At 41.6% G+C, this 63,331-nt stretch overlaps 3 protein-coding genes across 3 annotated transcripts; 1 reads left to right on the top strand and 2 right to left on the bottom strand.

Moving 5' to 3' along the window:
* Positions 1 to 20,791: 20,791 nt before the first annotated feature.
* LOC109466396 (PR domain zinc finger protein 12-like) lies at positions 20,792 to 33,368 on the bottom strand. The gene is made up of 6 exons (XM_019764109.1): positions 33,077 to 33,368; positions 24,058 to 24,248; positions 23,331 to 23,486; positions 22,717 to 22,825; positions 21,859 to 22,065; positions 20,792 to 21,378 (listed from the first exon to the last, which is right to left on the bottom strand). Exons 1-6 carry the CDS (start codon positions 33,366 to 33,368, stop codon positions 21,080 to 21,082), a joined length of 1,254 nt encoding a protein of 417 aa, XP_019619668.1. The 3' UTR covers positions 20,792 to 21,079.
* Positions 33,369 to 35,246: 1,878 nt separating this feature from the next.
* On the bottom strand, positions 35,247 to 40,691 carry LOC109466391 (cyanophycinase-like). Its single transcript, XM_019764104.1, has 8 exons — positions 40,686 to 40,691; positions 39,793 to 39,915; positions 39,170 to 39,405; positions 38,275 to 38,399; positions 37,638 to 37,776; positions 36,604 to 36,748; positions 35,981 to 36,115; positions 35,247 to 35,486 (listed from the first exon to the last, which is right to left on the bottom strand). Exons 1-8 carry the CDS (start codon positions 40,689 to 40,691, stop codon positions 35,247 to 35,249), a joined length of 1,149 nt encoding a protein of 382 aa, XP_019619663.1.
* Positions 40,692 to 40,742: 51 nt separating this feature from the next.
* Positions 40,743 to 45,369, top strand: LOC109466397 (fatty acid hydroxylase domain-containing protein 2-like). The gene is made up of 7 exons (XM_019764110.1): positions 40,743 to 40,908; positions 41,540 to 41,636; positions 42,165 to 42,289; positions 42,643 to 42,845; positions 43,364 to 43,512; positions 44,287 to 44,410; positions 45,219 to 45,369. The coding sequence occupies exons 1-7, from the start codon at positions 40,768 to 40,770 to the stop codon at positions 45,367 to 45,369; spliced, it is 990 nt and encodes a 329-aa protein (XP_019619669.1). The 5' UTR covers positions 40,743 to 40,767.
* The last annotated feature ends 17,962 nt before the right edge of the window (positions 45,370 to 63,331 follow it).

Genomic DNA, 63,331 nt, shown 5'->3' with positions numbered 1-63,331 from the left:
TCAACTCGGTCAACTCGGTCAACTCGGTCAACTCGGTCAACTCGTTCAACTCGGTCAACTCGGTCAACTCGGTCAACTCGGTCAACTCGTTCAACTCGGTCAACTCGGTCAACTCGGTCAACTCGGTCAACTACCCTGGTCAACTCGGTCAACTCGGTCAACTCGGTCAACTCGTTCAACTCGGTCAACTCGGTCAACTCGGTCAACTCGTTCAACTCGGTCAACTCGGTCAACTCGTTCAACTCGGTCAACTCGGTCAACTCGGTCAACTACCCTGGTCAACTCTGTCAACTCTGTCAACTCGGTCAACTCGGTCAACTCGGTCAACTCGGTCAACTCGATCAACTCGGTCAACTACCCTGATCAACTCGGTCAACTCGGTCAACTACCCTGGTCAACTCGGTCAACTCGGTCAACTCGGTCAACTCGGTCAACTCGGTCAACTCGGTCAACTCGGTCAACTCGGTCAACTCGGTCAACTCGGTCAACTCGTTCAACTCGGTCAACTCGGTCAACTACCCTGGTCAACTCGGTCAACTCGGTCAACTCGATCAACTCGGTCAACTCGGTCAACTCGTTCAACTCGGTCAACTCGGTCAACTCGGTCAACTACCCTGGTCAACTCGGTCAACTCGATCAACTCGGTCAACTACCCCGGTCAACTCGGTCAACTCGTTCAACTCGTTCAACTCGGTCAACTCGGTCAACTCGGTCAACTCGTTCAACTCGGTCAACTCGGTCAAATCGGTCAAATCGGTCAACTCGGTCAACTACCCTGGTCAACTCGTTCAACTCGGTCAACTCGGTCAAACTCGGTCAAACTACCCTGGTACAACTCGGTCAACTCGGTCAACTCGTTCAACTCGGTCAACTCGGCCAACTCGTTCAACTCGGTCAACTCGGTCAACTCGGTCAACTCGGTCAACTCGTTCAACTCGGTCAACTCGGTCAACTCGGTCAACTCGGTCAACTCGGTCCACTACCCTGGTCAACTCGGTCAACTCGGTCAACTCGTTCAACTCGGTCCAACTCGGTCAACTCGGTCAACTCGGTCCACTACCCTGGTCAACTCGGTCAACTCGGTCCACTACCCTGATCAACTCGGTCAACTCGGTCAACTCGATCATGTAAAACACTGGGATAAGAACGGTCAATACAAAATATTGTCGGATTAAAAAACAGATACTTAACACTCTACTTGTGTTGAGGTACACTACACTTCATTACACTGTGTTATATTATATGTCACCTTGACTATAATTTATTTTGTAATTGCAAATAGACACAAACAGACCTAAATCACAAGTTAACACTCTACTTGTGTTAATGTGGACTACACTGCACTTCACTGCCTGTATTATATTTTATGTCCTCCCGACTGCACAGTGGCCGATTTCTACTATTTATTCATTCTACAAAGGAGTATGGTGGGTGTTAATAGACATAAACAGACCTAAATCACAAGTTAACACTCTACTTGTGTTAATGTAGACTACACTCCACAACACTGACTGTGTAATATTTTATGTCCTCCCGACTGCACAGTGGGATAATTATGTCTGCATCATATGAAATTTCAAAGAACGCAAATGCAGAGTTACAAATTTTATACAAAGGGTAAATTTTTTACAGTACAGTGTGTTAAGGTAGTTACTATATAGGTGTTAAGTCTACCTTGTGTTAATGTATACTACACTTTACCACACTGACTGCGTTATTTATTATACCTCATCCTGACTTCACAGCGGGATAATTACCTGTACACCAGCGCGCACAGGTGACTCCAGTCTTCAGGTACAGGTGTGCTCACCTATTATCCGACATTAGGCGCACGGGCGCGCGATTTGGGAGGAAATTGTTCTTTGTACCCCCTCTCGGATGAAAGGGCGATCGTCATTATTCCATTATAGCCATATAAATATACATCGAGCGATGTGACTGCTATAAAAGCACGTATGTTCCATCTTTATTGATACCAGGTGGCTCACAGAAAATCTGAATAGGTGTTACTAGTACTTATGAAACAGAAAACTGGTGGTCTTAACAACATGTAGAGACCATTTATGTATTTTTTTTTACGTAAGTAAAAAAAATAATCCCAATAAAAAGCTCTAAATCACGCCACTTTTGTAATTGTGTTTTACTCTCGTTTTATGCTTTGAGTAGAAGGTGTCATATATAAGCAATCTGTGCTTTTTGCCTAATACTCAATAAATATGTGTGAATAAAATAAAAATAAAAGCACGCCAATAATAAGCCAAAACCCAAACCTCTGCTTCGAGAGTAGTACAATGCTCAACCAAGTGACACAACATCGCAGTTTTCGCTTGACTGGTCAAAATGGTACGTTTTGACGATAAGTATCGGTGACCTCACGTGTGTGCGTGTTTACTGCAATCAAATGCACAACTCAAGCAAAAGAAAATCGTACCTGTTTTCATAAAAGACTGGAACTTTTTGAATCGCGTCAACAATGAGATGACCTAAAAAAGCACCTGACAAAATCTCTGGGTTAAAGACAAAAGAGAAAAAAGCCTGAGTTAAGTTGACCTCACGTGTGTGTGTGTGTGCTACCGTCCCTTTGAGTTTCCTTATTGACTTAACAAAAAGTACAGGGACTTTAGAATGGTCTTCTACAACTAAAGATCTAAAAAAAGGTATGTATGAATAACGTATGTATGCTATGTATGCGGCAAACTACGTTCAGAATATATGTATACGGCAAACTACGTACAGAATATATGTATACGGCAAACTACGTACAGAATATATGTATACGGCAAACTACGTACAGAATATATGTATACGGCAACTACGTACAGAATATATATATATATATATATATATACGGCAACTACGTACAGAATATATATATATATATACGGCAACTACGTACAGAATATATGTATACGGCAAACTACGTACAGATGAAATGTCAGCGGCAACAATAATTGACGGTAAATCAGTCCAGACTGTCACATGGGCCGACAATGCAGCTTAATTACGACCTGATTATGAGATGCTGTTGACATTGAACGTAAGGCGATTCGCGCTATGTGAAACCAAACCCGCCAGTTCTTGTTATGCGGGACCTTGACACGTTTTACAATAGAAAACGTTTGTCATCTTTTGATAAAGAGAGAGAAGAACAATAATGTTGAAGGATACATGAAGCGTCTGTAATTTTGATACTATCGACAGTGATCTACCATTGGGTCTGTATCTGTATCTGTATAGCCGGTATAACCGCCCTTCAGTGTAACACACCAGCTTTGCAGGCACGCGGCGCGGCGGCTGCTGACTTTATTTCACCGAACAACTTGTTACAACCCTTGAACGAATGAATGACGTGTGATGGTTTTTTTTTGGGGGGGGGGAGGTGTCTTTTTTTTGCTTGCGCTTGCATGCTTTGTTTTGTTCATCTGGTAAAGCGACCCCTGGCGATCTACTGTGCAACATTCTATCTACACCTGATTTTGCATTTCTTGATGCAGCCGATCGGTTTTTGCGGTGGGGAGATTTCCTGAGCCAGTGACCACTGCTACCGCACTCCCTAGCGGGGTCGTGTGGCGTACGTAAACGGTAGGGTGTTCTGTTCAGAACCAAGAGGTCCCGGGTTCAAGTCTTGTGCCCTTAGGAACTTTAGGCAATTTACACGACTTTCCGCACTTCACACGACTTTCCACACTTCATTCGGGTGCGAATGAGTACCTAGCTTCGGTTAGGGATGTTCCTCGGATAGGACGTTGTTTGAGGAGAGCCACCCCCCACACACGTAAAAGAACCCACCACACTCATCGAAAAGAGTAGGGGATCATTCCCGGTGTGAGTGGTTCAAACCTTACAGTCCGGTCTTACGCAGCTTGTACTTGTACAAAACTGCTTAACATCAATATTGCACAAGGCTTAAATTTCTACTGAAAATTAAGATAAAACATTGAAACACACACGGTATATACATGAGGACCCCTAGATAGTGTTCTCTGAAAAAATATGATTGAACATTTGGTGTGAGCGATATTCTTTTGGAGAGCAGACACATAATTTATGTCTTGATAACGAAAAATGCTAAGTTGTAAATTATGTGAGTTAGCATGTCGTCTGAACGTACTGCACCTCAGCAAAACCCAGATTTTTCACTTTTCGTTGGATGTTTGGTACATGGTCACCGTTGCTTCAGAATTTTGCCTGTTGCAGTGGATATCTTTTTTGACATAACATTTGGAAACTACAGACGAAGTGTTAATCTTATATATACGCGAATACGAGCTTATGATACGAGACATTCTGCCGAAGTGCTATGCACAATACATTACAGGTTTTGCGCAGGTCCAGGCTGTTTTCTGATTAGCCCAGTTAAAAAAACCGGGGGTAATTCAACCAGGCCGGCTATGTTGTCTATATGCAATCAGAAAATAGCACATAAAAGCCCCCAAAGAACCTGAAGACCCCCTGACGTATCCAGAACATGCTCTATCCAGCCTTGTCGCCAATCGGCGACACTTTGGGATATCCCAAATGTGCTTCTTCCGGTGCAGCCACGTGCGCTGATTGGTACCACGGTGCAGTCAATCAACATGATTGACAGGACCGTAAACAGTCATTTTCGACTTCTGTATAGAGCGGTCACGTAAACAGAATGCGCTCTTTTGGCGTGTGACGACTTCTGGATAGAGCAAGTACGTATCCAGAATGTGTCTTATTGTGACGACTTCTGGATAGAGCGGTCACGTAACTATTGTTATACTCGGCACGTTACAAACAGTACCCATTGTGCCTTACATTTGTTGAATCATTACCCAATAAACATTCTAGGACAGTTACATATTCAGCTGTGCACATACAAGTGTCTTTTTCTTTGGTTAGATTTGTAAGAAAGAATCAGCAGCTGAATTGATTCTACACGAACCTCGCACGGGAGAACAAAATGGCGGCCTTCTGACCACGAAAATCACATGCGACATAGGCTCCGCCTCCTAAAACAGGAAGCTCCTCCCCCAAGTGCACGTCCTGGATAAACACCCCGCTTATCCCAGATGTGCTCCGGATGAAGCACATCCGGGATATCTGGGACGTGCAGTCCTGCTTGCGACGTGTTTGGGATATCCAGGAAGTGCTTCAGAGCGTGTTTGGGATAAGAGCAACTTTTGGATGCAACATCCCCAAATCCCCAGTTTTTGGCATGCTATGGAGGCTACAGGTACAGTACGTTCTGCCGACGTGCTTTTGTGAGTTCTTTTTGCCTCTTTTCAAAGAAACCTCGCACGGACGTTTAGCGACATGAGTTTATCGGATCACGTTTGATTACACATGATTATATGGTCTTGCCTGGAGCAGACAGGATTTTACGCTCTGCGGGGAGACAGACCTTCTATTATCATCCCAGAAAAAGAAAACTTAACGTTACACTGAAGCTGTCCTGTGGTTCTTTTTAACTTGCCATCTACTATGATATATTATACTGTGTTAAGTACAAAACTTTCGAAAAACGTAAAACCAAGTTTACTCCGAAAAAAAAAAAACGCCTGTTAGGCAAAACAAAATCCAAGCATGCTTCTGGAAATGGCCCTATTTAGACTGTAAGCTGAAATTATAGGAAGCGTGTTGTGAAGTCTGATGACTGTAATAACAGGTTAGATGTTGATGACAATATTCCGGTGTTGTCGGTACCGCCTGTGCCGACGCCTCTGTCAGGTTTGACCCAGTCTGCGCGTTGATGACTCTATTTTCCCTGGTGTCGCCAGAGCACAGACTGACGCCAGTAAACCCTGTAATCCCGGGTTCGATTCCCGCAGGGGCGGAGTGGAGCTGTGTTGAACACGGTCTAAAGTTACTTCGCTGTTCTTACTGAATACAAGGCCACAACAATGGAACATGAAGCTACTATCTAAAGACAAAATAGCGTCGTCGCTCTACCGTTAAAACCCTCTTGGTTCCTATTTCATATTCCTGTCGTCAAGTCAAGTCTTCAAGCCTTGAAAGAATATCAGTAAGATTGAAGCTTCAAGTATGGTTTATTTGTTTGTTTTTCCTCAATGTTTGTCATCACAAGGACACATAGAATACATGTAAGTAATGTCATAGTCAACGTTAAAACGATAGAAAAGAAATTTTCTTTCTTCACTGTTCACTCAAGCACACAGTACAAGTAAAACAATGAATGAATGAAGACCTTTATTGTACATTTTGCCCCACTGGGCTAAAGACAGGTCACATATTGACAAAGTACATCATCAATGTTGATAATAAAACTGCTATAGTACACAAGTACTTTCAACTTCCTCTCGCTTTCTGGTTGTCTTATAAATGTAGTTGGCAGTATGAGTAGTTAGAGACTACAAGGAATATAAATGATAAGCTCGCACTTTTTCGCAAAAGTCGTGAAGTCTGAGTCGTGTCAAGAATGAGACCTAAAGCAACTGGCAAAATCAGAGCGTTATCATAAAGATAAAACGGCAAAATCTGAGTCAAGTTGCACATGTATGTCACCGACACACATTTTTTCATGATCATATACATCTTTACACAGAGAGGTCATATGGACAATTGGACTGTTCTGAAAATCGTTTTGTTCTTGTTCTGGGGGTAGCCAGTAGATGTTTCTGTCTGGGGTCCCTGATGGTAAAGTTATAACGTTAAGAAATATAGCTTTGGAAATAGCACTGAGGTCATGCCTGTTTGGCCGGGCCAGAACTGACCACCTGTCCTCACTAGATGCTTCTATGCTCTTACAAAAGCTGTGTGCCGGACATGTCAGGGGCTGAGTGGAGTTTGTTGGTCTAAGGGTGAGATATACCGCTGTTTTCTGCCCGCCGGGAGTTTCGCCGCCATCTTGGCGTTACCATAGAGACGACCGGGTCAACACGGGGTCAAACTTGTTAGCACGATCTAACAGAACATTGTGGTTATCGAAAAAAACAGTTACTCAAGCAACTGGATATAATTTTGGTACTTTTTATGATTTTTTTATTTTCCAAAATCATATCCAGTTGCTTGAGTAATTGTTTCTTGGCCTATCTTACATGTATTACCTGGATATCCGGATGTTTAACCTTCACCAACGTATTGTGAATATCGTCTAAAACTTACAAGTTATCTGTTATGATATAAGACGAAAACTGAATAGTTTCGTAAAACAAATAGTGTTATAGTATATATTTGCGATGCCTTTAATATCTGCTGGCATCATCTATAGATATGTAAAAATATAGCCAGTCTTTAAACAGACATTAGATATGTGAAAATACTCTTTATTAAGATGTAATGTAGGCGGGAAAATATCCATACGAGCTTCTTGCTAAGTCAACCGTAGGGCGAAACTTCAGCAAAATGGTGCCCTTTTTCAACTTTAGTCAAGGCAAATTTTATTGGCAACAATATTCATAACAATATTCACGGAAAAATACACGAGAATTTGAAAGGACGATAAAAGAAAAAAAAATGGCCAACAAAGAGATGCAAAATGTACTTATAGTAGCCTAGCGTAACAGGCCTTCACACTCTTTCATTTAATACAATGTCGATTTCCTTTTAAAGTTTCACGTACCTTGACATGGATTCTAACCATTTAGGATGGAGAAGAGGTCAAGTTAAGTACAGTTCAGTGAACACGCAAACAACTACAAAGCCTCGGACAAGTTCAGGTCTTTTTAAACTCCGACCGACAAGTACATTAGGTCACTGCGCGGTCCCAAAACCAACAAAAGCACATGCTTGAAGTTCGTAACCCTGGCGTTGCCTAGCATGTCAGCGGCCTTGTTAACATCACAAAGAAACGAGAAGAAGCCGAACCTCTGTATTAGTATAGTTTTAGAGCTGTTTGTACTACAAACATGTGTATTACTTTCTCATCTGTTCACCTGTACCTAGCCCGATAGGGCATGAATGTACAATAAAGGTTATTTTATGTTATGTTATGTTAAAACAGTCGGGAGAAAGTCGCTACTCGCAGACAATGACCACCGAGTGTAGAAAGGGGAGGGAGGGAAATAAAAAGCAGCGAATGTCAGGAAGGTCGTGGTTTGGGTATGAAAGGCGGTTGTATGTGTCAAGTTGTCACCGGGGTTTGCCGAATTGGTGATGGATTTTCGGAGTGATCGGGCGTTTGGGAGGTTTGAAAAATGGCTTCACAAACACGGAGAGGTCGGAGTAAACTCAAGATGGTCATCACCGTTCTCACATCAATCTCCTTCTATCTTGTAGCACGGAACAGTTCGGAACGGGCAACAAAGGGGCTCTCTATTCCTGCCATTAATCTTGTGGAAGTGACAATGAGCGGCGGACAGGCGAAGCCGAGCGATTAGCATTTCCAGATGGGGGGAAAGAACTCTAATTGAGACATCAAAAAACTGTACGTGGAAGGAAAACTACAAAATTTTCAGACACCAGTCTGTATATAGCTCGTTACTTTCGTCTTACAAGCTGGATATAATTTTGTGTCAGCTGTACTCTAGTTAACGTATAGATACAATTTCTCAACTTTACGCAAGGTTTAAAGAGTTAAATGACACACGTAAAGTGTCAGTGGGTGACGTTGAAAAATGGCGCTTGCCCTTTATCGAGTCTCCCCCGCTTTTTATGAAGTTGTTTAGAACAGAAGGAATTCATTTGTCTTTTTCTGTCGCAGATTTGACACCGCCGTTCTTTTGAAACTTGTGTAACAGTTCGGTCTGTCCAGCAGTTTAAGGGGTACGTTATATATACCTTGTGATGTATACGTAAACGATATATACTGCACTTCTTGGTATCCACTAGTTATAGGAGTTAACTCTTCTCTCGTCTTGTACATTTTATCTACTTGATAGGTATTTATTCATTGCCGTCTTAGGTCATGGTATATAGTTTTATGCTGAACATTTTCTAAATACTGTGTAGTTCATTTGAGATTATATTCTGATTGTTAGGATTCTATTCTATAATGCATTATGGTGTTCATACTTGAATTTTTAACACCAATGTCTGCTTTGTAATCAATGACGCATTTCAGGTAATATTATTTTATTCGTGGACCTGCTGTTTTCATTGGAAATAGAAATCTAAATCTGAATCTATGACTCGTTCTAGTACATGTAGTTTCACCACGGCCAGAAGTCCATCAGAGATTTTTATTCTGCTCGGGTAGTCCCTAACGTCCGTGGAAATCGTTTCGTGCTGGTTGTCAGCGGTTTTTCTGAGACAAACGGTTAGCACGACATCTCTATACGTATTACTGACATTAGAACAACAAAAATATGTTAAAACGTTCTCCGGGAAGCTTGCGTCTCAATTGTACGTCAGTGGGGGTCTCTGGAAGACAGACGAAAATTTAAGACATCTCTATACGTACCCCTGAGAGTAGAACAACAAAACTTCGGTAGAAAATATCACATGAAGCTCGCGTGTCAGATGTACCTCAGCTTGTTCCAGTGGGGGTCTCTGGAAGACAAGACGAAAATTTTAGACTATATACATGTACAAAATTATTAATAAACTGATTGCTAATTGCTTGTCAGTGGTTTTTCTTGAGACAAGCACGAGACAAACCGTTAGCACGACATCTCTATGCGTAACCCTGACAGCAGAACAACAAAAATATGTTAAAACACATTGTCCGGGAAGGTTGCGTCTCAATTGTACCTCTTTGGGTTTACTCGTATGTGGGGTCGTGTGGCGTAACGACAGAGCGTTCGGCTCGGTATCAAGAGGTCCCGGGTTCGAGTCCTGACATGCCACCGATCTTGTGCCCTTGGGAAAGGCACTTTACACGTCTTTCCTCACTTAACTCAAGTGAAAATGAATATTATCCTGTCCTGTATTTGCACTCTGCGTTGGTGGCGGCATAAAAAAAAGTTGATATAACTTGAGTGTGAGGTCGCCATGTTTGGTCATGAAATGTTGGAATAAAAAAAAACTCACTGGTGGTCCACCGATGTGTTATAATCAATCACCCTTCTAAACAAACCCTCGATGTGCGGCCGATTGTCCGGTTTGATGTATTAATTGTAAACACTGTAGACCCGCAACGGTGCAAATCGTCCAAAGGAAAGTAAAACTGCTCCGGCGTTACGGTTGGGTTGCATTTATCTCCGTTTCTTTAGTCTGAGAAAGAAACGTTCAACTTGTGAGTTCTTGAAGCGTAGGTGGTCCCTGTACGTGTGGTTAGTTAGGGATAGATGGATGGAAAAACCTTCTCCTGGTTTCCTATATTTGTATACCGACCTTTGCTTGACCTCAAAACATTGAATATACAACAATCCTTGATCCTATAGACAGGTAAATGCCTTTTTCTCCTGCCCCATTTCTTTGTTTTATTCCGTTTAGTCCTGATATGCTGGGTCCTTGATGTAAATTGTTTTGAAAACTTTCAGATAAAAGTTTTTTTTAATAAGCTTAGATTCTTTCTGTTCCATATCAATAAGTATGCTTTATATCAATCGTTATGTGTAAAAAAAAACCTTTTTAGATATTTTTAGATATAAAGAAGATCAGTTTCCCTGGGGCTAAGTACAGTTTTCTTGTGACAATTCACGTGTGTCGTACAATAAAATCCTTCCGTCATATGCACATCGGGATCTCTAAAAATCTTGGAAAAACGGGAAAAGAATCTGTACGTTGAATATAACCGTGACAGCGCCTTTGTGTTGTGAGTGACAGTCCTGGAACACCTGTCCGAAAACGGCAGGTACAGACGCAAACCGCCGTCTGCTAATGAACCTGAAGTAATGACAGAATTAAAACCGAGTTAAAAGGTTAACAACACCTCATTACGCCACTGCAAAGGCCGGGGAAGACCGACCTTGGGGAGCGTAATTATCAATTAGGAAAGACGCTCACTATCAAAATATAGCCTAAATTATATCATGCTCTTGCCTTTAACCATTACAACGTAATTTATGTAGCGTAGCAGACATAAATTGTTTGCAGGCAAGCTTGATATTGTAGCGTGTATATAAATGACGAACAAGCTTTTATCAAGATGCGCACTTAGTCTAAACGGCGCTACATGACAGGATAATGATTGATATCATTTTCGTGAGATTTAAATCGCTGAATGGTTTTTTTGTCCATTGTGACGTTTGGATGTCAAGGGCATACCTGTTCTGTGACAATAGGACGACATCCCACACACCTGTGCGCACGTGACGTTTAAGTACACCTGTGCACGTGACGTTATTGTTCCGTTGACAGACAGACGGTTGGAAGTCACGTTCGCGCCGATCGCCCGTGTACTTGACGGAAACGGTACACACGTGCGCCAGCTTAGGAAAAAATGAATGAAGATCGATCTCAGGCTCAGAAAAAGTAGCTTGTCCAAAGAATTTGCGAGCTCTAAAGAGACATTTTCGGCATGCAGTCAAACTTGTGGTAGTGATTTTTTACCATGAAAAACATACAAAACAGACACATTAAATTTTCTTTATCAAACTAAATTTTCCTTCTTTGTTTGTTTCGCATGGCCGATATGCCATCTTTAGGCGTAACACACCAGTTTTGTACATGTAAGTACAAGCTGCGTAAGACCAGTCTGTAAGGTTTGAACCACTCACACCGGGAAGGTCCCCTACTCTTTTTGATAAGTGTGGTTGGTTCTTAAACGTGCGTGGGGTGTGGCTCTCCCCAAACACAGTACCTCCATTTAACGTCCTATCCTCATTTACACCTGAGTCGAGTGAGGAAATAGGTACGCGTTAAGTATATAGACTGGTTTATTTGCAGAAACACATACTTCATACATACATAGTACAGTAGGTTAGAAGCTTTTTGCAGCCAAAGGCTGAATTGAGAAGCTTTTACAAATTTTTAAAAAATTACATGACTAATACATATTATATATACATAAAAAGTGCCTTGAGAGGCATTAAACACCACATTATACGCTAGAATAATACACATTTATGCTAAAATTACATCATGCAATTTCTGTTGGCAAATTACTTAGGTACAACTGACAATAATAAAAAAGTACAGTTACATCATGTGCAACAACATAAAATGAAACCTACTGTATGGCAAGGTTATTCAGTATGTTCAGCATTGTGGGGACAGGACTGCATAAATATCTTTTTGTCCCTATGGGTGGTTTGTAGCGCCGTGTTTGCCTTAGCTGCATGTTGTGTGAGTGGTTACTAACTGGGGGTAGCCAGGGGGCGTGCCTAGACCTAGTGGCTGAAAGGGCAAAGGCCCGGCACAGGGTCAGTCTCCGTTCAGACAGACGTTGGAGGTACCTTTTTACCCGAGGACGAAACAGTGACTTAACAACATTGACCGCAAGACCACCTTTCCACCTAATAAAGCAAACAAAATTTTTGTTCGCTCTTCTATTACAACTACAGTGGAAAGTCGGAAAGCCTATGAGGGTAAGTTTGTCCTATACGTTGTGCAGTTTAAACTGTGACCTTAAATAACATTTCAACCTTGCAACCTAGCATAATATATCTCTATTAATAACAATGTAAGATAACATCCACCCCCATAGACGATATTATCTACATTCAATGGATAACAATGTAATTTTGATAACTGCTCTGGACAAATTAAGTGTAAATTAAGATTCGATTTAATGATGCAATCTCCGACGCACCTGCTTGGAACAATGAATACCGTATGTAACAACGGCCTTCATGATTTAGAATATAAATCATATGTCATTGTTCCATACGCACATGATATGGCATTTTTTATTATTTCTCTCTCTCTCTCTCTCTCTCTCTCTCTCTCTCCCTCTTTCTCTCTCTCTCTCCCTCCCCCTCTCTCTCCCTCTCTCCCCCTCTCTTTCTGTGTTTTGTGTGTGTGTGCGTGTGTGTGTGTGTGTGAGTGTGTGTGTGTGTGTGTGTGTGTGTGTGTCTTATGAGTGCCTATTGCGAAAGTTCATTGCGTCATTTGTGTGTGTGGACTTGTGTTTATCTTGTGCGTGTTCGAAATTTTTTTAGCAGAATTGTAGCACAGTAGGTGTTTTCTACCATCCTTCGATCGTGAAATTCTTTATAATTCACCCCTTTCCTTTCAAGCCGTCGTTATTATTACATCGTTTGGACTGTAGTTATAAAGTTGAAGAATTACTCAAGCGTGCATGACGAATTCTGCACGTCGTTAGTGTTTCTAAACAGATGGAGCGAAGGCTCCCAGAAAGGACACCATATGTGTGACTGCCCGCTCCCACCGTCCGTCCCTCCCTACTCTTTCTGTCCCGCCGCCAGAGGCCTTCTCCCAACCCCCGGTCCACTTTGTCCGGCTCCGATGTACAATCTGTTACACTGTGTCCCACATGCGGGTGTTAAAATTCCCAGCACAAAGCTCCAGAAATGAGCGTTACGCGATTATCTATTGTACGAGTAAACCCAGCGCGTCTGTGAGTTGTAAAGAACACAGAAAACATGGTGTAAACAAACGGGATTAGATTAAACCCGCATCCAGGCAGAAAGTGTTTAATATTACAGACTCATAAAGGGTGGATCAGCGGGCTATTCTGGCCGGTATTTGGGGATTTTTAGCGGTGGTTCTGCGCACAATGTGGCGATTGTCCGCCGTCTGTATGTGATTGACAAGTTATATCTGAGATAACCCGCCTACACGCATAGTGGTGATGTTACAATAAGGTAAACACGCTCAACATGGTTTGAGCCAGAATAGGGGGAACGGTAAGTTTCATGATAATTTAACTAAAATCAGAGCTGAAAGCTCATGAAAGCTCATTTGTGTTGGTAGAATCTGTAGTTGGAAAGTTTAAGCTTTGTTCCAAACACAAGGAAAGAACTCAGTTTCATTTGAATTGATTGCATTAAGCATATTTGAAGCAAAACAGAAAAAAGAAATTTTGAAATATCCTATTTTTTTGTAGTCCAGTACTAACTTTTAAGGAAAACATCTGACTATTATGAGCATAAAGTAAGGACCAATAAAGAGTCACTTTTTCCAAACGAGTAGCCTTTCAAATATCAGTCCCTATATATAAAACTTCTAACTCTTTTGTAGCATTATTTCCTAGAAAATATGTACTCTAAAAATGATAATATTACACAGAAAAATGTGTTTAGTCTACTATGACGTGAAACAAAACTATTAAACAACAAAGAAAAACGTGATGCAAAAACAAAGAATATGTGCAAACCTGGTCGGCAATAACCTGCACTTATATGTATTCTAAAAAATGATAATATTATGAACAAAACTATGCATATTTTTTTACAAGGTGAAACGAAAAATCAAGTACTAAATAACAAAGAAAATAAGAAAAAACAACGTCCTGCAAAAACAAAGAATATGTGCATGTGCAACCTCGGACTGTAATAACGTTTGCTTATATGTATTCTAAATATGATAATATTATGAAGAAAACTATGCTCATTTTGTTACATGGTGAAACGAAAAATAAAGTATTAAATAACAAATAAAATAAAGAAAAACGCTCTCCAAAAACAAAGAATATGCGCACGTGCGCGCCCAGACTGCAATAACGTTCACTTATCGATAAGGGAAATGATAGTAAATGACCACCGCCCATCTCAGTATGTAAACTATGTCCTAATAAAAGCTCACGCACGCAATCCCCACCACTTACCTGCACACAGCTACACCTGTCACCCAAACACGTCCCCAAAATCACTGTCCTATTTATTAGTGGTGCCATTTTACAGTCACCAAACCCGGCCGCTACGTCCCCTCCGGCTAAACCCGGCCCTCATCATGTCATTAGCAGATAAAATCCGCACATCGGGGAAAAGCCCCGGCTATTGTTAGAACTCTATTATCGAGTTTTAAGTGGAGTTGTGAATCCCCTGAGGGATGGGTGCCGAGTCGCACTGGGCACGGCAACAGCGCCAGGCTAGCAACAATGGATACATGGAAATGTGTCATATTTATGGATAGTTTAGATAAAATCTGTCACACTCACAGAGATATATGGAAAATATTTCGTCGTGTTGTTGTAGAGTTGTGAAACTGTATTTGTATCCACCGCTGTGCTAACAATCGTATCTTTTTTTTCCTTTTTTATTTGCTCTGGGTGTGTTATGTAGGTCACCATTGTGTTAAAATTGGAGTTATGAACTAAATACTAGTACCAAGGACATAGGCAAGCTCTGGGTGATATATATTGTAGTTCTATATTATGATATATACAACTATAATAGCGATATCTTGCAAAAAGTATAACCTAGATATAACAACGAACAAAAATGATGAGTTTTTGTTCTAAGTAAAAACGCTTTTTGTTCAATAGATAACCACAAACATTTATAGGATATATGTTTAACTTGTTTAACATTTACCACGTGTGTTTAATGTTGGTTTTGAACGTTTTATGTATGGAGTAGTTGTCTAGCCAGTTTGCATGTATCTGAATAGGAATAGCTTTTTTCATATATGCCGATGGTTATTTTTGCATGTTCCTACTTACATGTCAAGCAACCAAATACAGTATAATCAGTGTTGACATCTTACGTAAAAGTGTAGAAACGCAATTTCTTTTAGATTTAGGTATCCACTATGTTCTTTAAAACTTAACGCGCTGTTAACATACTTTTCAAGACATGTGTACAGAAATTAAAATACTTGTTATTGTTTGCTATATGTTCATGTAGTGACTAGATTTTAGGTACTGAAAAAGGATTGCACTGTATTTTAGAATTCAAAATAAACACATTGTATATACATATAGGATTGGCGTCATAAAATATCCTTTTCCGATCTTTACCGACAAGACAAACCTTCCACAACTACTGTGGCTTCGCTTTAATGGATTCTCTCCCTTAAAAAAAACACTCCTATCAGTAACACAGAACCCTTGCCTTTTTCCAACCTATTAGCCAGGAACCGTTTTCCATCAGAATTTTCGGTATTTCTGTTCAGTGAATGTCAATATACATTGGGACAGTGTTGTTTCAACTCAGTATGTAGATAAGTGACTAGAATATTGTCTGAAAAATTTGGTTTCCAAACCCTTACTTAAAAACTGGATGCCTTTAATGGATTGTTTCCCTTCAAAAACACTTTTAACAGTTCCACAGAACCTTTGCTTTTAGCAGCCTATTAGCCAGGAACCCTCCCAGCGTGCAAAATCGAAAAGTCTTTGCTGTTTGTAAACGTGGAAATGTGTACCAAGCTTCGGTTAGAGACGTCCCTCGGATAGGAGATCCCGTGTTTGGGAGAGCCACACCCCACACATGTTAAAGAACCCACCACACTTATCGAAAAGAGTAGGGGACCTTCCCAGTGTGAGTGGTTCAAACCTCACAGTCCTGTCTTACACAGCTTGTACTTACATGTACAAAACTGGTGTGTTACGCCTAAAAAGGCGGCTTACTTGTTTATGCGAAACAAAAAAGAAATCCTTTGCCTTAATGGCTTCTTTCTCTTCAAAAAAGAAAACACGCCTAGCAGTAACACAGAACCCTTGCTCTTAGCAGCCTATTAGCCAGGAACCCTCCCAGCGTGCAAAATCGAGAAGTCTTTGCGCTGTCAAAGGGCAAGCGACTGAAGACAAAGCATCAAAAACAAACCTTGGCCGGGCGGGGAAACCCCAGCGAGCAAGCCGGGCCCGGGTCCGTCTCGGTACCCGGAAAATTACAGACTAACTTCGCTCTAGACGTGGGAAAAACGGCGCGACATCAATTTGTGACCCATCTCGGCGCGTTTTATAGTGCATTTCGGATAAAGGAAGGCCGTATGTTATGTGACGTGCCTTTGTAAACAAAACGTTCTCAAACAGAAGACCCGGTGATTATGTTGTGAGCATGAGGTTCAAAGTGAGCAAAGTAGAACTTCTATTTACATTACGAACAATTGAACCTAGGAGAGAACTCAGAGAACTTTGCGTGTTTTTTTACCAAACCTCCGACTTTTGTCGACTTAACGAATAATGCTTTTGATAGCAACAATGTTTTATAAGAAACTCCATTTGTAATAGCGCCGTCTCTTTATGATATAAACAGCCTGAATATCTTCACAGAAATAAATGGCACAGAAATTAGTGATTGAAACTACATGTTACACCTCAAGAGAAGTCCAACGACAACTTTAATATCTCATAAAGGCTTAGGTTATGGTAGAAATGGGGAAAAAGTGGTATGTATTACGCCTAAGCCTAGCAAGTTCTTATGGGTTTGCCAGAGACACTAGCTACATTTCTTTGCACAATATGTACCAGAGTTGCACTTCGTACAATTGAATATTTTCAATATCTATGCGCAAAAGTCTGTTATTTTGTCAAAAGTGGACTTAGACAGAGGATACTCTTAAGTCAGAAAAGGATATTGCTTCCTTCAGCCAGCCAAGGGCACCTAAATGAGGTGTATGCAACAATAAGGAAGCTAAGAATTCTCACGTGGTTTGCAACATTTTCTGCATGCTGCAGATCTTCGACAAGAATCTTCAGAAAGCATTTTCATAAGCAAGACAGTTGAGTTTTTGGTCGACACGCCCCGAGGTTGTTTGCGATTCTAGGACGATCGAAGGGTCCTTACTGCACGGAGCCCTAGTGTCGGTTGGCCCAGTCTGGAAAGATCCCCCCCCCCCTCCCTTTACATCCAGTCAAAAAGTCAGAGTATAATATACGGTGTATAATGTACAGTAGTGTGTATAATGGGAGTGAATGATGGGGTTGGTGCTGCGACCATCTGTTGTCCTGCCGGTCTGCGGATTAAGACGTCACGGCGGAGAATGGCGCGGACATGACGGCACGCCGCCGCGCAGAACGCGATTGTTCCAACTCTGCACGACTCTGGCTCTCAACGGTCGCTCTCTGACTGGCTAAAAGCGAGCCATAGCTTTCCGCGTTTAGTCCAACAAAAGAACAGTCTAGCTCACTCCATAATCCTTCTGCCTGTCTTTTTTTTGGGGCGGGGGGTGGTATTCCATAATTATGATAAACACAGTATATTTTATGTATTCGACGCGTAAGTCTTCGACTGGTAAGTTCTGAAGAAAGTAAAAAAAAATGTTCGAGCCTTGCTAAGCCCAACAAAAGAACAGTCAAGCTCACGCCATAATCCTTCTGTCTTTTTTGTTGTATTCCATAATTATGATAAACACAACATATCTGTACGTAGGATGACTTTATTCATACATGTACTTAGCTTTGTTACTAGTAGATCTTAAGTTGTAGAAGACCATACAAAAGTCACTGTACTTTTTTGTTGTGTCAATAAAGAATATATATGTCTTCGACGCGTAAGTCCTCGACTGGTAACTTCTGAAGCGAGTAAATTGTGCGAGCCATAGCTTCCCGGGTTTACCCCAACAAAAGAACCTTCTAGCTCAGTCACCATAAGCCTTCTGCTTTCTCTATGGATTCCATAATTATGATAAACACAACATAGTTTATGTATTCGACGCGTAAGTCTTCGACTGGTAACTTCTAAAGCGAGTAAAACAAATGTTCGAGCCTTGCTAAGCCCAACAAAAGAACAGTCAGCTTAGTCGCCATAAGCCTTCTGTCTTTTTTTTAGGGGGGGGGGTATTCCATAATTATGATAAACACAGCATATTTTATGTCTTCGACTGGTAACTTTTGTTGTTCCCTTCTGTGTTACGCAAGGTTTGCTATGTGTCTACGCGGGTTTGCTTGCATTTCTGTGTGCTTGTCTTGTGTGTAAGCTTGCTTACACAACTTTTGTAAGAAATGTTAATAACCTGCATGTACACAATAGGACCAAACTTTGTTCTTTTATTCAAGAATATTTAGTGAGCTGCTTCGCATGATGTATTGCGTATTTTGTGTTATTCATGTCGAAAGTTTGCCCCTGTATTGCCGGTGTAAAGCTTCGACGTACGTAATACTCTAGCTTTTACAAGTACGTTGAATGGTGGCAACTGATTTTATTATACTAAACGACCCGTCATACCTAACATTTCCCGTATCTTGATGCAAAATCTGTTAAAAACTATCTTGTGAGGATGTCCCTCCTGTACTTGGCGGCAAGGAATTCAACTCTATTATTATAATAGTCGCAACAGTTTTCACCAAACCTTAGCTACAGTCATCTAAACTGTGACGATCACTTTGTCATGCCTGTCAGAGCTGCATTGTCCCGTACACAGATTGACTGTGCTGACCGACCTCCACACCCCCCTCTTGTCCTAAACACGCTCTCACAGACACCCAGGAATAAAACCCCGCACCTTCTCAGGCCTGACCTTACCGCTTTATGTTTGTTAACCTTTTCTTTACGGGCTGGAAGCGAGAACCAACAAGATTTATCATAGTTTCAGGACGGCGTCACGGTTGTTAGAGGGACTGTCACCAGAACAGGGCGAACAGATGGTACAAGCCGTGTACCTGTGTAAGGTTCCATAAGTAGCCTTTCACGGACGCTAAAAATTCTAGGTAGTTCTAAAACAGAATATTGTCCGAGAAAAATATGATTCGAAATGGGTCTCTCTCAGTCAGTCTACTGAGTTACTGGTCGAAAGTTCCATGCGAGAACAATTTGTCTTGCGTTGGAACAAGTTTTAACTACCAACACAGATGAACTTTAATGATAAGAATTGAAATGATTTGTACAAAATCAAGATAGCATGATAAAGCTCTGACTCTAAGAAAAGTTTTCCCTCGATAAGATATTTGTCTATACTTTTAGACTCTTTTCAAACATAAGTAAGGCATAGCTTTTCAAACGTAAGTAGCCTTTCTGGTCGTCCAGACAATCTCATAGACGTCCGTTTTTCTCCCAGTTAAGTCATGAGAAAAAACGAAAAGTTAACGAAAAAGTTCTGACTGGCAAAATACTCCTTTGATAAAATATTTACTCTTTATATATATTTAAGGGTTAATGACCCGCCCCGAGGTGAATATGGTGTGATAAAGCCTTGTCAGTTGCTATAACCACAGAATAAAGCCACCAAGTGAGCGCAGCGAACGAGGTGGCTTTATGAGGTGGTTATAGCAACTGACAAGGCTTTATCACACCATATTCACCGAGAAAGGGCGGGACATTAACACTATTATCATATAGCTTACACGATAGTCTATCCAAACTGATGCAGTAAGTGACACAATGCACATGCTGAATAGAACATAGAACATAGTTTCATCTGGAGTCACCTGAGGTCACTGGGTAGAGTTCACGTTCTATGTCTTCTATCTGGGTCACAGGCAGGGAACAGGTGTTCTTATGGGAGTTACCCGAGGTCATTGGAACACAACTTAAGTTATTTTTGGATTTTTTAGAACTAGAGCCCTGTTCTATTGGTCACCTGAGGTCATATGCGGGTGATTATTTGGGTTGTTTAATGTATGGATTGGGATGAATAAATACCCGATTTTGACTCTATTTGTGACATTACGGCGTCATAAGGAATGTGGAATGGAGCCTTCTGATTGGTCAACGTCACCCGGCTATATGATAATTACTTTTAAAACCCTAGCTTGCAATAAACTGTTCAAACGGCATGTTTTTTTAACGATAAGTAGATGTATGCCACCCACAAAAGAAGAAAAACAAAGCAGTATTGTATTTTTCCTATCGTTTTATTACAGACATAAGAAAGATCAAGGCATCGGGTGAGTTGATACGATATTCACAATATTTACATGTAGAAACAGCGAAATTTCAAGACTTCCTTTCATCCTAAAAAAGTGGAAAATTCGACATATACAACTCTGCTCAAAACCTTGTTTTAGAAATAAAATTATTGTTGTTGTACATGTTTAGTCTAATATCTCGTTAAACGTGGTCTCTTGTGGCTGGTTTGCGCTTGGTTCAGTTCAGAGTCAAATAGAATAAAGTGTTTTCCATTGCTTTAAGGCTTGAATTTTTATTTTCACTGAAAACAAAAGATTTTCTACCACTGTACAAAAATGTCAACATGGCGACCGAACGAAAGACATGGCCGGAGTTCTCAGTCCGTACCCTCTCGGAGGCGAAGTACGTTATAGATCTGCCCCAAACCTTCTCGTTTTAGGAATAAGATTGTTGTTGTTGTCATTGTTCAACGTCTAATATCTTGCTAGACATGGTCTGACTCTCTTGGTGTTGGTTTGCGCATGGTTTAGTTCGGAGTCTCTCTAGGCACTTAACTCGTGGTGGAATAAAATGTTTCCATCGCTTTAAGGCTTGGATTTTTATTTTCACTGTAAACGAAAGATTTTCTACCACTGTACATGTCAACATGGCGACCGAACGAATGCCATGCTGTTTTCAGTCCGTACCCTCTCGGAGGCGAAATACGTCGCGAAGAACGACTGATCCGGCGATGGCGTCGACCTGTCACTGCTACCGTCTGATTTCGTGTCCCGGATGTAGGTGGAGGAGTCGGCCTGGAGCGCATGCGCGGGAGTGGAGGATGACGGGACGGATTCTGGGTTGGCGGGAAGGCGATGCCGGGAGCTCTTCTGGTGCGCCCGGAGCCCCGCGAGCTGGGAGTACGCGCTGTGGCAGATGTCGCATCTGTACGGCTTCTCTCCTGTAACATTTCACAAAATACGGTATTAACAAAGTGATATAATTCCGACGATATTCAGCACAAAACATAAAGCCAGCACGTCGGCAGGACGTACTGCACCTGCGCGAAACCCGTAATGTACTGTGCATAGCATTTCGTCAGAACGTCTCATATAAGACCATACAAAAGTCTCTGTACTTTTTTGTTGTGTCAATAAAGAATCTCTCTATAAGGTCGTACTTGCATATATAAGTTTAACATCCCTTCTGTAGTTTCCAAATGTTGTGTCGGAAAAGATATCGTCTGGAACAGGCAAAATCCTGATGCAACATTGACCAAAAATTAAACGAAAACCGTGAAAAAAAATAAATAAAAAAACGTGGTTTTAAGCAGGCGCAGTACGTTCTGCCGACCTGCTACCTTGTACATCAGCACACCAGCTTCGCTATGTGGTCTACATAGATAATGATTTTACATAAATCGTTCTCTGCACATGCGTACCTGTGTGTAATCTGATGTGGTTCCTGAGAGTTGAAGACTGACTGAAGCTCCGCTGACAGAACTTGCAGATGAAGGGCTTCTCCAGGGTGTGTATGCGCATGTGCGAGCGGAGGTTGCTGCGTGAGTTGAATCCCCGGTTGCAGACGACGCATTTCAGCCTGTGCGTCACGGGAGCAGCCGGGGGACGGTCGGCGGGCACGGGCTCGTCTGGAAAACATGGCAACAATTTATTCAATAACTAGAAAGGTAACATTTGCAAAGCTAATGCATAATGTTTACCCTTTTATATGGTCTGCTCTCACTGTTAATTCTTACTCAAACACATTCACATATATGGTGACAAAAGTCGAAATCCCTCATAAAATTGCATCATGATGTAACCTAACACTCGATACCATGGTGACAGACGTCTGGTTCAGGTCATTTGTTTGGAAAAGAAGAGGAAGAAGAAACAGAGCAAAAGCAATATGTTTTTCTTCTGCGAAGGTAAACATGATAATAGACTGACCTCGATTAAGCTTAGGCACACAGGCAATGCGATACACAAGGAATTGTTACTTAATTAAGCAACCGGATGGGTTTTCAGAGTCCTGTCCTTGTGGATAGACGGATGGCCTAACCTACTGTCAGTGTCCAAGCCTAGTATATAGATTTAACTAAATAAGATGTGTCTACGGAAATACACGCGCGAACCGAAAAGCCTCCAAACACGGTGACAATCAAAATCTCTGACTATTCTTGTATAGGCGCTGAAACTTAATTTGGCCTGAAGCACACAAAGTTCGCAGTGCCAAAAGGTTATGACAGCGGCCAGTTATGTCATTTACAGTGTTTATAAATGCAGTGAAGTTTTCCTACCTTCCTTCTTGGCGGTGAACTCGTCCGGCTGTGGCACACCCGGGATGCCCAGGAACGTGGACGGACTGAACCGGTACCACACTAACAACTCCTCGTCTGGCGGGATGGCCTGCAGGACAAGGTTTACATCGAATTTTACATTTAGTTACAGTACATCCAACTACTAAGTACCATATACCAGCTTAGAAACGAACAAGAGTACAAGAGTTATCAACCAAGGCTTTAGGTGTTCAAAAACCCATTCTTTCCTAGAACTATCGCAGAGTGGAACTCGCTGTCACCAAGTACAGTAGGGGCATTGTCATTAGATAGCTTAAAACAGTGCCTAGAGTTAGATGTTCAGGGGTTAGGTGTAACAAGTCGTTCGGTGTGATGTAGCCAGCTGCCGCCGCGCCGCGTGCCTGCGAAGTGTGTTACGCCGAAGGGCGGTTATACCGGCTATACAGATACAGAAGCTGGTGTGTTATGCCGAAAGCGATTATACCGGCTATTAGATACGGAAGCTGGTGTGTTACTGCCGGCTATAGAGATACAGATACAGAAAACAGAACCTCCATACAAGGGGGTAAAATATCTTTCTTCGAAATAGCAAACAAAATCCTAAGTTGCCTGACCTTCATGGCCCTGTAGTAGATGTGTTCTCCCTTCTGGAACAGCTCCAGGTTCTGCTCCTGCTCGCTCCTGGCGCAGTTGACGTACGCCATCCAGCTGCGGTCCTCCTGGCGGCTCGCGTCCACGTAATGACTCAGGTCTCCGTACGGCGTGAACACCTGGGCGGAAAAAAAGACGGCCCCTTATATTATTCTTTTCACAACTGACCCAGGCAGTTTAAGTTCCTTGTTCCTGGTCATAGTTGCCCTCTGTCTATTGTGACCTTTTAAGAGCTTTTCTGGAAAGTTTATAAAATCCCAAAGTAAACGTGAATAAAATATGTTTTACATAACGGCGTAATAGCAATAAATCATAGGCCATTATAAGTTGATATTTTTTGTTTTTCGACCAGACTGTGACAGAAACAACTTAACCGATCTTGTGCCCCTGGGAAAGGCACTTTACACGAGTTTTCTCACTTAACTCAGGTGGAAATGAGTACCTAGCTTCGGTTAGGGACGTCCCTCGGATAGGACGTTAAATGGAGGTCCCGTGTTTGGGGAGAGCCACACCTCACGCACGTTAAAGAACCCACCGCACTTATCGAGTAGGGGACCTTCCCGGTGTGAGTGGTTCAAACTTTACAGTCCGGTCTTACGCAGAGTTTTGTACTTACATGTACATGTCCAAAACTGGTGTGTTACGCCTGGAGGCAGTAATGCGAAACAAACAAACAAAAAGGTTGCGTACCTCCCACATGAACTCGTTTTCCCCAACCGGGTCCACCTCTGCTGGACTGACCCTCCTGCCTGAGTACGGGCCCATCTCGGTGCCGGGTTTGATCCAGGCCCGGGCGAACACGCCCCAGCGCCGGCACGGGATCTGGGAACGGCGCGCCTCCAGCTGAGGCGGCAAAACCAGTCCCGGCAGACTCGGAAATTCTGTGGGGTGAGAGAATCACGATAAATATCATTTCATACTCCGCATTTCTGCAAAGTGAAAGAGTCGTAAATGATATCATGTTTACAAAGAACTATTATGTCTGGTGGTGAGGTTAAAATTAGCTACAGCTAGAAAAAAGAACTATCGTAGAGTGGAACTCGCTGCCACCGAGTACAGTAGAGGCATCATCGCTAGATAGCTTTAAACAATGTCTCTCGGAGTTAGAAGTGTATCAAGTCGTTTGGTGTAATATAACTAATTGCCGCCGCACCGCGTGCTTGTAAAGCTGGTGTGTTACAGATTCGGATAATCTTTCGCTCTGTTTATCCTTAGTTCTCTCTATGTCTTACGGTCTTCCGTTTGTATTAACACACACTCTGCCCCTTTCCTTCTCAAGAAAACTGGAATGGCTTCCTCAAATTTCAAAATGATTTTTCTTTCCGATAATACAACGTCTCTGCATGTGTATTTTCCATTTGAATGGTTCAAAAAAAAAAGAAGCTACGAAAACGTCAAAGCCTGACCTGGAAAAGGGAATGCGCACACATGAATGTGTGTAGACGAAATCACCTATCACGTCCACATATCCGATAAACATCATCATTATTAAGAACAACTGTTAATATCTTTTTAAAAATTCACAGAAGACTTAAAAGGGGCAACAGCAAAGCTCTCAAATAGCTTATTCATTATCTGGTCTCTGCGGAGGATTACGCGGCTATTAAATGGACAGCAGATAGACGAGCGACTGTCTCTGTGGACGGTGGGCCTTTTTGCCGCAGGCCACTTTTTTATTCATCAATACACAACAAAACGGTAACAAGGGCAGTGTGGCGCTGCACTCAAGTTTGTAACTTATATTAACATCGCCATAGTTGACATAACAGTGCACCGAAGTCCTACAACTGTAAGACATTTAATAATACTAATTCTAACTAGATTAGAAAAAAGTATTGAACAGGAGTGACTTCTATGACTGATTGACGAGAAAATTGTCGCCGTCAATCTAAGGATTACATATTGAACTTCTATATCCAACTGGCGGAAGCATATCTGCCAATAAGAGCTAGAAGAGCTGGAAGAAGAAGTGAGGCCTTTTGACACATGGACTCTATATCTATCACGTTTTGTTGTGTCCGCATATATCGGACAGTCAACGGGACGTTTGTTTACATACACTTCAAAGTCCTTGTGACACACGTCGTGCAACAGGCTTACGATATTCCCGGAATTGTCGGGATTGTGTCGTAAGTCCCACACCAAACAATCAACAACAAACTACAAATTGGAACAAGTAAGAAATTATCACATCTTGAACTCGCTTAATACTTTATTTATTTATTTACTTTAAGTCTGGTATGTGAGACTGACTGGCACACACACATAGAGAGAGAGAGCATTTGGTATGCACGTTTCTGCTAGAAAACATCGAACAATGAATGATGTAATAAATAAAGGTTTAAGTAAACGAATGCACCAAATATCTGTTTATTGTTAACATGTCATTGAACAGGTGCATTTAGAATCTGTTGACCTAAATAAAGAAATAGCCATCAAATATACAATAGGACAACGTTTTAAAAACGCAAATAGATTTTTAAAAAGACATCAGGCAATGTTAAAGTCAGAAACCTCTGACTAACATTTATGGACTAGTTCATTGTCTTTGCTCCGCATTTTTAGATAGATATCGTTAGAAAACGATATCGATGTCTGCACACCTTTCCTGAACCACACCTGCCCACACACCTGTCCACATGCCCGACATGACCCCTTTATCAGCCAGGTACACGGGATGTCACCTGTATGACGTCATAACCGGACGGACGTGTCCTAGATTTTCCAGTCCTATTCTTTTTATATAAAGCATGTTGCAATAGTCTCTACCAGGCACCGCGGATCGCTGGAAAAATAGTAGTAAGTTGCCCAAAATAAAGGGAATAGTTTTCAAGGGGAGTTAGGAGAGAGGGTACATTTTGCGACCCACGGATGCGGCAAACTGTACTCTCTAGCGGACCAACTCCCCCGGCATGTTATCTCTCTATTTGGCCGATTTCTACTCTTTTCAACCGCCTCCCAAAGCCTGGTAGAGGCTATGTTGCAAGCTTTAAGCATTGTTCCTGACCAATGATGGGGTTGTTGTCCGAAATGATGGTAAATTGGCGCTGATTGGAGCGATGTCTCAACGGGACGGTCGCCCGAGACTCAAGCGACGCAACGCCGCCGATATATAATTTCCGTCTCATAAACAGTCGTCGCCTTTTGAAACGGCCGATGCCATATCGCAGAACAGCTAACTTTAAGTGTATCAGCACGGTCCATTCACACCGTGTTTCGTGGCGTAGACGTTAAAAGGTAGAGTTAGGGTTTTAGAGCTACGTTTTTTGACCCGGGTTCGAATCCGAGCTTGTGCTTTTTTTTTTAATAAAACCTTTTTCACGATCCTCTCTTACATTTGGAATTAGAATTTCTATACTGTATGTTTCGTTTTATACGTTTCTGGACCTCAAAATGGTTATGATACGCTCGGATATTGCATTAACCAGTCAGCGATATGGCATCGAAAGGCGACGGCCGTTCTGAAAGGCGAATAAGGAAATTTGCCCTGCCGCCTGGGAGACCGACTGGCGATTATCCCCCGATGATTGTCGGGTCTGTCGCACGACAGTCGTGCGCATCCGTCCAGGAAATTGGAGAGACAAATGTGTTTCCTGGTGGGTAATCACCTCTGGGGTTTCCCTGTGCTCCTCAGACGGACGGCGCTAGTGCGGCGCGTCTTTTGACTGCTGTATGTGGAGTTAATTGCCGCCAAATCTGTTTTACTTATTCATTCTCATCTATCTTCTTTCTGCTGGAGTATTAGAATCTAACGTACATTTGACTGCAGTATTTATTTATTTATCTATTCACATATATTTATTGAGTATTAGACAAGAAGCACTGTTGGCTATGTGACGCCTTCTACTCAAAAACATAAAACGAGAGTAAAACACAATGACAAAATACATATGTGCTTACAAAATGGGTAAGAGATTGTGAGATTTAAGAGATTTCACTAATTTATGCCGAATAGCATATTATTCATGATGAGAAATAAATGAAAACAGTAATAATAATTATATCATTGTCATCGTCATTATATCTTATAATCTCAGTTTTGGAGCGCAGAAAACTGCATTTTTCTTTTTATTCTTTCGAATGATTGATGTCTTTTATTTGCGAGCAAACAAAAAGACAGTACAGTTATATCTTGAATATTTGTAAGATTGTTATCTGCACCACTCGCATGATTGACCTTCACTCTGAGATGAGAATGTTGACAAGGGAAAGCTTTGCAACAGGGTGAGATACAATCTTTTAACACACACAACAAAAAGGGATAAAATTATCATGTCTCATTTACTATTCAACGCACGATTCTATTGTTTTCTCCTCTTTTTTTGGGACAGCGCCGAGTTTTGAAAAGTTTACTCCAATTTCTGCGCGTGACGTTTCGCGCTCGCAACAAAGCCACGCCGGCTCTTCCGTGATCCATTTCCTCAGTACACGTGTCGGACCCATCCCACTGGAAAATAAAACAAAATGACGCGTGCCGGCGCCTGGATCTAAGCCAGCTTTTTGTTCGCTAGTCCCGGGCACACGTGTGTTTTTATGGCTGTCGCGTGGCCCGATGCCCACAGGTACCGGCATTACCAAGTCATAAACGCCGCTATGAATTATGTATTGGATAACGAGGATAATTACCGAAGCCGCTACTCATTAAATCCGTACACTTTGTGTTCGGAGATAAAATCATTGACCTATAAGTGACTGCGGCCCGTTTTTTCGTAACTACAATAAAACAAGACTATAACATTATCAGGAAAAAAATCTGAGAGTTTTATACTATGTTTTCTACGATACTGTGAGAGATATGAGTGTCTATGTTACTATGAGAGATAAAATCATTGACCTATAAATGACTCTTCGCCGTTTTTTTTTCGTTACTACAATAAAATAATCTCTCTAAAATACTCTGTGATTTTGTTCCTGATAATGTTATAAAGAGAGTTTTATACTATGTTTTCTACGTTACTATGAGAGTTATGAGTATCTATGTCACTATGAGAGATAAAATCATTGACATATAAATGACTCTGCGGTCCATTTTTTTCTAATACTAGAGTAGATAAATCTCTCTAAAAAGACTCTGTGATTTTTTCCTGATGATGTTATAAAGAGAGTTTTATACTATGTTTTCTATCTTACTATGAGAGCTATGAGTGTCTATGTTACAATGAGAGATAAAATCATTGACCTATAAGTGACTCTGCGCCCCGTTTTTTACCGTTACTAGAATAGATTAATCTCTTTGAAAGACTCTGTGATATTTTCCTTGATAATGTTATAAAGAAAGTTTTATACCATGCCTTCCTTTTGTAGTATTTAATTTAGTACGAGTATATATGATGAAACGTCGAACAATCTCTCAAATTAGATTTATACTCCCATAATCACCACAAGTCCATTTACTCTTTGTGTCCTTGACTGTGTTCAATGATGTTAGGGGCCGGACTATATCTGGTACCGAATACAATTGCCATGACCTAAAAAACTAAACTAAAGCTAAGCAAAACGCTCTGACCTACGGTGTCATACGGCAACTGGCCAAAAAGCGCTTCTAACTAAAGTGTGATACAGTAACTTGCCAATATTTTTTTGTTCCAGAGCATTTCAAAATACGAAATATCGCCTAAAATCATATAATTTTATCAATATAGAAATAACACATTTGCTGTTCTTTGTTTGCTTTTCTGTCTTGACTTGAAGCGAGCGAGGGTATAAAAAAACGTACAGTAGGCAAAGGTACAGCCCAACCTTTACCGTCACAAGCTGAATTTTGTATGACACATCCCTTAGAATGTCGTAAACCTATCACAAGACGAACGTCAAGGGGGAAATACAATGTTTATATGGATTGTATATGATAAACTTTATATTTGAAGCTTAGACAACTTAAACGAATATTGATAGAAATCTCATTTTGAAGTTGCACGTACATTGAAGCCAAACAGATTGCGTCCTTTGTCGCACAATATACACCCGTTATTACTCTTCCTTTAACTTCTCTTTTACGCGACACAAAGGCTCCTAAACGTGCCGGCCAGTTTATCAATACCGCCAGATCCTCCGGACAAAGTACGGCCGGGCGGAGACCCACAGAGCGGAGAGAATCGGACTGGCTTTGGCCTGCCGAGGGGTAATGTAGCCTCTACCAGGCTTCGGCAGGCGGCTGGAAAGAGTAGAAGTCGGCCAAATAGAGAGATAACGCTAGCCTCTACCAGGCTTCGGGAGGCGGCTGGAAAGTGGCTTGGTCCGCTAGAGAGTACAGTTTGCCACACCCAAAATTTATACTCTAGCAGACCAACTCCCTTTTCCGATTTCTGCGAGCTCTTTCCAGAACCTTCCGAAGCCTCGAGGCCTGGTAGAGGCTACTGCAGACCATGTAGGGTTATCAGAGTACGGCCGGGCGGAGACCCACCGAGCGGGGAGAATCGGACTGGCTTTGGCCTGGCGAGAGGTAATGGTCTCCAGCACAAAACATCAAGCAGGAGCCGTGATGGCTTCAGAGGCGGCTGAAAAGACTAGAAATTGACCGCCAGAGAATTCAGAGCGGCAAACTGTACTCCTTTAGCCTCTGAAGCCTGGTAGAGGCTAGTACTTTGAACCGTAAGGAAGTATATTTTGTGAGTGTTACATTGTGGATTTTTTGTGTATCAAATTATACTTTCCCATCATTTTCAATTCATTAATGGCATATTGTAGGCATACATATCCAATTTTAGTCGCTAAAGGGTTTTCATCCAATGAAATGTTTAGGAAACAAACAAGAAAAAGCTTTTGTGGATTTTAAACGTTACGATGTACCAATGAAAATATTTGGCCAACCCCTTTCTTTCCCCACAAGATTTTGCCCATTAGAAATGCAATTCTATAAAATGTACCCCGCAAGTGACGTCATCTGCTTGCAGAACCATTGTTGTAAAAGTGTCGGCGAAAAAAATAATTTTCCTTAAAAGGAAACGAATTCTGGTCTTTGACAAGAATGAAGTCAAACTGCGACTCCTTTTTGGGACGAAAAGTAAACGTCAAAGCTTGTAACCGCAGACACCACAAAAGTGACATACAGTCGGTACGGTAGTTTATATATAGTCTGTCTTTGTATACTCAAACAAAGAGGTTGAACGGTTACGGTATCTACTAGACTATTTGTGTCTCTAGTATCGGAGAAAACGTGGGATTGAATATTTCTGCTCTGCACGTGTAACCTCAGTAAATGTCAAAGCTAGTAACCGCAAACACCACAAAGTGATACACAGTCCGTACGTAGTTTATATATAGTCTGTCTTTGTATACTCAAACAAAGAGGCTGTACGGATACAATATCTAGCCTCCACCAGGCCTTTTCTATGGGAATACGGATGGTGGAATTCGAATTCGGCAAAAAGGAGAGTAAAATTGGCCACTGGAGTCCAGCCATGAGAATATTGTTTGTTTTCCTACGAAAGTGGTCAAACCCCAAGGTGGAAAACTCCCCTGGCAAGTACTAGTATTCTCCCATATATAGCCAGCGTAGTTAGTCTGGTAGAGACTATACAATATCTACTAGACTATCAGTGTGTCTAATATCAGAGAAAATGTGGGCTTGAATATTTCTTTGTTCTTGTACGTGTAACCTTACATTTAATGTGTCGTCCTAGACTCCGCCAGGCCTTTCTACGGGAATACGGATCGTAGAATTCGGCAAAAAAGAGAATAAAATGGGTCACGGGAGTCTGGCCGCGGGGAGGTAGCTTCTTTCCCTTCCTAGGTTTAACTTTGCGGCCCAGTCAAACCGAAAGGCAGCCAAACTCCCCAGGCAAATATTCTCCTACATATAGCCAGCGTAGTTAGTCTGGTAGAGACTAGTGTGGTCCTAATGTCTAGAGCTAGAAGTTCAAGGGTTAGGTGGAACAAGTCGATCGGTGTAATATAGCCAGCTGCCGCCGCGCCGCGTGCCTGCGAAGCTGGTGTGTTACGCCGAAAGGCGGTTATACCGGCTATACAGATACAGATACTAGTATGTCAATAATTAAGCGTGTACCGTGCTAGACTAGATGCGGGCTGATTCATCTAGTGTTGACTTAACCCGTCCCGAGGCCTGCTCCAAAACCAGGTCCCAAATAGGGGCGACCCACATCAACAGAACATGTTAAATACACACAGGAATAGTCGGCTTGAGAAATAACCCGCATCGTGTGTTACCCGCACTGGTTTTGTAGATTTGTAATCCCGATGACTCATTGGGTAAAAAAAGGAGAAGAAAAGAATGAATCACAATCACAGACACAATGCACCATTTTTATCATTTCTAAACGGACAATTTTTAAACATAAAATGTCACAAGGATTTTACTGGCTTCAAAGCAGAAATATTGAAGCCGCGCAAGTTTTATCCGATACTAGACACACGGATAGTCTAGTAGCTACCTTATCCGTATAGCCTCTTTGTTTGAATATACAAAGAGAGAATATATATAAACTACGTACGGACTGTATATCACTTGTTTGGTTCTTGAGGTTACTAGCTTTTGACATAAAAACCGTTAGATATCCTCCTCTTCATGTGCAAAATCCTGGCTCAATTTTTCTCCTTTTTTTCTCTGTTTACTTGTACGTAAAGAAGAATAAAGCTCCTTTTCGTTCATCCATTTGTACATCACTATTGTGGCCGACCAGCGGGTGATACAACCAACCCGTAATCTTTCCCCCCAGCGCTGACATGGAACTTGTTATTTGAAGACCGCAGTTTCCGTTCTTCCAACAGTTTAACTTTTCTCGTCGGCTTTTGAACCGTGCAGTAGTGACTGTATCCCCACAAATGAGAAAATTTAGTAGTTAACGTTGTTTTTATAGATTTTTTTGCTATCAGTATAGTTGGTAGTAGATTGAGACGTTCTGGTATAGAGCAATGTGCAGTGTAAACTGACCGCTATATATGTGACTAGCCCGTAGGAAAAGTCCTAATGTACAATGTAGCTAAGGAAATGGCTAGATGAACCGCTATCAGTTTTTTTTCAAATTAAGAAATTCCGTATTCTTTTTTATCATGAATTATCAAAAAGATCATGACGCAAAGGATACCGAATTTCTACAAATGGTAATAAAGATAAATGAATCAATAATGTATTTACACTTCGTTTCAAATACGGAAATTTTAGTTTTAAAATTCTTTTTCATTTTTGTCTTAGAGTTTTTTAGGCACAAAAATGCTGGTCTACAATGATTGTAAATAATATTACTGTAAATAGAATGTGTTTATTCCTTTTTTTCCTAGAAAAAAATGTACCGTATCGTTTCTATCTTTTTATTATTATGCCTCCTCAAAGTAATACTCAAAGTAATGGCTAAATAAAAGTGTTAGTGACAGTACATAATGTACACTGCATATTTGAATCGTTGGAAGTAAGGGATGAGGCGCACTCGAAGAATACATTATATAATATCCTTGATGTATGGTACCTTTCTTACTAACTTCTGTACCTGTATCTGTATCTGTATAGCCGGTATAACCGCCCTTTGGCGTAACACTTTTTTATGTTTGTGTTTCTGACACAATAACACACCTATATATACAATATATTTCCTGTAAGTGAACATAACCCTTAACTGTGATTGCTAGTGAGAGACCTGTTTCTGACACGATAACCTACTTATTTATTAGTAGTTTTTAGTTAGTATTTCTTAATGTAGTATATTTCCTGCAAAAGAACATAACTGTTAACAGTGATAGCTAGCGAGAGACTTACCCTGGTCGGCCTGCGCCCGGTGGTGGTGTTCAGGGGACGGGACCCTGCCCTCCCGCGGGCTGACCGCGCGTGTCTCCCCGCTCTTCCCCTGCCACCGCCCGTACAGAACCGTCCGCAGCAGCTCGGGGGTGATCTGGGCCAGGGACAGCGAGTTCAACTCTCCCGCAGGCGGCTTGAACACCGCCGGTCGTTGCTGCTGAAGCTTCTTCCGAGGGGGAACCTTTGGGAGAACGGTGGGAGGAACTCTCGTGTAGGGTCCGTACATATGACGATCGAATAGCGTCGGCTTCATCTTGAATTTCTTTCCGTCAACAGAAAAAAAATCCGAATCCAGAAACGTTTAAAGAGCCTATACCAACAGAGGCTTCTTCAAACTTAGCCAGTAAGAAAAGTTTCACGGCTACGCTTCTGCAGTGACGACGTTATAAAGTCTTTCTCTCTCGTTCGGACTTCTGGGGGTTTTATACACTTTCCGCCATCCCTAGAGAACACCTCTTGACCAATGAGAAGAGAGGTACCCGCAGCTCTTGACCAATCACGTGGCAGATACCGACTTCACGCTCGAGCGCGCGCGTGTGAATGGGGAGTGGGAGGGGCGACAATGGCAGACATTTCCGATGTCATTTTTGACGGGACGTTTCTGACTGATAATCTATCATTAGGGTGTCACGTCAGTCTGTCGGCCATTTAGCAAGCGGACAAAGAATTTGCTTTGGTTTTACTAAGTGCTGTTGTAGAGCGAAGTTGATAAAAGAATCTTGTTGATAGCCACTATACAAGTATGTACAATTTTTCTAAATTATTCTGTCTAGCGATTCCGCTAGCGATTTGGTCCCCCCCGCCTACTCTCCCAAGCAGAGGTTTGGGTTTTGGGGTTGGGTTTTTTCTTTTTTGCACTGGAATTTTTGTATCACCCAAAAGAAAGAAACGTTCAAAAAAACACGCCAAAAATAACCCCAAACCCAAAACTCTGCTTAGAAAGTACCCCCACCTCGGCTGTGCATAGAACACTTGGTTGTGTGTAAAAAGTCTCTTTACTCATCCAGTAGTAGAGATTGAATTTCCTTTCAGCATTCGTTTACCTGGATTTTTAACCTTCATCAAAGTAAACTTGTAATTGTTTACAACTAGTCGTAGTAGACCTGAGGCTTTATTTCGACTCCATTCCCTCGACTCCCCAATGGGTCAAGGCAAAACAAGGAAGGGGCTTTCTACTCAGCTGCGCCATCTGCCGACATAGAAGAGTTCTGCACCCAAGGTGACTGGTTAGTCCTGTTCCCAGGGGAAAAAACAGAAATTCCAGTCCTGTAAACTTTAACGAAAGAGTCACCACAGGTAGTGCCGCAAATCGCAAGATTGGAAGATGTGATAAAACTAAAGAAACAGGGCAGGACGACAACTGCTGTTGCATTGATTTATTGCTGTATTCGTGACAAAAAAAAGACTTTTTGGTTGTTACACCGTGTTCTCTCATTCAATTTGTGTCCTAACATTTGTCGTTTCTTAGTGTGTTTCAAATCTAGGCATTTTTTCGACCCTTTCTTAGAGTCTCTAGAGAACGTCATCCATAAAATATGCTTGGTGTGGCCTTACTCAAAAGTTTGCACAGCAGAGAAAGAAGTCGACAAACACTAGGACTAGGAAGAAAACTTGATTGACCACACATCGTTCAGCCACGGAAGCGGCGTCGTAAGGATGAATCCTGACCGTCATGCCTTTGTAAGAGATGACGTAATTTCCGGTTGTTGTTGAATTTCCGCCCGCGGCCTCCGCTCCCAGTACGTCCTTAGACATCACAACCTGGTATTTCAATCGAAATGAAAATAAAGAGCGATTACATCCAAATTCTTTGCCTAGAAAATCCATGTTTCTTTCAATGCGATAGCCTGACTGTAAGGTTTGAACCACTCACACCAGGAAGGTCCCCTACTCTTCTCGAAATCTATAAAGTGCGGTGGGTTCTTTAACGTGCGTGGGGTGTGGCTCTCCCCAAACACGGGACCTATCCTATCCGTCCCTAACCGAAGTGAGGAAAGTCGTATTAAGTGCCTTTCCCAAGGGCACAAGATGGGCAGGATGTTGATATGGGTGGAATTCGAACCCGGGACCTCTTGGTCCTGAGTCGAACACGCTACCGGTTACGACACATGACACCACGCCATCTATCTATCTACACAGTTACAAAAAAAAGAGTTTTAAACAACCTTACCTGAAACTGTGGGTTGTTTTCGAACGTCCTCCCGTAAGCAGTTTTATCAAGTCGGGAGTCAAACAGGCTGGTTGCGACGCGCTGCCATTCCCGACTAAGTCGCAAGGGGGCGTGCGGGCTGCCGAAGATGTTGTGAGAACTGGCGGCGCGATCAAAGCGCTCGTTTCCCGAGAGGCCTTGCTTCCAGGGGGCAAAGGTCACCTATGACAGAGTAGTGTTACCAGTCACGTGACGTTGTCCGCCATCTTAGATGGTTGAAAATTCATTATTTTTTGTTTCGAGTACATACAGATGTATTTAACTGACTATTTTATGTTTAACCAACGATAATGAACAAAGGCAAATGTATATTTTTAAAGCAGTACCAAACAAGACTGGGATGAAAGGAAGACATATTTGATATTATACTTTTAGCAATGTGATCATAAAGAGAACTTTATTGACACAACAAAAGTACAGCGACTTTTTTTCACGTCTAAAACTAGTCATACAAACAGACACTTTGGTACAAAAGAATTAACTTAGTATACGTACAAGACTATAAGACTATATAGATTAATCTACATGTACTACTTGTTCTAAGGTCAGTATCATACATGTCTAGTTGTAGCATACTCTCACACACTTCAGTTTAAAAGCTAAAATGTCTAGTTGTAGCATACTATCACACAGTTCAGTCTAAAAGCGCCCCCTACCTGTTTCGTTGCAAAGTCCACCCGATCGTCCTCTGTCAGGTAGCTGGTGACGACATCCGTGACGTCAAAGTCACGTGACGTAGAGACGGCGGCAGAGCTGATGTCCACCATCATAACCCCACCTGTACCAACTACCTGTAATACAGCAAAAATTCGCTAGAGGGCGCTTAAACTTAGGAGGATTGCATTGCACTAAGGTAATGGCATTTCAGCACCAAGGACATGTACAGCAGAGCTGATGTCCACCATCATGACTCCACCGGTGCCAACCACCTGTAAATACAACAAAATCCGCTAGACGGCGGTTTAGCTTAGGATTACGCTAGGTGATGGTATTTCAGCGCCAAGGACATACACCATACAGAGGGCTACATCTACTGAGAAACATTTTGTCTCACCTAAAACAAGCTAACTACTGTGAACTCCGGATCCGCAAAACAGTTGTATCTAATAGTATTCTTAAATAGCTGAAGCTTAGCTTTTCATAGAGAAGTTGACTACTATTTTACGTAACCATTTCTACATATGTGCATGTCCTAAAATGCGACCAATGTATTAGCCAAAAACAATAATTACTAAACATCATATATGGCGTTTGAATGGCTTCAACTTCAACTTCTTACCGTCCCTATGGCACTGTCCGGTTCCGTGTCCCAGGTCAGGTGCAGGGCCGTGTTCTCGTCCACCCCGACTCCAAGTGTCGCACCGTTCGGCTCGTCCCTGGTATCCGCTAGCAGCCGGATCAGCCGCCCTTCCCGCCCTTTCTCACTGGTAGTAAATCCATTGAAAACAAAGTTCTTTATCATTACCATCGTTTTAAGAGCAGATGTTTTGATGACCGTCTGTCATAGAACTTGTAAGCATTACTGTAGACGTGAGAGTAGATGTTAGCTAGATATGTAGTACTGAAGAGTTTGCCATGCATTTTACCCGTTAAAGATTGACTTGACTTGTAATGTTCATCAGGGTACACTGAAGCTAGGTGTTATTGGTTTCTTTTATGAAATTTATTACCTTTTATGAAATTGATTTGATTTATTGAAATTGTAACAATACAATACACGTGGGACAAAGGCAGCTGTTGCTGGTGTTGTGTCCCACACATAGAAACAAATACAGGACCTCTTGGTTCCGAGCCGAGCACTCTACCGTTACGCCACACGACCCCACCAACACAAATTTCATCATCATCATCAGTAGACCGTACTGGTCGGGGTCATACTACCCCTTACGAGGTGACATACCCGTTCGTTAGCTTAATACAAGACGGGGTTCGCCAGAATTCAATTTGGGTGATTTGAAGTGAATCGCCAACTCCATACAATAGTGTTTGCCATCACACACCGGGGCATGCCCCTACTCTTTTTCGAAAGGTGTGGCGGGTTCTTAAACGTGCGTGGGGTGTGCTTATTTGTGTCCTGACCTGAAATGCACGTCCACGACAAACCCCGGCGCGAAAACGGGGGCCGCCGCTCCTGTTGTACGCCACCTCATCCGGGGTATTAAGGGCAACAAAATGTCTTTTTTTTTCCAAATCAGGCAAAAATCAATGCGCTGATGTCATCCGTAAGAATTACTTTCTGTGGCTCAAGTTGGAAAAGCTTGAGTGTGCCGTCGCCATGTCTTGTGATATAGATGTTGTAACAGAAAAACTGACCTGAAATGAACGTCCACTACGAACCCCGGAGCGAGACCCAATCCGCCGCTTCTGTTGTACGCCACCTCATCCGGGGTATTAGGGTTGTAGGAGTCGCTGGTGCCGTGCGCAAGCGCGTTGTAGCTCAAACCAACAAATACTGGAGAAAAAAAGGAAAAGAAAAACATATAAATAATGGAATATACTTCCTAGAAAATTTTTCCTAAACGGAAGCATCCCTGTCTTCGAATCACGTATTTATACCCTGACTGTTATGCATGTATTTTTTACCATGTGTGTTTAAAAAATGTGTCTATACATTGATTACGACTTTAGATGACATGAACTGTCTGTATCTTAGTAATATTAATCAATCGTCAAAAAGGGCTTATTGATCAATCATGAACATTGCAGCTGAAGGCTGAATTGCGTTCATAGATGTGCACTTTTAAAAACGTTCACGGCTACTCAGTCTTAAAATGGAGTTGCGACAGTTGAATTGCTTCTTACATTATTTTCATTTTATATATTTCGTCTGACCCTTACCTCTTCCATCCTGACCTCAATGAAAAGTTGCTGGCAGGCCAACTGAGCTGTCATGAATTTAGAATGGTTAAAAACAAACAAACAAACAAACAAACAAAACAAGCAAGCAAACCTATCATGACGGCTGAGCTCTGACACGCGGCCCCGGCACTTGTACCCGACACCACCGCGCCTGCCTCAAACTTTGCCCGGATGGCGGCCAGGGCGGGAGACTCCTGCCGATCAGCAAGGTAGAAACTGTACGTAGAGTAAGAAAGTGTCTACTTCAGGCTAATCTCCAAGCAGATTTTTCGTTGGTTACAACTATCGGTATCAAATTGACTAGGCAGTATCCATTATTAGTCAGACAGGGCGGCGAAGGACCCTCTCTGAATGGCTAGTTCTATTAAAACGTAACACTTTTGCTGCCAGACATCTGCTTTGAGATTGCTAGTTCTAACTGTAACGCCGTTGCCTCAAGATATCTGCTTGGAGATTATCAATTGCTAGGTTTTAGCAAGGAGGTTAAATCTCCTTGGTTCTTGCTAGGAAAACACCGTATCTATATCTAGTTGTTCTGCAAGAAACGTGTTATCTTCCTCTTGCGACATGACAACGCATTGCATGCATGATGACTGACGGATGTCCAGTTGTTGACTGAAGTCTACTTACCGAACAAACGCTAACCGCAAACATAGAGCAGTGTAATCTTTGATCTGGTATACCATTAAAACTATATACCGAACGAAAGTTGGCACAATCTGGTAAGTATATATTTTCTGTCAAGCTTTTTGAAAATGTCATCGGGAAACTGTTATTTTTTTCTAGCCTAGGAGCCATCAGTTTTTGTACTTTTGTGCTTTTGGGGTAGCGATTGCAAGGGGTGAATATATTTAAAACAGATGGCACCCAGGCTTAGTCAGCGACAATGCATGCCTTAGAGTTTAATTCATATCAAACCTAACGTTAAATGCCTTATTTTCATTGATGATGATACATGGAAAAAAAGTAAAAACTGTGCTTTGTACGATTCTATGACGTGAATCTGATCTCCACCCCCGAAGAAGAATCCCGTCATGCCATTGATGAGGGCGACCACTTCCGGGTCACTGTTGTTTTCCTTCCGGTAGATGTCGACCGGTATCCATGTTGCCTCGGCCGCCCCGTACCGCCCTTGGAACATGTCCTTGTAGTACCGAGCGGAGTTCTCCGGGTCTAGGTTGGCGGCTGTCACTAGACCAATCTTGGCATTGCCCCGGCCACCCTGTGAGATATGTCCACAAGAAGTACCGCTGATAAAGTGATATGTCAACATTTGCACTAGTTTTTTTTTAAATATTCAACATTTCATGACCAAACATGGCGACGACACACTCAAGTTATATCAACTTAGTTTATGCCGCCACCAACACAGAGTACAAATACAGGACAGGACAATACTCATTTTCACTTGAGTTAAGTGAGGAAAGTCGTGTAAATGCCTTTACCAAGGGCAAGATCGGTGGCATGTCAGGACTCGAACCCGGGACCTCTTGGTTCTGAGTCGAGCCCTCTGCCGCTACGCCACACGACCCCACTATACCAAAGCAACGCCACAGTACAACGTTAAATACTGTTACACCCACCCGCGCCGTACACCAAACACACCTACCGCCAGCTCCACTATAAGATTGTACACCTCGGCGTTGTCTTCCTGTAAGTTTCCTCCAACCAACACCAGGTTCTTCTGTGCTCCATACACACACGCTACTGCACATGCTAACAAAACTTGTGACTTCAACACATGGAACATTTCATACACTGTAATTGTGCACTGTTCGTTCAAAGCTCTGGTCTGTTTACTGCGTCCAGGGACTTGTGTGCGATCGAAGAAAGCAAATATGCTTCCATGATAGATAGAGAAGAGAAGGGCGGTTACCAACAGTATTTGAATATAGCTGGCAATTAAATGAGGCTATTTTAGTGAGTTCGTGTCTTCAGTACAACACTCACTAAAGAAACACACTCAAACATACACATACATACACTGGTATATATGCATATCTACTACACATTCATAGTACACACACATTTACAGTTCAAACATTACAAATTCAAACCACAAAAATGCATAAACATAAACAACGCAAACAGGTCAGCCGGGTCAAAGTACAAACAGTTCTAAAACACCGCTGAACAAAGTCCGTGCAGGCTGATATAACCTACGGCTACGCAGCAGAAAATTCAAACGTTCTACTCCGAAATTCTCTAGTGTATATGATCAGCAAGGAGTCACCCTACTCAGCAATCTACATAAACTTGGGTAGGTTCTATCTTTGATGTACATAACATGTCTGAACAATTCTTATGCAACATTTTACTTAGAGGATCACCCGATTTACACCCAGATACAAACTGTAACATTTTGACAATCACCCAAACTCACGTTATTGATACTAAACGGTTTGTATTAGATTAACCCCTACATAGCCTACAAAACATGTTCTTCCTTACCATTTATTGATGGTGGTGAGTTTAAAATTAGCTATAGCAAGAGTACCTCACCCCCATGTCTTGCGTTGTCCATGTTGAATTGTAAAAACAAAAATTCTCTAGTTACACAATAGACACGCTCCCAGACACCGACATGGGCTTCTCCACGTCTCTTCCCCGGCCTGTGGCAGCCTTGTACCCGCCCGTCCTACTAAGCCTGGTGCTAGGCTACTGGGTGTCTCTCACACCTGCCGTGGAAAGCTACCTGCGTACGAACGTTCAGCCGATTCTTCAGGTAAACATCTGTATCTGTTTCATCTTGAAAGTTCATCTGTGTTGGTAGCTACATGTTTTAAGTTGAAACTTTAGGTGAGAGAACTTCTTTGTGTTGGATGTAGAGCTTTCTACTAGTCACTCTGGTCTTCCTCAGTAGGCTGACCCAGTGAGGCTACTAAGGAAGACCGGAGTGACTGGTCGAAAGCTCTAGGTGGGAGAACGTCTTTGTGTTGGATCTAAAGTTATAAGTTTAAACTATATACCATGTTTGCAACTACAAAACGTTTATACTTAAGTGCCAGCGAAAGTCAGTGTCGTTTTATTGTATTTTGTAAGCCTAGAAAGAAACACATGACATATGTACGTACCCATATAGGGTGTTGAATCATTAATGGGTTGTTTGCCTCAGAATCCGCACCAACGTAACTTAAGCTCCTTTTTCTGGATGCACACTGCTTCTGGTACGATGTGGCTCCCCGAAATCCTTATGTGCAAACATTTTGAGTCATTGTTAAAAAATAAGATAATAACGGAATCATAAAGATCACAAGAGTGCTATGTGAATGAAACAGGAATCTTTTTATTGCCCCCCCCCCTCCCATCTTATCCTAACGTGACCTATTTTTTGTTGTTATTGTTTGACGCAACAGGATACTTCAGTATGGCGGTCATCCGGTCGCTTCCTGCAGACACAGTGGGAGTGGGTATATGAATCCTTCCGCGATGAGTATCAACTTGCCACCGTCGGTAAGTGCACACACACACACACACACACACACACACACACACACACACACACACACACACACAGAGAGAAACACACTCACACACACACACACACACACACACACACACACACACACACACACACACACACACACACACACACACACACACACAAACACACTCACACACACACTCACACGCATGCACACACACACACACACACACACACACACACACACTCACACACACTCACACGCATGCACACACACACACACACACACACTCACACACACACTCACACACACACTCACACACAACTCAATGAAACTGAAAAAAATTTAGATCTCCATAAGGCTAAGCTAAGCAATACGAATGTTCTATGATATCATAAAGGTTCATCTGTGTTGGTAGATTGTTTAAAGCTAACTAATGATAATGCCCCTACTGTACTTGGTGACAGCGAGTTTCACCCTGCGATAGTTCTAGGAAAGAATGACTTCTTTGTTTTGTATCTAAAGATCTAAACAATGTTCTCTGACGTCGTGACAGGAACGGCTCTGGTCATCAGCGTGTGCCTGTTGGTGATGACGTCACTGTACACGTACATGGACCTGACGGGTCGCCCGGCTGTACTGGTCCGCTACAAGATACAGCCTAACGTCAACCCGCCGCCTGTGAGTCATAATGATTTAATAGGCTCATCGGTTGCTATGGATTCTTGTGCCATGGGGAAAGGCACTTTGCACGACTTTCCTCACTTCACTCAGGTGAAAATGAGTACCTAGCTTTGGTTACGGCCGTCACTCGAATAGGACGTTAAATGGAGGTCCCGTGTTTGGGAGAGCAACACCCCACACACTTTAAAGAACCCGCCACACTTATCGAAAAGAGTAGGGGACCTTCTCGATTTGAGTGGTTTGAATCTTACAGTCTGGTCTCAGGTTTGACATCTTGAAGAGGTGATAGTCACCTGTTATGTCAATCCTTCCACAAATGTAGTAAACCTTCATAATTAAATAAATTCCAGGTGAACGCCGCCCTGTTCGCCAAGGTAGGACTGCACCTGATTCCCAACACGCTCCTGACGCTAGCGGGGATCTACCTGCTCCAACCCGTGATGTTATGGAGGGGGATGGAGTTCAGCAAGGAACTCCCGTCTCTATGGCGACTGCTGCTGGACTTTCCTGTCTGTGTGCTTATGCAGGAGATAGGCTTCTACTATGGACATAGGTAAGGCTCGTTGGTGATGGTTAGACATCAAGGTAATACGAAACACAAAGAAATAGTTACTCCAGCAACTAGATATGATTTTGGAAACGGTCAGACGTTTCAGGTAGTATCCAGTACCTTTCATCAGAGACACTAGAGAGTTTTCAGGTTTGTTAGCACGAACTGTTGATTATATGCAAATAAGGGAAGACAAGTTTAGGTACGGCTTGGTTTTAGAAAAGAAAAAAGTCATTTTGCAGATTTAAACATTTTGCATGGTAGTGCTTATATTCTGAGGCCTACATGTACGTTTGATTCCTTGTATCTACATAGGGGCTGTGGTAATTATGATCAACATTGATGAAAAAATTAATATCATTGAACTATATATTATATATATATATATATACAGAGAGAGAGAGAGAGAGAGAGAGAATTGCTCGAGTAACTGTTTTCTGGTGAATGTCACATATTGTACTTTGGCATACATTGTACCATGTGCAATTATGGTGCAATAAAGTTTCTCTATGTTTCCACAGGCTGGTGCACATTCCATACCTGTACAAACGCATCCACAAGCAGCATCACGAGTTCACAGCGCCCATGAGCGTGGTCGCCCCGTACAGCCATCCCTTAGAGCACGTCACCACTGGTGTTCTCCCACTGTTCACTGGACCAATTCTCTCCGGTAATTTTAATCTCCAAGCAGATCCAAGGATGAAAGTCCATCTGTGTTGGTAGTTACATGTTTAAAGTTAAAACTTTTGGTCCAACACAAAAAATTCTCACCTAGAGCTTTCGACCAGTCACTCTGGTCTTCCTCAGTAGCCTGACCCAGTGAGGCTTGTTACGTGGTTTCTTTGAAGTGTGACGTCAACACTGGGTCAAAGGTATCTAGTAGGTGATGTCGACCCCCGTCGCGGTTCAATGTAGGGTGATGGGCCCTGATGTATGTGGCTTCCTTCACCCCTCTCAAGAAATAGTCTTGTTCAGTGTCTAAAATCCTTACAGTGTCAAATGAAACAAAATGTCCGGGTGACTATGTGGTGGTGGTAAAAGACAGTATCAAATTGGCCAGGCAAAATCCATTTGCCTGAGAGGGTACCTTTGGGTGGCAAGTTTGATACGCTCTTTTGCCACTCTAGGATCTGCTTGCATGGAGATTACGGTGAGCCCACTTCCACTGGATCAGTATGTAGGCCACAGCAAGTAAATTTTATGGATAAAATCCTCCGCAGACTCCATATCTAATGCGATAGGGCGAACAAAAATAATGTGGGCTAAAAAAACAAGATTCCTACAATTTAAAATTTTGACATCATCAACCTTGTTAAACAAGAAATGATACACATATGGTGCTAAGTTTACTGCCAACTATTACAAGCGCCAAAAAAAATTGCCGTTAGAAGTCGAATGACACCCAAGTTAGATCTGATTGTCTGATTTCCCAAAATGCCTGCAGGGTGTCACGTGGCCACGATGTGGGTGTGGCTGGCATACCTGATGTACGAGACCACCACAGACCACTCCGGCTATCACATGCCGCTCGCCAGGTCACCGGAGTTTCACGATTTCCATCACGCCAAGTGAGTACCACGTTTAAAGTCAAGAATTTTGGTCCAACACAAAAAATTCTGTCACCTAGAGCTTTCGACCAGTCACTCTGGTCTTCCTCAGTAGACTGACACAGGGAAGCTTGTCACGTGGCTTCTTTGAAGTGTGACGTCAACACTGGGTCAAAGGTATCTGGTAGACGATGTCGACCCCCGTCGCGGTTCAATGAGTGATACATTTAGCATGTTTCTTTAAATAGAACCAAATGTCCCTCTAAAGAGAACCCAGTAATATTTATAATGTATGAGACGACCACAGACCACTCCGGCTATCACATGCCGCTCGTCAGGTCACCGGAGTTTCACGATTTTCACCACGCCAAGTAAGTACCATAACTCTTAATACTAGTCCCAAACAGGACATGGCATGTTTAATAAATGTTTTTCTCGACTTTCGATTTTTTTTTGTAGTGGTGTGAAAAAACCCCCTAGACCAGATTGAAAATTAACTTTTCTCCTTTTCAACACTTTTCTGTTTTAAGCTTACTCTTTCCAAGTTGTACGTGTGTCCTCACCTGCAAATTCCATAGTCTCTCTACTCATGTATTTAAAAGTACTTTGTATATATTCTAATTTTCTAGATTCTATTGATTTTTCCTTATTACCTCATTTTAATCTTTGTCTTTCTCTTTAGATTTCCGGGAAGCAAATGATAATAAAGTTTATTGCATCAAAAAATTATGATTATCATTGTTCTGTGTTTAAAGCCGTGCTGCGGAACTGATAATGATGATGCGTTTAAATATAGCTGTAGATTTGAATACGTTCGAATCTGTTGCAGGTTCAATTGCAACTACGGTACAACAGGTTTGCTGGACTGGCTACATGGAACGGATTCCGCCTTCCGGCAGAGCACCGCCTGGAAGCGTCACCGCATCCTGTTTGGTATCACTCCGCTCTCCGCATCCATCCTGGATACAAAGAAGAAATAAAAAAAAAATTATAACGTAAACTTTGCGAATTACGGTCAACAGCAACTGCTTGATATACAGTAGCCTGCGCTCCTCAATATCTCGCTGTCAGTGACTCAGTTTTGGGTCTTCTTGTATCCAGAACCGTGTTTTATGAAGAACCATGCTCGTGCACCGTTCTGGATAGTCCAAGCGTATCCAGAACCGTGCCTGATTCTAAAATCCCGAACCCATGAAGGCATAATGTAATCTTCTTCAGGATACAATTGGCCTCTGTGCTGGAAGCTTGCGATCTTTCACATGTTAGTAATCCAGAAGACTAGATGCCAATATGAAACTGTAGTCTTGATGAAAGTATCATAAGATCTCAACATTCCTAATGTATTTACCTATTTGCACAATGTGTGTATTGTCTGTTCCAATTGCAATATACAATTGTATTAAATGTGTCATATTGTTTTGAGCGTGGTCATGTAAGGCAATGTAATTAATTATTTATCTACAATACATTAAAAAGTGACGTTCACTACATGGAGTATTGAAAAACGTCCGACATTTTAATGCGCATGCATGTGCACAGCTTGCTGAGTAACGTCCGAGATACCGTATTGTTGTAGCTACACTCTAACCAGATCTTTGGCGCTACAGAAACAACCAAATGGTTACAGCTTTGCCGATTCGATGCTGTCTTTGCAGCCACCGAAACATCTGCTTGGAGATTAGTCTAAGCGGCGTTACACAAGAAAACTCCCCGACCGACTAGCCTCCTGTGCAGGCTCCGGGGCGGGTGGGAATTTTGATACAGCGTTTTGAAGAGTTTTTAACGCCATCCTACAACCGGCCGCCGAGAGAAGGTTCATTCCTTGTAGGATGGCATACTGTGATATACACGTGACGGATGAATTTCTTCACAATATTCGTACTGTTAAAACTTACATGTGACTACTACTCTGGTTATTTCAGTGTTATGGGTGTGTTGTCTTATTTGTAATTTTTGTCTTCTGAAAATATATCTTATAATCGACATGGTGGGGGCTTTGAAAACTTAGAATCAAGCTGAGGTATGGGAAACTGCAGATCAGGTTAAACCTGGTAGAGGTCGTCATGGCAGCATTTGACAGTTATCCTGAATGCACTAACATCGCTCTGGAGCAGGCTTACCGATTTTCTGTATAATTTGGGGGAAATAAATGTCATCTTCTTACCAACTGTTTTGCACGTTTTTAATGGAGAAATAAATAAACTGGTACAAAAATAACATCTGGTTTTAGGGGTGTTCTTCTGATTGACTTAATTATATTTAGGTTTGCAGAAGGAAAACATTGTTTTTGGTGTTTATTTTCTTCCTCTTATGCAAACAAATAAGGTCAATGCCATAGACCAGACGTCCGTCATGGTAACTGGCTGTAGAAACACTGGGTGGTATTGGGTTACATTATGTAGCTGGGCAGAGCTGGAGGGGCCGCTCAACATATATTATGGATGTGTTTGAGTAGCAATAAGCATAGAACTAGTTTGTTAGGCAGGACTCAGTGAAGATTACCATCATACATTTGCCTTGCAAAATGTAATACCTTTCTAGTTTGTCATGGAAATGGTTTTGTGGTCTTAGTCCCTCCTGTCACCTTCCTTGGTACTGAACCTACATAATGTCAACCCACATAATAGAGGCAAGTGGCCGGCTGCCACCAAGCTGCAGTATTGCTAAGCAAGCACATCTAACCCTCGGAAGTCTGGGAACAACAGACGATAAACCGCATAGTGAGTGAGTGAGTGTTAGGTCCCCCTGCCGCCTTCAATGGAACTTCACCAGTATATCCGGTTTTCGCGTCTCGTTTTCGTTTGCTCCTGACCGTGTAGCCAATCGTTTGAAGCGGCGGAAATTGCGCATGAGCGGAGGTGTGACTGAGCGCCGCGTAGACGCGAGATGGCAAGAAGAATGGGATGTGTCCGACCGAGGCAAGCACATCGGTAGAACGTACTGCACTTGCGCGGAAGTAGTCATGTATTGTACATAGCACTTTGACAGAACGTCTCATATAAGGTCGTATTCGCGCATATATAAGGTTAACATCCCGTCTGTAGTTTACAAATGTTATGTAGGAAAAGATATCGCCTGCATCAACCAAAATTCTGATGCAACATTGACCAAACACCCAAAGAAAACCGTGAAGAATTATTATATATAATAGTTTTTCGCAGGAGCAGTACGTTCTGCAGACGTGCTAGTACGTCCTGGCCAACTTTTTCCACTATCTTACCGAATTCTAGGATCTCTACCCCCGCATACGTAGGAAATCCTGGTAGAGGCTGGCACTACACCGTACCAGCAGCTTTCGTTTTCCATTGACCGTGTAGCCAATCGTTTGAAGCGGCGGAAATTGCGCATGAGCGGGGGTGTGACAGAGCGCCGAGTAGACGCGAGATGGCAAGAAGGATGGGACCTGTCTGACCGAGGCAAACACATCGGTAGAACGTACTGCACCTGCGCGGAAGTAGTAATATCTTGTGCATAGCACTTTGACAGAACGTCTCATATAAGGTCGTATTCGCGCACATAAGGTTAACGTCCCGTCTGTGGTTTCCAAATGTTATGTAGGAAAAGATATCATCTGCATCAGGCAAAATTCTGTTGCAACGATGACCAAACACCCAACGAAAACCGTGAAGAATTATAGTTTTTCGCAGGCAGTACGTTCTGCAGACGTGCTAGTACGTCCTGGCCAACTATTTCCACTATCTTACCGAATTCTAGGATCTCTACCCCCGCATACGTAGGAAATCCTGGTAGAGGCTGGCACTACACCAGCAGCTTTCGTTTTCCATTGCCCGTGTAGCCAATCGTTTGAAGCGGCGGAAATTGCGCATGAGCGGAGGCGTGACTGATCGCCGTGTAGACGGCAAGAAGAATGGGGCCCAAGCACATCGATAGAACGTACTGCACCTGCGCGGAAGTAGTAATATCTTGTGCATAGCACTTTGGCAGAACGTCTCATATAAGGTCGTATTCGCGCACATAAGGTTAACGTCCCGTCTGTAGTTTCCAAATGTTGTGTTGGAAAAGATATCGTCTGCATCAGGCAAAATTCTGTTGCAACGTTGACCAAACATCCAACAAAATCATAGTTTTTTGCTGGCACAGTATGTTCTGCGGACGTGCTAGTACGTCCGGTTTTCGTGTCTTATTTTCGTTTGCCATTGACCGTGTAGCCAATCGTTTGAAGCGGCGGAAATTGCGCATGGGCGGATGCGTGACAGAGCGCCGTGTAGTCGCGAGATGGCAAGAAGAATGGGATGTGTCCGACCGAGGCAAACACATCGGCAGAACGTACTGCACCTGCGCGGAAGTAGTCATGTATTGTACATAGCACTGACAGAACGTCTCATATAAGGTCGTATTCGAGTATATAAGGTTAACATCCCGTCTGTAGTTTCCAAATGTTATGTAGGAAAAGATATCGCCTGCATCAGGCAAAATTCTGATGCAAAGGTGACCAAAAATCCAACAAAAACCATAAAAGAATCAGGAAGCACATCGGAAGAACGTACTGCACCTGCGCGAACGTAGTAAAGTACTGTGCATAGCACTTTGACAGAACGTCTCATATAAGGTCGTATTCGCGCACATAAGGTTAACATCCCGTCTGTAGTTTCCAAATGTTATGTAAGAAAAGATATCGTCTGCATCAGGCAAAATTCTGTTGCAACGTTGACCAAACATCCAACAAAATCATAGTTTTTCGCTGGCACAGTATGTTCTGCGGACGTGCTAGTACGTCCGGTTTTCGTGTCTCGTTTTCGTTTGCCATTGCCCGTGTAGCCAATCGTTTGAAGCGGCGGAAATTACGCATGAGCGGAGGTGTGACAGAGCGCCGTGAAGACGCGAGATGGCAAGAAGAATGGGGTCTGTCCGACCGAGTCGACCGGTGACCCGCGTTCACAGACGATGTCACAAAAGGATTGCGGAGGAGCCTTTCTGTCGGGACGATTTCCTCTTACTGAAGACAGGGATGTGCAGCAGGATTTTGCACATAAGATGCGGAAACAGGAGGTCGTGGGATTAATTTTCAGTTTCAGCAGATGCATGCTCTACGAGATTTAAAAACATGGAAAGTTATGGTCGTGGAACTAATGTTCAGTTTTAGTTGTTGATCTGGGCTAGCATACTCTTTGAGATAAAAAAAATGGATGTACAGCAGGATTTTGCACATAAGACACGGAAACAGGAGGTCGTGGAATTAATTTTCAGTTGTTAATCGGAGTTGCATGCTCTACGAGCTATAAAAATGGAAAGTCGTGGTCGTAGAGTTAATTTTCAGTTTAAGTTGTTGATCGGAGTAGTAGCATGCTCTGCAATATGAAAAAAGATGGAAAGTTTTGCTGATGTATCAGAGGGTTTTGGATATAAGATATGAAAACTTGAGGTCGTGGAGTTAATTTTCAGTTTCAGTTGTTGATCGGAGTTACATGCTCTAAAAGATACCAAAAAAATGGAAAGATTTACTGATGTACCAAGAAAAGCCGTTAGAATTTCAAAATGCACAGGAAAGCTAATACATTGAACGTTTTCCTATTCAGGTCCTTTGACTTGATTGATTTGATTTCAGGTACTTTGATATAAGATTTGTAAGGTACTCCACTTCCGTTAGTAGGCAAATCAGAAGTTGATTTTCTGTTCAAAAAGTCAAGGAGAAACGCAAACCAGACATTGTGATCGGTTATGCCATTCATCATTTTTTCATCATTATCATGACAGTCTTTAATAATGCCATAAATTCCATCTCTAAAGTGTTTATGTATATCGATATGTTTAGTATGTCCTGAATCGGTGCTTAGACTATGAGTCAGACATCTCAGACAAGTTTTTGAGGACAGCCAACACGCAACAAATCGTGCCTTGGTGCCCAGAGAATGAGGTCTACCCAGCTATTCATCACTTTACTTTTGAGAAAACATAGATTATGTCCTACTTTCTCTCGGCCGGTTTAAAACGAACGATGTCTATGTCCACGTAGGCGCCAAAGGTAGCTTCAGGAATAGAATGATAGCTTCCCATTCCAAGACGTGAATATCCCGATTCAGGAAAACGTATTTAATCATTATCATGATAGTCTTAATGCCATAAATTCGTCTTTGTTCTGCACAGTGTTTATGTATATTGTTTAGTATGTCCTAAAAGAGGGCCAAGACATCTCAGGGAAGTTGGGGTATTTGAGGACAGCCAACACGCCAAAAAAACCGTGCCTTAAAGCCCAGAGAATGAGGTCTACCCTGCTATTCTTCACTTTACTTTTGAGAAAACATAGATCATTTCCTGCTTTCTCTCGGTCGGTTTAAAACGCCCGATTCAGGAAAACGTATTTAATCATTATCATGACAGTCTTAATGCCATAAATTCGTCTTTCTTTTACACAATGTTTATGCATATTGTTTAGTATGTCCTAAAAGAGTGCCAAGACATCTCAGGGAAGTTGGGCTATTTAAGGACAGCCAACACGCGAAAAAAATCGCGCCTTGATGCCCAGAGAATGAGGTCTACCCAGCTATTCATCACTTTACTTTTGAGAAAACATAGATGATGTCCTACTTTCTCTCGGCCGGTTTAAAACGAACGATGTCTAGGTCCACGTAGGCGCCAATTTGTAGCTTCAGGAATAGAGTGATAGCTTCCCATTCCAAGACTTGAATCGCCCGATTCGGGAAAAACGTATCAGTTAATACGTGTCCACAGTCAAGTCGCCTTCAGAATGGCTTTTTGTAAAGCAAACGACGCTTACTCCTTTGGGAAAGGGTTATCTTTAGAAGCACAGTACACAGTAGACGGACTTTTGTGTAGCTTACGCTGGATTCCGACTGTAACCCGTCGATGCTAACGTCCCCCACTGTAAGTGACTTGCATGATGTTTTTTCTTGTAAAGGGGCTTCTTATCCGCTCGATAGCAAATTCATGGCGCCAGGCATGAGCCATGCTATACTTCAACCTGCCAACCGTAGCTGGCTAGCGACACTTTTTGGCTTCCATGCCAATGACCATAGAAGTTTCTTTTTATTCAGCATACAGTAAACAAAATTAGGGTGCAGGACAAAGTGACGACGGGCTCAAGTTAGGTAACTTATGTTAGCGCCGCCACTTATACGAATAAAGCTAATATTACTAAACAATGCAAAACACTAACCAAGAATACATGTAAAAGAAAAGCACAAACAGTCGAATTGATGAAGCGAGAGTCCACATTCCCCACCCAAAAGATGAAAAGGACACAAATAGAATTAAAAACGTTTTGTTGCTAAAATGTAATTTTGGGCGGTTGACATAATGTTACAGTTAACTCGAAAAGACGTTTTCTCATACGTAAGCTTTTATAGATGCCCTGAATTTAGACACACGTTGTAAACAGTTTGCAAAAAAAAACGATCTATTTGTATACATAATGTCATCTGGTAAAATACTGCACAACAAAAACTCAGTCACTGACGAAAGCTAGTGGATACTAGCTGAAACGTCTGACCGTTTCCAAAATCATATCCAGTTGCTTGAGTAAATGTTTTTTTTCTCTCTATGTAAATTTGTTCATACATGTTTCAAAAAGAGAGAAGAGATCCTGTAGTTAGACCCTGTAGATAGAGAAATAGCACACGAATTGCTTCTTCTATTCTTGTTACCAAGTTATTTAACTTAAGTGCATTTGGCCCGTGTAGGGCGTGAACATGCAATAAAGTTCATTGTCATTGTCTACAGCAAACATCAAGAAGTTTGACTGGAGCATACCAAGAAATTTTCTAGCCAGGCAAAGTGCCAATCTCAATTTCGTGTACACTCAGGCTTGTATTCGTCTAAACCAGGCAAGCCAACATCGGGAAGAATTGAAGAACTGGCTGACCTAACACGATCAGAGCACTTACACTAGCCTGCCGCCTTGCTGAAGGGTTCAGCACTTCACATGATGGATCCATTAGGACCCGCCAGTCTTGATATCTTAAGGGAGGACGTGGACAGGTTTTCTCTTTGAAAAATGTGGTGATAAATAAGATTTATTACATCTGCATATCAATATGTTATCAGTCCTCATGTAGACAAGCTAAAATGGCAGTGCCGATTTATACTGACGGTGCACTACATTATTTGACGTCTGACTGTTTTTGGGTAATATTTTTGTGCTTGTTGCATATTAAAATGGCCTTATGCATAGTCTATTACAGTACATGTAAGACAAGTTTGTTCCTAAGGCACTTGGTGAAGTACGAGTTAATGTATGCCAGTACTTTCTCGGCTCAACCTCACAACCCCCTAATTCCGCCAGCGCATTGCATTTGTCGTCGGGGTTAACAGAGATGTACAACTTGCAGACAGGCATCCGGGCAATGCAAACCTCTTAGGGTTTATGGTGATGCAGTTTTGGCACTTGTATTTTCAGGGCTTGAAATTCATTTTAGGAATTAATTTTCTAAAAAAATATCGAGTGCACGGAAAAGTTTTGGTGCAGCATAAGAAGTAAAGAAAATAAAATCCATTTTAATATCATAGGACAGTTTTTGTACTTTAAAAAAAATTGCGATCAGTACAAATTCTAACCTTTTCTGACACATCAAGAATATGCTGTACCCTAGTATGCAATGACTTTACATACGTAATCATACAAAATATTTGGGTGCACTGGTGGACCCACAGAAGAAAAACTGGATAGACAGCTCCAATTTTTTAGTGCATCAACATTTACATGCACAGGGCATTTTGAGCCCTGATATGTGTATATGTAGGTGAAGGTTGCTACTCTGACAACTCATATAACGGTTGAATATGTTTTAGTTCTTATTGGTTTCTGACGGATGGCAGTAGTACGCAATGTATTACAGTAGTGCCTCTAGATACAAGTATGTTCCTATCTGACAACAGATTTAATTTCCTGTATCATCTAGATGCATCAGAGCCTGATGCCTGTGGATGATTGATCTAGAACTACTTTATTTTTTTGAAGACCTTACACGTGAGTTCTCAGATCTTTTTTTATTAGCAATTCAACATGGATAATACAGGACATGGTGGTGAGGTACTCTAGCTGTAGCTAATTTCAACCTCACCACCAGACATACAGATATACAGTGACAAAATACATGACAAAAAACAACAGAGAACAGCAAATGGGTGGAAATGGATCAATAAATGGTAAGGAAGAACATGCTATGTAGGCTATGTAGGAGTTAATCTTATACAAACCGTTTAGTATCAATAACGTAAGTTTGGGTGACTGTCAAAATGTTACAGTTTGTATCTGGGTGTAAATCGGATGATCCTCTAAGTAAAATGTTACATAAGAATTGTTCACACATGTTATATACATCAAATATAGAGCCTACCAAGTTCTGTACATCCGCCATATGTTCCAGTATCCACACTGTCAAGGACGCCCCCTACAAGCTTAAATCGATAAAACATCTCTGTGTTTATCTATATATAGCCACTCCTGTTCCTACATGATTCTAATAATCTATCATGGCTGAATTAAAGGTTTTACATGGTTGTTTTAACTCGGGGCACTGACCGACTTGCTGTGGTTAGGGCGCAGCTTGGCCTAGCAGCGGCCATTTTGTTGATCCCCTTATATCTCAGCAGCCGTGTTTTCGTTGATGTGAAGCTCTCCTTTGGCGAAACCACTCCGTCTCTTCGGTCAATTTATTCCTTTAACTAGAAGGGAAGATTGTGGGCTAAATATGATGTACAGTTGTCTCAACTAAACTTCCCCCAACGACCACTTTGCTGTACATTCATAAAGCTGTGACACGGCTAGGGCAGAAGTAATAGTCAGACAAACGATAGCCTGGTTACCATATTCAATGGATCGGCTTTGGGGTGTTTGGCTCCCGATAGTAGTGTAGCTGGTGTTTGTAATAAAACCATCATTGGCTTCTAAGCCAACTCTGGGCGGCCGGAACACCGCAAAGCCGGCCTGTTGAGTATGGTAACCGGGCTAAGTTGAAACGCACACAGACACACACACTCATGCACACAAACATATACATATACACACACAAACACACACACAAACACACACATCCATAGACACACACACACACACACACACACACACACACACACACACACACACACAGAAAGTTGAAACGCACAGATACACCAGGAACAACATTTATTTCACTGATAACAAATAAGTAATAAGACTAGAACAAGGGTTACAGCAACGTTTTAAAATTACACGGTTTAAAAGCTCAAGAACAATCACAAAACCGTCCTTTGTTGGCCGAATAATTGCAATTGAACAGTTTACTCAGCAACAAAGGATCAGTGATGAATACGGCCCAGCGATGATTGGCTAGATAGGAATCTGAATGGCGGATACTGACAAATGGCAAGCTTATGTTCTTAGTTCCGGGCAATTATTGAAGTTCAAGGCTACGTACAGATGGTGCAGGTAAATGACTATTAAATGAACTGCTCACGTATGCAGTACTGGATCCTGCATGTTCACGATAATGGTGATTGATACGAAAAATTATCAGGATGCATTTATTCTTGTGGCAACACAATCGAACAAAATGGTTACAGGTTTATTATAACGTTCGAGTATGGAAGTATTGTTACATGATATGAATCTTTATTGCATGTTCTTGCCCAGATGGGCTAAATGCACAAGTGTGACCAAATGTGGTCGAGAGAATAAAAAACATGAGTATTGCAACGCAATATTCTAATGCTAAGTGCTAGGATATACTAGTATTACATATATTGCTCTATATATTACAACAATACTATATATAGTACCTATCATCTACTGTTAGTTAACCTTTCTTCTCTCCTTTTAAAAACATCTGGAAACATAATTACATAGTTTGTCTACCATACATTATTTTAGTTCTTGCATGACATCAAGTGTTTGTACCATGTTATTGAGCTGTATCTATTTGGCCGGACAGAGTAGGTTGATAGCACGTGGGAGGAGGTGGAAGATTGACAGGCAGAATGGCAGGAAGTCCAATGCTACAAAAGATGGCGGAAGCCAGCAGGAAAAAGAAGTCCGTGTAGCGTAATGGTTGAGTGTTCGTCTCGGAACCAAGAGGTCCCGGGTTCGAATCCTGCAATGCCCACGTTACAATGCCACCAATATTGTGCCATGGGGAAAGGCACTGTACACGAATTTCCTCACTTCACTCAGGTGCAAATGAGCATTGTTGGTGGTGTTGAAAAAACTTGAGTGTGCCGTCACCACGTCTTGTGATTGAATGTTGGAAAAAAGAAGGAAAAAGAGGTCGGCAAGAGGAAATTCAGAAATCCGAGGATGTCATATTTGCCGGAAGTCCGAAATCTAGGATTTTCCTCTCGGCTCGTCTTCATTCGGGAAGATTATGTTATTATTTTATATGTCAAAAAGCAATTACTCAAGCAACTGGATATGATTTTTGTAACGACGTTTCAGGTAGCATCCACTGCCTTTCGTCAGGTAGTGGATGCCGAGAGGTAGTGGATGCCATCTTAAACGTCTGACCGTTTCCAAAATCATATCCAGTTGCTTGCTTAACTGTTTGGCGTCTCTTATTACCTGGATGTCTAACCTTCATCGACGCATAATGAATGTTATAAATAACCACGTTACACCGTTGGCTGCATTTCTTTTGATGACTGTGCATTAAGCCACCTGGATCTGTTGCTTTAGTATTCCTGGCCTTCAGTTCAAAGGGAGTATTCTTTCCTTTGCATACCGCCATCCCCCTCTCAAGATCTTCACACCGTAAGGCCGCAGCAAGTATATTGTATGGATGACATCCTCCGCAGACTTCAAATCTAATGCGATAGTGTGGAAAAACAAGGCTGGCCAAAAGAAAAAAACAAGATTTCTAGTATTTTCAAATTCTGACGTTATAAACTTTGTTAAATAATGAAATGATACCTATATTGTGCCAAGTATGCTGCCAAGTGCCAACTATAACATCCATTTGGCACTAAAACAACTTTGAGAAATAAAAATAATTTCAATCATTGTACAAATGGGTTTGAGTCAGTGCCAGTGGGAACATATTAAAGGAATAAAATATATCACTGCAATCCAAGTGAAAAGACAAAGCAATAAACCAGAGCCTTGTCTTGTGCCCCCCTTTTTTTAAATATTTATCTACCATCCACCTTCCGGCATGGCAACAGACATGCCAGAGGGCAACAAGTCTTCTTGGACACAGAACCGGACTTTTTTGCACGAGGGATTAAAGAGGCCATTTACATCAGGGCTTTACAGCCATCCCTCAACAGAGACGGGGGGCGCCGCAGACTTTCTGCAACCTATGATCCACTGCTCACGGAGTCACGTGTGTTATCTACGTGACGTCACGGAATCGGTGGATTGCTCATTCCTTGAGAAAGACTGGAGTTGTACAGTCGAAAATTTGGGTGAGTCCAATTTTTGTTGTGTTGGAAATTACAGTTTAAACTTACTTCATTATGACTTCTACCAACACAGATGAACTTTCAAGATAAATCTTCTTGTATTTTTTTTCCAAAACCGGGCAAAAATTAACAATGCGCGCGCTGATCTCATCCATAAAGATTACTTGCTGTGGCCTAAGCACGAAGAGTCTAGAGAGGGATTTATAGAGTGGCTAGGTCCGTTTGATAGCGCAGATGAATGAGACTGTGCGTACGCAGCGGCCTTCAATCTTCTAAGTGTCAGAGGACAACAAAATTTCTTGTATTTTTTCCAAAACCGGGCAAAAATTAAAAATGCGCGTGCTAATGTCATCCACAAAGATTACTTGCTGTAGCCTAAATCAGAAACTTGTGCATGCCTTGTATCCTCTCGTCATATTTATCTGCCATTCCCGTTCCAGCTTGGCAACAGATATGCCCATTTTCGGAATGTTGACCACTTCCAGAGCGCAACAAAAATTCTTTTTTTTTCTCAAAACTAGGCAAAAATTAACAATGCGCGCGCTGATCTCATCCATAAAACTTAATTGCTGCAGCCTAAGCATGAAGAGTCTAGAGAAGGATTTATAGAGTAATAATTTGTATATAAAACATTTTAAAAGTAAGAAGAGTCCACAATTCACCCCCTCGGCTGCCATGACCTCCAAATGTGTACCATATGATAATCAATGTATGTATAAATAAATAAATAAACCAGTCATCAAAATCGTCAGAGGGCAAAAGAATTTCTTGTTGTTTTTTTCCAATATCGAGCGAAAATGTCATCCATAAAGATTACTTTTTTTTACATTTTCGGAATGTTGACCACTGACAGAGAGCAACACAATTTCTTTTTTTTTTTAAATTATCAGGCGAAAATTAATTATGCGCGCTAATATCATCTATAAAATTTACTTGCTGAGGCCTAAGCATGAAGAGTCTAGAGAGGGATTTATAGAGTAATGGTTTTTATAATTATATAAAACATCTTAAAAGTGAGAAGGGTCCACAATTCACCCCCTCGGCTGCCATGACCTCCAAATGTGTACCATATGATAATCAATGTATGTATAAATAAATGAATAAACCAGTCATCAAAATCGTCAGAGAGCAACAGAATTTCTTGTTGTTTTTTTCCAATATCGAGCGAAAATGTCATCCATAAAGATTACTTTTTTTACATTTCGGAATGTTGACCACTGACAGAGAGCAACAAAATTTCTTTTTTTTTTTTTAATTATCAGGCGAAAATTAATTATGCGCGCTAATATCATCTATAAAATTTACTTGCTGAGGCCTAAGCATGAAGAGTCTAGAGAGGGATTTATAGAGTAATAGTTTTTATAATTATATAAAACATTTTAAAAGTGAGAAGGGTCCACAATTCACCCCTTCGGCTGCCATGACCTCCAAATGTGTACCATATGATAATCATTGTATGTATAAATGAATAAATAAATAAATAAATACACTAGTCATTAAAATCGTGAGAGGGCAACAAATTTTTTTTTCCAATATCGAGCGAAAATGTCATCCATAAAGATTGCTTGCTGTGGCCTAAGCACGAAGAGTCTAGAGAGGGATTTATAGAGTGGCTAGGTCCGTTTGATAGCGCAGATGAATGAGACTGTGTGTACGCAGCGGCCTTCAATCTCCTAAGTGTTCAGGCGGGCGGCGTGAAACTTGGCAGGAGAGCTAAGTCGGCCTAAACCTGCGTGGGAGTTTCATGAAAATGAAAGCCATAAAAATCCATAAGTCAATACCGTACGTGGAAGCAGTTAGCGAAACTGGAGTGTTTTTTTTTCTCTCGCCGGAGTCTCGCCACAAAGTCTTTGCCTAACCGCCAAGGTGACTACATAAACATTATAAATCAAATCAATTTTATTGCTCAACAACTGTAACTGGTACAAAGTATGGCGAAGAAGAAATAACAAGGGTGCATATACGAACTAATACTAAGATATAATTCTAACGGGATAGTCCATCAATGATACTAAAGCTAATGTATTGTGTTTTTCTGAGAAGTATGAAAGGTGAAATTTGTCTTCTAATCATTGTGCAGAAATTAGATTTCTAAAATAAAAAAGATTAAGTCAACAATTTTAGACGTTATGCTGTCATGTTAGGAGTTAGGATTGTATCACAAGGTACAATCTTGTTTAGCTTCATGAGCTATTTCACAGCCCCAAATGTGCATGAAAATGAAAGCCATAAAAATCCATAAGTCAATACCGTACGTGAAAGTAGTTAGAGAAACCGTGGAGTGTTTTTTCTCGCCGCAGTGCCACCGACAAGGTGACTACATAAACATTATATCAAAGGTGAAATTAGTCTTCTATCCATTTTGCAAAAAAGGGTTTCGAAATAAAATCAAGTTCACAATATCAGACGTTAACCAGAAGTTAGGAGTGTAACACGAGGTACATCATTCTGAAGAACTCTTGTCTAAGTCATGCCTTCAAGTATCAGAGTTATCAACCAAGAATTGAGGTGTCCAATAACTCGTATTTCCCCAGAACTATCGTAGACTGGAACTCGTTGCCACCATCCAAGCTGCACGGTTGGGGAATCACCACTAGAAAGCTTTAAACAACCAGAAATTAAATGGGCAAAGATTGAGTGTAACAACAAGTCGTTCGGTGTGATATAGCTAACTGCCGCCGCGCCGCGTGCCCGCGAAGCTGGTGTGTTACGCCGAAGGGTGGTTATACCGGATATACAGATACAGACACTTCCGACCGTGCAAAAACACCTTCCGACATATATATGGCTGCATCTTAACAGCGTTGGGTGATGGATTTGGGAGATTACCTCGGCGCTTTATTTCCGACCGTGATACATGTTACCACGGAGCCGTTACCGCCATTTCTACCGGAATCTATTCATCTATAGCCGTGCTATGCCTCAATGTCAAGATCTAGGCCGCCCCAGGTGTGGCCATGTACAGGCAACGGTACATGGTGTTTATTCCACACGATCGTGAGGAATTTTTGATTGCATTTACGTTAATGTTAACATGCTGATAGGGATGATATAACCATGTGCCACAGAGGCTTAAAAGAAAACCGTGGAAAACCGCAGAAATTATGTTACAGAAGAAGCAACTAGTCTTTAGAGCCAAAGGACGTTTATTTCACAAAATAGTGAGGAATGTAGATTGCATCTACGTTTATGTTAACATGCTGATAGTGATGATATAACCATGTACCATTGAGGCTTACAAGAAAATCGCAGAACTTATGTTGTAACAGAAAAAGCGACTAGCAGATGCTCCCATACATACCAATGGAAGGCGTTTAACGTTACAATAATGTGTAACCGAGATAAGTGATGCTTTTCTTCTCTTATTGTCCAACTGGCAAAAGTGAAGGAGATCTCGGACCAGTTCAACTCAATGGGCAGTTGAAATACTCTTTCTATGGTCGTGACAGGCGCTATATGTAAGGCAGGCAAAAGCAAAGGTCACACCAATTTAATTTGTTGGTTCCCGGATTTTTTCAGAAAAGAATTTGAAGTGACAGGGCGAAAAAATGAAAAAAAAAAAAAACAAAACAAATAACAAAAACAGGTCTAGGCATCCTATGATAGCTCCAAACGCTACGATAGGAGCCATAAAGTCAACACAAAAGGCTGGGTTAATATTTAAACAATGAATTTTGAACTTTTGATCAGACCACTGCATTCTGTCTTTTTGATAGATGGAAAAAAAACTGTAACTATTAGGAAGAAAAGGACTTTTCTCAACTGCTGGGGGCAAAATATGAGCATTTTTAAGTTGATTCAGAACCAGAATTTTTTTTGCAAATCAGAAAAAGATGAAGAGGCGAATCCGACAACCAACAAATTAAATTGGTGTGGCCTAAAGACCTCCAACACTAAAACACATAAAAAGGAATATATAATGTAGTAGCTCTTGTGCTGTTGATTTGATCTACACATAAAAGAATCATTGCGTGTGTTTTCAGTTTGTTTGATATGTGTCTCTGTGATGTTCAGAGTCGTGTATTCTCAAGGACACTTCCTCTATGATAAGGGTCGATGATTGATTCTATGTTTTTTAAAGTAACGAGCACCCAGATTTACAATTCAGAACATAGCCAGCAGACATGAACAGAAGCAGCAAAGCGGTGGTGGCATAAATCATGCGAAAATACCTAGAAAAGCAATCATTTCATCAGTTCACAAAATTATAAAGTGTAATTCATTTTCCCTTACAGGTAGATACTCGTAATTGATAGATCACTAACTTGTCTCCTGTTTGTATTTATCTTAGTTTTACCCACCTTGTAATTATGCATGTACCTTGTAAATGTGTTTATACTCGTTGTATGTTTTCAGTAGAAAGTGTTATATAAGCAACATGTGCTTTTTGCCTGATACTCAATAAATATATGTGAATAAAAAAAAAGTGTAATTCGTACCAGCAACAAAGACTACGTCTGGGGCTTTTTTTCAGCCCACTGATTGATGTCTGATATATGTCTGATATATATCCGTTTTTCAGACAGTTACAACAATTTCTCCATCCTTTCGTCATTTAGAAGATCACCAAAAAACTGCATTTCTACTAAGATCACAAAACCCACTAATTATGCAGAATGTGTGACTATTCATTATCCACTGCCTTCAAAGAAGAAGTCGAACCCCACAATAGCTAGCGTAGAAGTAGAAGTGTTTTCCAGACAGTTGTTACCTGTCTCCTGTTACTGTGTATTGAGTACTCGTATTATACTTGTTGTAAAAGCAATTAGCCTTCGGGCATGATTTTGCGAATAAAGTTTTTATTATTATATGTCAATGCGTGATGAAATATAACAGTCGCCTTTTACAGTAAATCTAGATGTAGATATTTTGTTTTGATATTTGAATTGTGGCACAGAATAGTTGTATATCATACAAATGTGGCAAATGTATCTTTCTTTTTTACCTTTTCATTATTCAAGCAACCTCACATCTGTCCAGTTACCCAACAAAAATTGTACCAAGTGGGTTCACTTAAGCTTTGCTTGAGGTAACGAAACAAAAAGTGTCAATCGATGTTTCTAAATAACAGTTCAATTCGTTCACTCAGACCGTACAGGCCTCCACAGAGGGTACCTCCACCAATGGAACTATTTAATCTATATCTACTTGTTTAGGAACGAGGTACAAGATGGTGTATTGTGTGGCGCACAGTTCCGTTTCTAAAGCCCTTGGGCCACACAACAGGAGCTAATACACTGGTGTATATTCATGTTCAGCTACCAATACCCCTTTTCAATTGCAGATAACAGAGCAGAGAAGGCAGTATGAACTGTTCTGCTATATTACCTGACAAAGTATCGTCACTGAGACCTACCGCATGCAAGGTAGACACACCAGCAAATAGGCCATTGCTCCGATTTAAGGTTTTTCTCTGTACGGCATATACCACTGTCTAGTGAAATCTAGCAAACAATTTTCTCGACAGGTGCTCACTGGTGAGTTACATGCGATATATTTTTAGTTAAAGCTACTTTTGAATGATCTTACTTTTGGACATACGTTACATGGGGTGTGCCGTGTACATGTGGGAGTGCGTGCTATTAAATTCTTGCAAAGAATATCCTCGATAAATGCTTACTGGTGAGTTACTTGTGATAGTTACGTGTGGTATTCTCTTACCATGGGAAGTACCCTATCCTAATTGACATAATATTGAATACCAGTCCTTATCATGTTCAACTTTTCCAGTTCCTTCACATATGACTAGTATATATATATTGACTTCTGCTCTCAGTTCATTTAATGACGCTAAAGAAGAGTGACGAATGTCACTCGAAACGTCCGGAAGTTATCTTCACTATTTATCCAGTAGTAGAGTTAGATTTCTCCTTGAATACTCGCGATAGATTTTTAGTTAAAGTTACATTGGAAAGATCCTGCTTTTGGACGTAAGTTACATGGGATGGGCCATGCTATTAAAATCTTGCAAAGAATAGCCTCGATAAGTGCTTACTGGTTAGTTACTTGCGATAGTTAAGTGTGGTATTGTATTACCAAAGGAACTACCCTATCCTCATTGACATAATAACAACACTCACTAGTCTTTTTATGTTCAACTGTTTTTTCCAGTTCCTTCATGTGTGGCTAGTGTTGACTTGTGCTCTTAGTTCATTTAATGACGCTATCCGTCACTCGAAACGTCCGGAATTTGTCTTCATTATTTATCTGGTAGTAAAGTTTGATTTGTCCTTGACTATTCCTGATAGATTTTTAGTTAAAGTTACATCAGAATGATCCTACTTTTGGACGTACGCTACATGGGGTGGGCTACATGATTACTGGGGTGAAATTACGACCTTTCAGGGATTCATTTTCCGCGTGTGATTAATTCGGCGGTTACACAATAACTCAGAGCAGTCCAAGGCCAACTGGGGTGACTGGACGGCAATCAATCAGCTCTACATGCTGAACCAGATAAATCCTATTGTACAACATGCGTACAACGCCTGGGGGGAAAATGCTGTGTTTTGGTTTACACGACAGACCCTAGCAAAAAGTAAACGACACTAGCATTTCTCTGTGTGCTTGTGTGTGTGGGTGGGGGGGGTGGGT

Source organism: Branchiostoma belcheri, unplaced genomic scaffold (assembly GCF_001625305.1).
Source record: "Branchiostoma belcheri isolate BF01 breed outbred unplaced genomic scaffold, Haploidv18h27 scaffold165, whole genome shotgun sequence".
NCBI lineage: Eukaryota > Metazoa > Chordata > Leptocardii > Amphioxiformes > Branchiostomatidae > Branchiostoma > Branchiostoma belcheri.
This window is presented reverse-complemented; position numbering and strand designations above follow the sequence as displayed.

Excerpts from the sequence above, each read along its gene's own strand:
- LOC109466396 (XM_019764109.1), bottom strand. The coding sequence starts at position 33,368 with ATGAAGCCGACGCTATTCGATCGTCATATGTACGGACCCTACACGAGA. Across the intron at positions 22,826-23,330 it reads TCTACTACAGGGCCATGAAG|GCCATCCCGCCAGACGAGGA; the intron begins GTCAGGCAACTT and ends CTTGTCCTGCAG. Across the intron at positions 21,379-21,858 it reads CCACATCAGATTACACACAG|GAGAGAAGCCGTACAGATGC; the intron begins GTACGCATGTGC and ends GAAATGTTACAG.
- LOC109466391 (XM_019764104.1), bottom strand. Across the intron at positions 36,116-36,603 it reads CGGACAGTGCCATAGGGACG|GTAGTTGGTACAGGTGGGGT; the intron begins GTAAGAAGTTGA and ends GCTGTATTACAG. Across the intron at positions 35,487-35,980 it reads TGGACTTTGCAACGAAACAG|GTGACCTTTGCCCCCTGGAA; the intron begins GTAGGGGGCGCT and ends ACTCTGTCATAG.
- LOC109466397 (XM_019764110.1), top strand. The coding sequence starts at position 40,768 with ATGGGCTTCTCCACGTCTCTTCCCCGGCCTGTGGCAGCCTTGTACCCG. Across the intron at positions 40,909-41,539 it reads ACGTTCAGCCGATTCTTCAG|GATACTTCAGTATGGCGGTC; the intron begins GTAAACATCTGT and ends TTGACGCAACAG. Across the intron at positions 43,513-44,286 it reads CACTGGACCAATTCTCTCCG|GGTGTCACGTGGCCACGATG; the intron begins GTAATTTTAATC and ends AAATGCCTGCAG.